The sequence below is a fragment of the Oncorhynchus mykiss genome, chromosome 8, assembly GCF_057628025.1.
Source record: "Oncorhynchus mykiss isolate SJ-2025 chromosome 8, ASM5762802v1, whole genome shotgun sequence".
Taxonomy (NCBI): domain Eukaryota; kingdom Metazoa; phylum Chordata; class Actinopteri; order Salmoniformes; family Salmonidae; genus Oncorhynchus; species Oncorhynchus mykiss.
The window spans coordinates 33,739,758-33,811,846 of NC_143029.1; the positions used below are offsets into that span (position 1 = coordinate 33,739,758).

At 42.6% G+C, this 72,089-nt stretch overlaps 1 long non-coding RNA gene across 1 annotated transcript; it reads left to right on the forward strand.

Moving 5' to 3' along the window:
* Window positions 1-19,964: 19,964 nt before the first annotated feature.
* Window positions 19,965-24,372, forward strand: LOC149981505 (uncharacterized). The gene is made up of 2 exons (XR_016482774.1): window positions 19,965-20,506; window positions 20,803-24,372. It is a non-coding gene; the product is annotated as an uncharacterized LOC149981505 (long non-coding RNA).
* Window positions 24,373-72,089: the final 47,717 nt, after the last annotated feature.

A 72,089-nucleotide genomic window follows, 5' to 3' on the forward strand; every position in this document is an offset into this window, starting at 1 on the left:
TGGACTGCTCTTCACAGCGAAGACTCGATTCACTTTGAAAATCGGCTTCTGCTGAAACTAAAATGCAAGTTCAGAGGTGAAGGTGTTAGAACAGAAAACCTTTGTGTTTGCTGAAAGAGCACTACTTCAGCTATAGGTTACACGTACAGAGCACATTAGGTTATCTAATGCAAGATTTACGGGCTCTTCTCTGTTTCAGGGCAGTTTGCAGGTTACTTTTTTCTCTCCATGACGTTCTGTTGTTGCCTCCAGAGCTAATTTGACACCAAATCCCTTAGGTATGTCCAGTGTGCTCCGAACTGACTTTGGGAAACCCTGCCATAACGCAGCCATTATGAAACAGTGTCAAGAAAAACTCCTGGCAGAGACTTATTTTTTGCTAGTCTGGTATTCAAGAGTGGAAAGAGAAAGAAAATACAGTCAGAAAGGCAATAACAGGACAAATTTCCCAGAGGGTCCTGACACAGGCATAGAAATTAATTGCAGTGTTGTTAGGTTGAATAATGGCGTTTGTGGCATGATTAAAGAAAGCGAAGAAGGCACTCCCAGCAGGCCTGAACCAACACACTCAAAGCTCATTGCACTCATAGCACAAACCAACACAGCCAAAAGGTCTGAGAGGAAACACCAGCTCCACCCACACACACCACCCTGACATTTTTTTTAATACATTTCGCCTTCTGAATGATGGTAGAATGGAAGTGTGGAATTAGAAGGTACAGCGCATTCGGAAATTATTCAGACACCTTCACTTTTTCAAAATGTTGTTAAGTTACAGCCTTATTCTAAAATTGATTGAATATTTTTTCCCATCATCAATCTACACAAAATACTCCATAATGACAAAGCAAAAAAAAAAATTCCCCCCAATGTATAATCAAATTAAATATCACATTTACATAAGTATTCAGACCCTTTACTCAGTACTTTGTTGAAGCACCTTTGGTAGCAATTACAGCCTAGAGTCCTATTGGGTATGACGCTAAGAAGCTTAGCACACCTCTATTTGGGGAGTTTCTCCAATTCTTCTCTGCAGAAGTTGGATGGGGAGCGTCGCTGCACAGGTATTTTCAGATTGTTCCAGAGATGTTTGATCGTGTTCAAGTCCGGGCTGGGCCACTCGAGGACATTCAGAGACTTGTCTCGAAGCCACTTCTGGGTAGTCTTGGCTGTGTGCTTTGGCTCGTTGTCCTGTTGGAAGGTGAACCTTCGCCCCAGTCTGAGGCCCTGAGTGCTCTGTAGTAGGTGTCCCAGTCCCTGCCGCTTAAAAACATCCCCACAGCATGATGCTGCCACCTCCATGCTTCACAGTAGGGATGGTGCCAGATTTCCTCCAGACGTGGCGCTTGGAATTCAGACCAAAGAGTTTAATGTTGGTTTCATTAGACCTAATAATCTTGGTTCGTATGATCTGAGAGTCCTTTTGGTGCCTTTTGGCAAACTCCAAGCGGGCTGTCATGAGTGGCTTCCGTCTGGCACACTACCATAAAGGCCTGGTTGGTGGAGTGCTGCAGAGATGGTTTTCCTTCTGGAAGGTTCTCCCATCTCCACAGAGGAACTCTGTAGCTCTGTCAGAGTGACCATCGGGTTCTTGGTCACCTCCCTGACCAAGGTCCTTCTCCCCCGATTGCGCAGTTTGGTCGGGCGGCCAGCTTTAGGAAGAGTCTTTGTGGTTCCAAACATCTTCAATTTAAGAATGATGGAGGCCACCCTGTTCTTGGGGACTTTCAATGCAGCAGACATTTTCTGGTACCCTTCCCCAGATCTGTGCCTCGACACAATCCTGTCCCGGAGCTCTGTGGACAATTCCTTTAACCTCATGACTTGTTTTTTTCTCTGACATGCACTGTCAACTGTGGGACCTTATATAGCATTGCCAAATCATGTCCAATCAGTTTAATTTACCACATGTGGACTCCAATCAAGTTGTAGAAACATCTCAAGGATAATCAATGGAAACAGGATGCACCTGAGCTATGGCTGTGGAGTTCACGATATCTCGTCAGCCGGTAATTGTCAAGCAAATAACTGTTGGCCTCACAGTAATTGACCGTTAATTAACTTAAAACACATTTAACATCTCCTGGCTTCCATACATAGCCTACAAGCCACTGATGCAGACATTTGGAACATCCACATTTTAAAAAGTCTAATATATCCATGTAATATAGCCTACACCTTCACAATAAATCCCTTATTTATATTAGACAGATCTAAAGAAACATGATACGAAGAAAATGTAACCTATTTCAGAAGAACAGAATAACATACTCGGAGTTGCATTAGCGGGAAAACACCATTATCAAAAGTGACCGCAAATGCCATTTATTATAAAGGTGCATTTTATGGTGAAAATTATCTTTCCCAAATTTGGAACTCACACGTTGCTTATCAAAATCAAATCAAATTGTATTTGTCACATGCGCTGAATACTGTTCAACAGCTGTAGACTTTACCATGAAATGCTTACTTACAAGCCCTTAACCAACAAACGAGTTCTAAGAAAATATTTACCAAATAAACTAAAGTAAAAAATGAAAAATAAAGTAGCACAATAAAATAACAATAGTGAGGCTATATATAGGGGGTACCGGTGCCGTGAATGTGCGGGGGTACAGGTTAGTAGAGATAATTTGTACATGTAGTTCAGGTTAAAGTGACTATGCATGGATAATAAACAGCTTGTAGCAGCAGACTAAAAACAAATGGAGGGGGGTGTCAATTTGATTACTTGTTCAGCAGTCTTATGGCTTGGGGGTAGAAGCTGTTAACAAGCCTTTTCGTCCTAGACCTGGTGCTCCGGTACCGCTTGCCGTGAGGTAGCAGAGAAAACAGTTTATGACTTGGATGACTGGAGTCTTTGACAATTTTTTGGGCCTTCCTCTGACACCACCAAGTATATATGTCCTGGATGGAAGGAAGCTTGGCCCCAGTGATGTACTGGGCTGTACGCACTACCCTCTGTAGCGCCTTATGTATGCCAGTTAGGCTCTACACCCCTTGATTCATATGCTTGATTTTAAAAAGTTATTTGGCTACATTAGTTGTGATACAGACCTTATCAAAACACATGGGTCTATGGGCTATGCTACATGAGGTGTGTGAAAAAGTCGCAAGAATACGCATTGTGTTTTGCCTTATGCTAATATGTAATTCACAAGTGATAGGCTAATATTGTCACACATCAGACTATTCTTGATTTAGTCTCGAAACAGGAGCAGGGAAAATATACATGTCATCTATGCACTTACTGTACATAGCGAATGGAGGACGCTTTCCCATGGTTCATTTTCATGCCAACCAGGTAGGCTATACTCTTGTTGTAAAGATAAGCAATGTGCTTAATATTAGGAAAGTTGAGAAATGAATATAGTGCCTAGTGTATAAAAAGCTGATGGGCTCCTCTTTTTAATAGAGGCCATCGCTCTGTTTTCTCTTGCAATTGCATAGCCTATGGAAATGTTGCGCAACATGAGCACATTGTCTCTCATGAAGTGTTTGATTAGATGTTCGATTACATTTACATTGATGTCAGAGTGATTAGAGTGAGTGCTGAGTACCAGGCAGTTAGCAAGTTTGGTAGGCTACTAATGACCATCAGCAGCATCAGAGCTTGGAGAAGCCTAATTACCGTGACTAAATGGTCACGTAGAATCTGGCTGCCTTCATGACTCGTGACCGCCGGTGTGGCGGTAAGACAGTCATCGCAATAGCCCTAACCTGAGCTCAATTTTGAGTCTCATAGCGAAGGGTCTGAATACTTATGTAAATAAGGTATGTTTTTTTTATACATTTGCAAATATTTTTAAAAACCTGTTTTCGCTTTGTAATTATGTGGTAATGTGTGTAGATTGATGAGGGGGAAAAATGATTTAATCAATTTTAGAGTAAGGCTGTAACATAACAAAATTAGGAAAAAGTCAAGGGGTCTGAAAACCTTCGGAATGCACTGTATATGTAGAACTGTGGAAGCTCCATCTGCAGTCAAATTTCCGCAAAGGCTGGGTGTCTGTCTGTGACATCTCTGATCATATCCACTGTCAGACTGTCACAGCTGTAGACTGTGACACCTCTGACTATTAAATATGTCTAAATAGGATTTAATAGAGTAGTGTAGGTAAAACAAAAATGTAATTACGTTGAAAATCTATTATAAAATTCAACCAACATATTAGGGCATGGCTTCTGTAAAATGGTTAAATATGTACAGTATGTGTTGCTCCTAGGAAGTGATACAGTATGGTCAATACTTTTTTTAGTTACACATCACACTTCATTTTAGGCTTTTTGTTGTTCATATTTTGGTAGTCTTCTTCTTACCTGGAGCAGTATCAAGGAATGAGAATCTCTGAGGACTGTAGGATGAAGAGTTAACTTATTTTGGCCTGGTTTACTGACTCAGTTGGATTTGCTTTGTCTGGTTGACTTTTCTTTTATTGCTCTAAAGCTGGCTGATAACTGCACATTTATGACTAGTTTTATGTTGTCACCTCCAACTTTTCAACACTTCAGTCTCACACTTCCACTTGTTTTTTGCTTAAATAATCATTTTGGCAAACTCTTTACTTTACTTATTAATTTAATCGCTGGCATTAGTTGGTGTGTTGATGTCGTTTTGAATTAAAACATCAGACCAATGTTGTAAAAAGGTGTCTAAAATAGCACATTTACTTCAGCTTTCAGTAGTATCTAAAATGTTGATTTTAAGTACAGTCGTTCTTGTCATTAGCCTCCTCCTCAGAGTTTCTCCAGATAACTTGAACAGAGTTAAAATGTCAGAAGACGGGAGACATTGTGGAACATTAAAACCTCCATCACACGTCAATGGAAATTAATTGATGTCTCCTCTTTTTAAACTCACACAAGTAGGACTGCAGTGACTGAAAGCCTTGCTCCCGTGGCGTGTGTCACGCTCTGAAGACTGACTGATATCTGTCAACATTAGGTAGATTCTCAGCTTTCGCTAAAAGAGGCATTATTAGGCTACAGAGACTGCACTTCATGATTTGGCCTTGTTTTAGATTTGGTTAATTAAGAAATGCTATTAAGAGATGCTATCGGCCATGACAGAATTCAAATGTGAGTTGGTTTTGGGGTGTGGTTTGATGTGGTTGTCTAAATAAACCCAACCCATGGAAAACTGGTACAGTTTCAGTCATTCGTGACATTCCATTTTTTTCCGATAATCTCATAAAACACAGTTTTAGTCGAGACTGACTATTTGACACCATTTTGACACTAGAACACATGTTTCTGATTCATATTGATGCCACATAGGCCCTGTTCAAAATGAGAAGTATCTTTTAAGGGACAGTCGCTCTTTAATGTTCTGGCCCTGGTTTCCCAAAAGCATCTTAAGTCGAAGTTCATCGTTAGAACATTTCCCAGGCATTTCCCAAAACATACTTTTTTAATGTCCAACCGTCCTAACAACAGCATACCAGGTGTATGGTGTTATGTTATGGGCAGGCATAAGCTACGGACAACAAACACAATTGCATTTTATCGATGGAAATTTGAATGCATTGAGATACCGTGACGAGATCCATTGTCATGCCATTCACCATTACCTCATGTTTCAGCATGATAATGCACAGCCCCATGTTGCAAGAATCTGTACACAATTCCTTAAAGCTGAAAATGTCCCAGTTCTTCCACGGTCTGCATACTCACCAGAGATGTCACCCATTAAGCCTGTTTGGGATGCTCTGAATTGACATGTACGACAGCATGTTCCAGTTACCGCCAATATCCATCTGAGCCTCTTCAATATTCTGTTAGGCCCAGACCAGCTACTATTATCTAAAAGTTCACACATTTCACTGTAGCCTAACCAATAATTATGGTTAATTACTTAAATTGTTTATTTGTAGAATATCTGTAGGCCTACTTGAAGCTCAATTCCTGCCTGCCATTTGGCTGCAATAATTGGTTGAGCAGTTACGAAAACCATTGTCATCATATCCTATTTTTAGGTAATCTTGTAACGGGGTGCGTACTGACGGCAGAGAAGCCAGGCGCAGGAGTTTAATAAACATAAAACCACCGTAAACAGAATAATCAATGAATGGGTCAAACAAAACCCAGTATCCACCAGCATAACGTATACAAGCACTACAAGAAACAATTCCGGACAAGGACATGGGGGGAACAGAGGGTTAAATACACAACATGTAATTGATGGAATTGAAACCAGGTGTGAGGGAAGACAAGACAAAACCAATGGAAAATGAAAGGTGGATCGGCGTTGGCTAGAAGGCCGGTGACGCCGCCCGAAGGAGAGGGACCGACTTCGGCAGAAGTCGTGACACACCTTGATATTTTCTATAGAGAATGAGGGAACGAGCAACTTTGAATTTGGCTTTACTTGTTCTTGCTCAGCAGTTTACACAACCTGAAGAAATGCAGAATTTATTTAATCAAACATTGCATACAAAATAGCACGGGAAAACACTTGGAATATATAACACAAGAAAAACAGAATACAAACACTTAAATACATAATAGGCTGCAGAACATTAACTTCATGGGAAAACTGTGAAAAAGATGACTTTGAAAAAAACATAAATAATTGAAGAGCTACAGCGAGCTCTTTCGCATATATTCTGGAATCATTTTCAGCACTGGACAGCTCCTGTAAGGACACGGTTAAGTTTCAATTTGTAACGAGTGCACTACGTGGTGTTTTGGGAAACCGGTGTGACATCTTCGGGAGTTATTTTTAGCAGGGCTCTTACGTAAAGAAAAAATCGGAAGTCTTAAACCTGGTTCAGGCTTCGAATCCTTCAAATTAATCTCCACACTTCGACCTTATTTCTGAGTTCACACCGGGCCTTTGGCTGCAAGTCTATCGGGAGATAGACTGCAATTATATAATGGTGACTTTAAAAAAGCATTGATGGAAAAAGTACTTCATTGGCATACATGATGAAAAGTAAAGATTCCTTAACAGAAAATTGAATGTCACCCAGTAAAATAATACTTCAGTAAAGGTCACCAAAAGTATCTGGCTTTAAATGTACTTAATAAGTAGTGGTGGGAAAAGTACTCAATTGTCATACTTGAGTACAATTAAAAGTAAAAGCAAATGCCATGAATCAAACCATGTTATTGACCATATGGGCAGTTTGCTCAAACAATTCAAGATTTGATCGATAAATCAATCAACCAATCAATTAATTAATGCATCAATCAAGCAATCTTCACTGTCTCCAGAGGGAATTTGGCCCAGTTCTTATTGCCTCCTCTGCAGTTATCTGTCACGCTGTATGTCAGTGGCACCTCCACATCGCTCAGCTCAGTCAGGAGTCAGGACCACAGGCTCTAGAGACAGCTGAATGCCATTTACACCTTCACCCCCACGTATCAGTTATATCTCATAGAACACAGAACGGAGCCATATGTACGGTGTCCATATTAGGACAGCCTCAAACTCAGGAGTTGGTATCAGCCACCAATGAGGACCATAATGGAAATAATCCTGGATTATCTTTTGAATGTGTGTATCGTTGTTATCACATAGTTGAGCCAAATCTATATGTATTTAAAAAAATATATCGAATAAACATATTAGTCATTCAGGCTGTCCTAATATGGACACAATGCGAGTTACACTTGGCATTGGAGCTGCAGGAAGGAACTCAGTGTAGATGAAGGGGAGGAGACAGGTTAAAGAGAGCCAACCATATCCATAAGATATCATGTGTGTGTGAGACAGTACCTGTCTTTCTCTCGGGTTTCCTCAGAAAAATGTTTACCAATTACATTATTGTAAAGCTGATTGCATTATGATTGAAACCATAAACGTCTCTCTTTATGAGGTGCAGTCTTAGAAAAAAAAAGTGAAAGTAGAACTGTACTGTCAGAACGGGAGGTAGGTAAGTCAGTCACCTCATCCATCAGTGATGTGTCGACCTACTTGGGTGATTCATGGCGGCCATTTTGTTACAAAACTCTCACCACAAATCAGTTTCCTGCCATGGGTAAGGGGAATGACACACACTCAGCTCTCAGTCAGTCAACACAGGAAAAACTTAAATATGAGCGTATGAGTGTCAGGCAAAAGAGCGAGACAAGTTTCCTGAGAAGAAATCCTGTGCTAGAAGAATCACTGCCTGGCAAAGATAGCCATGGTTAAATGTTTAGATTTTCTCAAGTCTTGAGTTGGTATTTTTTTTAAATCTTCAATTATTCAGAGGCACATCTTGACAGTAGGCTGCAATGCTGATTACATTTTTTTTTATGTAGATTTTTTTCCTCCACCAATTGCAGTGATTGTGTTATACAGAGGGCTTTCAGCAAGGTAACCTTTAGAAATGATTTATTATGTTCCTATCAAGTGAAAGGAGGAGAATTCACTTTGGTGTGGCTCGACATCACTCCTGCTGCACAAAGTGTTTCCACGGAGGACAATTGTCCCAACTTGTCGAAAGTCAACGTATTACTTTGAATTCATTGCTTCCCAAGTTTTAAAAGCCACAATGTCCGGTTTTCCCCATCTTTCTCTGCGAAATGAACAGTAATGTTGGCAGAATGATGGACAGAAACCACCCTGTCTATTAAAACCCGCTAAAGTCAGAATGCCAAACGACACTGAAAGCAATTACTGTGTGTTTCAACACCCTTTTCATAGAGGGCTCCATCTCGAGAGCAGTCGAGCCACTCGCTGCTGCAGCATATGCAACTCATTTGTTTCCTCCATTACCATATCCTGTTGGAGTTTATCCAATCCAAGCTTTTACCTATCATAGATGCTCTATTCTCTTATTCTGTATATGCCACCACCGTGTCAATGTATCAGCAGGGGATTAGACACATCTTCCATGCAAACGTGTGTCTTTGTTTCCACCCCCCCCCCCCCCCCCCACCCCCCATCCACCTCAGATGTGTTCAAGTAACCATCCCTCAAACAATGATTACCCAGAACTCTCTCTGACCCCAGATGGATGACTTCGGAGCAGTATGATTAAGAAAGAGAAAATAGAGAAAAGAAAGAGACTCACTTCTCGTCCTCCTTCGCCCATGTATTCCTCGACTCTCAGGGAGTGTGAATTCAGCACACACACAAAAAAAGAGATGGAAGGTGAGCATTCTCTATTCCTCTGCAAGAACAAAGCCGTTGTTGAATGTCACAAAGGCCCAAGTACTCTCCATTTAAAAACTGTTTTGATTTTTTTCTCCTCCTGCTGTTTCATCTCCCATGATATTTCCTCACTGAATCTCCCTCTGGCAGTTGAACTCTGAGTGGGTTGCCTGTTAATTGGATTCAGATTGCCATAATAATATAGCGGCGCTGTGTGTGTGTGTTTGTGTGTGTGTGTTTTATAGCCTACCATTCGGTCTGGCTGGGGTTTAGGGTTGGAGTTATTACTCTAAGATATGTAACTGCTCATATACTGTAGTTGATTGTGTGAGAAAGTCTGCACTCTGCTGTGCGTGTGTACCATTCGGTCTGGCTGACTTGGGGTTTAAGGTTGGAGAGTTATTACTGTAAATATATAGTAGTCATATAGTTGATTATTGTGTGAGAACGTTGTCTGCTGTGCATGTGTTCGTTGAGAGCTACGGTGAAGACACTCTCTCCTAGGTCACCCGATTATTATCGCCTCAGGGCTGATGTCATTCACCAGTCAGTCAGTCCCCCCCCGACCGACACATGTGTTCCTCTGTCTGAGTGATCACTGCTGCAATTGTCCTGCTGAGTCAGCTGTGTGTGTGTGTGTGTGTGTGCGTGCGTGCGTTAGTGTCAAAGGGTTTGTGAATCATTTCGAAATGAGAGCATGTTTCTATCTGAGTTTATGTAATTGCGGGTAAAAGTGTGTGTGAGTTTTTATGTGCTTGTTTGTGGGGAGACTTGCCTCCTTTTGGGGGATGGCGTGGGTGATGGCGTGGGGGTGTTGGTGGGAGGCGAAATTTGATTTCCCATCTTTAGAATGCCAGGAAAGAATCATTGCTGCAAACAGAGTAGAGGGAAAGATAGAACGAGTCAGCGAGAGAGGAGAGTGAAAGAGAGAGGGGGGGGAAAGAAGACTCGGCTAGCACATAATGTTCTGAGAACCATTTATCTCTTGGATTTTGGTGAGAGTGTGGTTGCCCTATGCTTATTTTGCATACAGCTTTCCCACAACGTTCCGTGTTGCTCAGCTATGGAACATTTTCAGCACATTTAAGGAACTTGAAAAAACAAAAAAATTCTTGGTATTTCATTACTTTAGCAGAACTTTTCCTAAATGTTCGAACATTCTTACATTTAATGAAAATGTTGGCAATGTTCTAGGAATGTTCTCCAACTGGTTTGAGATTGGGAATGTTCTCAAATTGTTTGGAGAACATTAAGAAACAACGTTCTTCTGTGGGATTTTCAGTACTTCAGCATTACGTTTCCTACAGGTTTCCTCATGGTTCTATTTAAAGTCATGTTCTCAAATTTTTCTGAGAACGTTAAGACAACTTTGAATAAAAACAACAAGAAAACTTTAGGAACATTCATAGAATGCTATTTAAAAACATACTGATTCTGTTCTCAGCATCAACAAAACTCTCTCTATCCTCTATCTTGTTAGGTGTGTTGGCCACGCCCACTAATTGACCACATCTGATCATAATGAGTGCTTGTTTCCTCTGAAATGGAAATTCAAAAAAGTTAACCCAAAATTAGCTAGCAGTGTTAATTAAAGTCTTATTGAAACATTCAGAGAACGTTCTAAGGAAGTTTTTCAAAATCCTTCAAATAACCTAATTTCCATCTCAGAGCATTAATAAAAACATAAAAACAAGTAACCAGAGTGAAACGTTGTCAAAAAATAAACGTTCCAAGGACATGCGAAACGTTCAATTCTGTTCTCAGAACGTTTATAAAACATTCAGTTTTACTGGTCATAAAACTCATGGCTTCGTTCCAACAACCAATGTGATACCAAAAATATACATTCCCACAACTTCCAAGGAACCAAATGTGCTAGCTGGGGAGAGATATATACGTGCGGTGCTGTGTCAAAGGCCCACATTTGTTTTCAATCTTCCCAAAGCAACCCTGAAACCCGAATCTCCTATTCTATTGGATGAAAGAAAAAAATTGAACACAAATCTCCTTTTCCACCCCACAACCCCTCCCTCCTTTAAAATAATATTTTCTTTCACGGACAGAGAACATGTTTGATCGTCTGCCTTATTAAAGGAGAGGGTTGCCTCAGAAGTACCTCACCGCTGTCACTGTCTGTCTCCACTGTTCCACCTGCCCTGTGCTGTGTGTGCAGGGGTGGGTGGGTGGGTGTGTGTGTGCGCACTCCCTTCATTGATCAATAAGACATGTCACAGTTTGCATTAATACCACTGAGAGCACCCACTGTGGAATGTGCAACTCAGGGAAAATCTTACAAGATGTAATTTCTTTACTTCTGAGCTGAGACCATGAACAGCTAATTTAAAGCCAGGAAACTGGGGAGACCAAAGTTCCATAGTTTTTTTTATATGTGCCCCCTTTTTTTCCCCTCTTCATTTTTCAAGTGTGTCGGCGGGAGGCAACTTCAGTACTTTACTGAACCAGGTTGTAAACCTAAATTGTGAAAATAATACCAGTTGGGGCTTCTTCATTTTTCGCCTTGTCCCTCTTGTCAGAGCTGTAATGATTTATCCAAGGGTTAGGTCAAGACCATTGTTTTACTGCTGGCGTCGGCGTGTTCACAGTTCCAAAAGCATTGTCTGTTTCCTCTGATTCAGGGGCTCTAATTGGCGCATCTTGACCATGAAGATTAGAAAGTGCTCGGGCCAACGTGCACAGGGAGTAAAGCCTTCAGAGACAAACGGATAGACTAAATTCCCACTTCCTGTCCCCATTGTCCAAGGAGAATATCCTGTTTATCAGCTGGGAAGAAACTTGAAAGGGAAATAACATTGCTGGCAACGACACCTAGGCCCTATGCAGAGCATTGGTCACACTTAAGCAACGAAAGGCATTTAATCAGATAAGAGAATAAACAAATGTTTGAAACTAAACAATTATAGTCTACTGGTCAAGATTAACCAACTTTAAATAAATATTTGTTCTATATAGAAGAAGCCAGCTGTTGCTATCCACCAGCATTTTCCCTCCCTAACTTTTTCTGGTCATCAGAAATATTTGCGTTGTTGAATTGTTGACTTGCAAATACCGACATTATGTAAACTTATTTGTACAAAAACACCCCCGGTACACATTGATGAATCTGGATGCCTCAAGAGGATGCAGGTGTTTATTACCCAGCGCTCCCTCTTTTGCATTGATGGATTAGCTTCTACAATTTACAGGCCGGTGGATTAGAATTCATAGCTTCTCTGACCATTGCTTATAAAACTGGAATCAGGAGCCAAGGGTGTGTGTGTGTGTGTGTACATATATGTGCTTGCGTGTGTGAGTAAAGCTGGGGTGTGTTGTAAAGACGTCCGTGGTCGGTTGGTGTGTACAATGGGTCTACGCATTAGTTGGACAGGGGTATTAAGAAAGCTGATAGGCCTATAAAGCAGATAGATTATAAAAGGCTGAGTTATTGGTTATGGACAGAATGCATCCTGTTTTATTTAAAACTGTAGAAATGAACAGGCATGGAGTATGGTTTTGTCAAAATGTTGCATTTATTTTATTGAATCTAGAGAGCCTGAAGAACAAATAAAAGCTGAGAAAGCTGAGAGGGCCATCTTACATGGCGTGGGCTTGTTGAGGCCTTATACTCCACAGGGAACAAAGAGGAGTAAGTAAGTAAGAGTCTATAATCCCACTATAGAAAATGAGCTGACTCTGTGCCATGTTACCAAATATCTTTCAAAGTTCTCTGACTATTCCAAAAAGTTATCCCAAAGTGACATGGAATTCCTTACTTACTTACATTCCTTACATAATTACTCATTGTGTTATATTAGGCAGTGACAAAAGCAATCCAGGAAAGACACAAATGTTGGGCTGAAGCCACAGTATTGAAATAGTGAACTTTTCCACAATGCATATTTCACACCAGGGGAACTGATGGGGAAAGTGGCTCTTAATGTATGGGTCTCCCTCCTCAGCTCTCCTTAGCTAGATGATTAGCTTCGGTATTATGGGCCTGAAATTTGTGAGAGACTCATAAAAGTTCAGTGTTTCACTTTTCTCATTAGGTTGTAGTCAACTTCGATTTCCTGCATGAGCTAGGAGTGGCAGTGGCAGTGTCAGGTTAGGCTTGGTGGCTGCTTGCTGTGTTCTAAATATAAATCATGGCTGAATGGAATTACGCTGCCGGACCGACATCTGTATTTTAACTGGCCAATGGCCACCCCTCCCTCCCATCCCCTCCAGCCCTTAGCAACGGTTATGGGCTCCCACAAAAACACTAATTTATAGCCCTGTACAAAGAATACAACCGCCCTGCGCTGTGCTGCGTCGTAGACTGGCCTACTCAGAACAGAGGAGGAATTGCTGTACAAGGCAAAAACAATATTTAGCAGATGAGGTCAGTTCTCCCATCATCCTCATGGTAGCATCAGCATGAGAAGTCGGCAGAAAATATTTTGCTTGGCAGGTTGCTTGACGTTTCGACCCGTATTTGTGTGTGTGTGCATGTGCGTTTGTCTTGGGTTTCTTCTCCTTCCTGTGCTGTGCCTTTGTTTTGACTTCAGGCTGCTTATTTTGCTATAGGCTGTCTGGCCAGTAGGCCTTCTAATTGTGAGAGTAGCTCAGTGGTATATTCGGGGGGAAAATGGGAGCAGCTCTCTGTTCTCTCTCCTTTACCACTGGACTGTGAGAGACTCCAATGTTTTGCCCAGAGTGGTTTGTGGCTTGTCAATTAGAAAGTTCTGAGATATAAAAAAAAAGAGAGGAAGAAACGGAAAGAGAATTTAAGATCCATTGAAAACTACAAAGTTAGATTTTAAACCTCCCGTTACGGACTCAACGTGTCAATGTATGGCTCATACATGCATAATAAAACATCTGCAGTCCTCTCTCAGCGGAGAAAGGCACAGAATCCTTTCATTTGAACCTGCAGTCATGTCATGTCATGTCATGTCATGTAGTGAGCGTGTGCTCTGAAGCAAGTGGGATTGCCTCGCTACGTGACCTTACCATGACATGGAAAACTAAAATGCGTAGAAAACATCGATCAAATCCATGCATCCTTAAAACACATTTGATCATTTGAAATGTGATGTATTAGACCTCACTTGTAGTTGTATTTATCTCTTTCAATAGCCTGCATTTCTCTGGAAGCAAGCAGAAAATGACGTGAGCCAAAGATGGCATTCTAGTCTGACAAATTTATTAGAAGACAATTGTCTGTCACATGGAATGACGCTGGAGAGACGAAGCAGGTACGGGGAGTCAAACATTTAATAAGGAATGGACATGGAACGAGACAGGAACAGCGTCAGCATACAAGAAAACAAAGCCAAAAAACAATCAATGCAGAAGCGGGGAACTGACAAATATAGGGGAGGTAATAACAGGTGATGAGTGGTGTATTTTGTTAGAATTGTGGAATAAATTGCTCAATAGACAATACGTGTTTTACCTAGTATGCATCACGGGCACAACACACATATTGTTGATGCACTAGATAAATGTATACTGCAAACTTTCACCCACTAACTTTTTAAATATCGCCCTACCTTTCTGTTGTTTCAACCATCCATCCCAATCAAATATTCCCATGTGTACATTCACCTATTGTCCTTATAAGGGCACAAAGCAGGTATTCCATGATAAGGGATGTCATAGAAAACACAGACTTAAACAGTTCATTCGGAAAGTATTCAGACCCCTTAACTTTTTACATATTTTGTTACGTTACAGCCTTATTCTAAAATGGATTAAATCTGGGGTTTTCCTCATCAATGTACACACGATACCCTGTAATGACAAATCAAAATGTTGTTTTGGTGTGCAAATATCTGAAAGAAATAAAAACGGAAATATCACATTCACATAAGTATTCAGACCCTTTACTCAGTACTTTGTTGAAGCACATTTAGCAGTGAATACAGCTTGGCACACCTGTATTCACGGACTTTCTCCCATTCTTCTTGACTGATCGTCTCAAGCTCTGTCAGGTTGGATGGGGAGCGTCACTGCACAGCTGATTTCAGGTCTCTCCAGAGATGTTCGATCGAGTTCAAGTCCACGCTCTGGCTGGGCCACTCAAGGACATTCAGAAAAAGTGAACCTTTGCCCCAGTCCTGAGAGCTCTGGAGCAGGTTTTCATCAAGGATCTCTCTGTACTTTGCGCTGTTCATCTTTCCCACAATCCTGACTAGTCTCCCAGTCCCTGCAACTGAAAAACATCCCCTTAGCATGATGCTCTCACCACCGTGCTTCACTGTAGGGATGGTGCCAGGTTTCCTCCAGACGTGACGCTTGGCATTCAGACAAAAGAGTTATATCTCAGACCAGATAATCTTGTTTCTCATGGTCTGAGAGTCCTTAGGTGCCTTTTGGCAAACTCCAAGCGGGCTGTCATGTGACGTTTACTGAGGAGTGGCTTCCGTCTGGTCACTCTACAATAAAGGCCTGATTGGTGGAGTGCTTCAGAGATGGTTGTCCTTCTGGAAGGTTCTCCCATCTCCACAGTTGGATTCGGGAGCTCTATCAGAGTGACCACCGTGTTCTTGGTCACTTCCCTGGCCAAGGCCCTTCTCCACGATTGCTCTGTTTGGCTGGGCGACAAGCTTTAGGAAGAGTCTTGGTGGTTCCAAACTTTGTCCAATTAAGAATGATGGAGGCCACTGTGTTCTTAGGGATCTTCACTGATGCAGAAATGCTTTGGTACCCTTCCCCAGATCTGTGCCTCGGTACAATCCTGTCTCGGAGCTCTACGGGACAATTCCTTCGACCTCATGGCTTGGTTTTTGCTCTGACAAGCACTGTCAACTGTGGGACCTTATAAAGACATGTGTGTGCCTTTCCAAATCATGTCCAATCAATTGAATTTACCACCGGTGGACTCCAATCAAGTTGTAGAAACATCTCAAGGATGATCAATGGAAACAGGATGCACCTGAGCTCAATTTCGAGTCTCATAGCAAAGGGTCTGAAAACGTATGTAAAAAAGTGTTTTCTGTTTTTATTTTTAATACATTTGCAGAAATTTCTCAAAACCTGTTTTTGCTTTTGGGGGTATTGTGTGTAGATTGATTAAGAAGAGAAAATATTTTACCCATTTTAGAAAAAGGATGCAATGTAACAAAATGTGGAAAAAGTCAAGGGGTCTGATTACTTTCTTAATGCACTGTTTAAAATAATTACATTACTTTAAAGGAGTAGGTCATTTGATACTTACATATACTCTAAATAGGTTATAACTGTCCATTGTATGAATTATACTATCACAATTCCTTGCTTGCCATATTAGTCTGTACAAAACAGGAATTAGCCACGACCACGTGTGAGGGACAATTGACTGGTGGATAAGGTTGCAAGGTTTAAGTGGGAGGCGGGATCGGATCAGCACAGCATTGTCCAATGAGGTTGGAGGCCAAGCATGTGCACAGCTCATTAACACCACAGAGATGTTCTTATTCTCTTTGTGCACACTACAGATGTTCGAGAACAATGACGTGATAACGAAGTACACATCTAGAAAATCGGTCTTCTCACGAAAATCTCTGTAGCGTCTGAACAGTAATGTGACCTACAAACCACTCTATGGAAAGATGAGACTCACGAACACGATGGTGCTCTCTGTTTTGTTTGTTCTGCATCCCCCCACAAGTGTCACAGGACTCGTCAGTACCGGTTTAAAAAAAATGTATGTATGGAAGAGGGTTAAATACTGTGCCTTCAGAAAGTATTCAGACCCCTTGACTTTTTCCATAATTGGTTGTGTTTTAGTCTGAATTTAAAATTGACTAAATTGAGAAATTGTGACACTGACCTACATACAATACTCCATAATGTCCAAGTGGAATTACAGTTGAAGTCAGAAGTTTACATACACTTAGGTTGGAGTCATTAAACTCGTTTTTCAAACACTCCACACATTTCTTGTGAACAAACTATAGTTTGGTCAAGTCGCATGACACAAGTAATTTTTCCAACACTATCACAATTCCAGTGGGTCAGAAGTTTACATACACTAAGTTGACTGTGCCTTTAAACAGCTTGGAAAATTCCAGAAAATGCTTTTGATAGGCTTCTGATAGGCTAAATTACATCTTTTGAGTCAATTGGAGAGGTACCTGTGGATTTATAAAAATAATTTGTAGACACGTCTGGTTCATCCTTGGGAGCAATTTCCAAACACCTGAAGGTACCACGTTCATCTGTACAAACAATAGTACGCAAGTATAAACACCATGGAACCACGCAGCCATCATACCGCTCAGGAAGGAGACGTTTTCTGTCTCCTAGAGATGAACGTACGTTGGTGTGAAAAGTGCAAATCAATCCCTAAACAACAGCAAAGGACCTTGTGAAGATGCTGGAGGAAACAGGCACAAAAGTATCTATATCCACAGTAAAACGAGTCCTATATCGACATAACCTGAAAGGCCGCTCAGCAAGGAAGAAGCCACTGCTCCAAATCCGCAATAAAAAAGCCAGACTATGGTTTGCAACTGCACATGGGGACAAAGATTGTACTTTTTGGAGAAATGTCCTCTGGTCCGACGAAACAAAAATAGAACTGTTTGGCCATAATGACCATTGTTATGTTTGGAGGAAAAAGGGGGAGGCTTGCAAGCCGAAGAACACCATCCTAACCGTGAAGCAAGGGGGTGGCAGCATCATTTTGTGGGAGTGCTTTGGTGCAGGAGGAACTGGTGCACTTCACAAAATAGATGGCATATTGAGGAAGGAAAACTATGTGGATATATTGAAGCAACATCTCACCCAACTCATTGTGGGAAGCTTGTGGAAGGCTACCCAAAACATTTGACCCAAGGTAAACCATTTAAAGGCTACGCTACAAAATACTAATTGAGTGTATGTAAACTTCTAACCCACTGGGAATGTGAAAGAAATAAAAGCTGAAATAAATAATTCTCTCTACTATTATTCTGACATTTCACATTCCTAAAATAAAATGGTGATCCTATTTAACCTAAAACAGGGATTGTTTACTAGGATTAAATGTCAGGAATTGTGAAAAACTGAGTTTAAATGTATTTGGCTTAGGTGTATGTAAACTTCCGACTTCAACTGTATGTTTTTAGAATTTTGTCCAAATGAATTACGAATGAAAAGCTGAAATGTCTTGAGTCAATCAGTATTCAATCCCTTTGTTATGGCAAGCATAAATAAATTCAGGATTAAAAATGTATTTAACATGTTGCATAATTAGTTACATTGACTCAGTCTGTGTGCAATTATAGTATTTAACATGATATTTAAATGAATACCTCATCTCTGTACCCCACACGTACAATTATGTCAAAGGGTATGAATATATTCTGAAGTTATAATAATTCCTGAGCTTTCTTATATCTCCTAGATATAGGACAGACAACTTCAAAACCTTCATTCTTAAGAGTAATCGTTTTACTGTCTATTTTGCCGCGTATGAATATGTTATTCAATGCATTTCTATGGGCTTTAGCACTAAAGGCCAAATTCAATATTTGATCAAATATATAGTTTTTATATTTTCTTGATACCTACAGGGGTCCAAAAATGCCAAATCAAATGGCTAAATGATCCATGGTATGAACATATAACAATTCCATATGTTAGCTAAGACTTTTAGGAGTTAAGAAAGGAAAAGAGAGGGAAAGAAAAATTGATTACGATCATCAGGATACATTCCAGATACTTACCCACTGTCTTGTTAGCAAATAACTCCAGACGACCACAGAAAGCCACAGATGGCTGCTGACCGTCGGCCAGAAGAGTGACAATGCTGGGAAGACAGGATTGACACAAACTGACTGAGACCTTTATTGGATTTATTGTGCGTGAATAGCAGTACTATGGAATTTATTTCGCTTTTATTTCTTTTCTTACCTTTTTTCTTCTAATCTGCCATTTTGCCTTGGGATTTACAGCCTGGTATAAAGTGCACTCAGTGGAATAAGTCCATTACTCACTCAATTACTGGAATAGCATGGCCTGCTGGGTAGGGCTGGTTGCCTGGAAGGAACAGGAAGTAAGATAGGCCTTGTGGGTAGTAGGGTTTAGGATGCCAATGGCTCAAGTCTAAAAATATTTTTCAACTTTAGGTCACAGATCTCAGTGGACATTTGGAGATGTGTGTGTCAAATGTATAGAGCGAGGCTTAACCTATATTGGTTAGAAAATCACACAAATTATATTTGTTTTTCATTTCAATGTTTTGAACCTTTCAAGTGTATTTCTAATAGTCTACACAGTTTGATGTTTCTTCTCAAACCTCCCTAAAAATGTGTACATAGATCTAATAAGACTTTGATTACAGATTCACAAATGCAAATTTGTCTTAGTCTAAATAGTGAGTGGTTTTTATGCCCTTGAGATATAAATCAAATACACTGCTGTGTGTCTTTTTTTTTGTGTACAAGCATTTACAACACATTGATTACAGATACAAAAATATGATTTGTTACCATTTATCACAATGTGTACCCTTAAGATAATAAGACAAGTAGGGCTAAACAATTTAGTGTCTTTTTTTTCAACCCCCGATACAGAAACGTGTGAATACACGTACTAAGAATACTTTGATTACAGTTTCACACGTAGAATGGACCATTATTCTACATAATATGCATGTACCCTTGAGATACGAAACAAGTACTCTGAAAATGTTTTCCATTACAAGCCATCTTGTGACACTGAGCGGGTGTAGAAACATACCAGGTCCCTTCTGTCTGTAACCGTATATAGAATAATAATTGGGTAAATTGTTCATACTGTGCAAAGATCCCTTAGAGAGAACACCCTCTTATGTCTCAGCTTTCCATCCCCATTCCCATTGTTTACTTCCCCTGTGCTGTATGAAGCTTATCAAACACTATCTCAGCTTACATGCTCTGATTCTCTACCAAGGACTTCCTCCTTGGTGGTTCCGTTTGTTCAGAATCAGACATCTGGTATTGTGGAGTCTGGGCTGGAGGCCCGGCCTGGAAAAACTCTATAGGGGAAAGGAGAGAAGAGAGGAGAGATCTTAGCATGTGAGGATCGAGAGAGAGAGAGAGAGAGACCCACACACAAAGCATAAATCATCACAGATCCAAAGATAATAGAAAGTGGCAGTCCCTGCAGTCTGCTAAATCAGGCTCCTGCTTCCTCAATCCGTTTTGTAATTGCGCAGAGTGCTGATCGGGTTTTTTTTTGGAAAGAAGAGAGCTAAATGAAAACAGGCACAATTGGAAAGAGGCTGTGTGCACTACAGTCACATCGGCCGAAACTAAAGAGTGAGTGAATTTTTCGCAGAGCAAGCTGGGGGTCTTGGCTCGTTTGCGGATTCTTGGCTCGTTTGCGGCCAGAGGGATTGCTTTGCTTTGTGGAAGGGTTGTTACATGAAGTTTGTGTGTCTAACGGTGGAGGGATGCAGACCCTGTGGATTCAACAGAGTTGTCGTGGCAGGGTCTGGTACTGTTTTTTTTTTATATAAAAAAAATATCAACTTTTTTTTAAATCTCTGTTTTGATCACATAAATAGTGTGGTCTTCAATGTCAAAGTTACATGGATTCAATGTTAAATGTGTTTGTTTGCTTTGGCTAGCTAGCTAGCTGGGTGGCTAATGTTTGCATTTAAAACATGCAGCAGCAGCTACGGCTTTTTGGTTTCACATGCCTTTTGGAAGGTGGAGACTGCGGTGTCAAAGAGGCAGAGAGACTGTTTCTGACCACTGCTGATGTGTGGTTGCATTTCTGGCGCTTTACAGCTGAAGCATCACCCAGATGGGTCAGCTACTTACGGTGGAGAGGCTACTATGGAGGAACTGGGAACGTCGGACAAAGCGATGGGCCCTGATGAAGATCTCCTGGCTTGTCTGACAGACGGACTTTCTCCCTGGCTGTACCGTACCATCGATCCGCCCTCCTCTCAAGCCATACTGAATTTTACAAACTGACTCAACTCCATTCCTTTTCCATCTTTAAGTTGTTGTTCATTGATGAATAATGTATTTTGGTTAAAAAAAAAAGAGGACCACAATGGAATTATGTTTTTAAACTTCTTTGTGTTTTCCTTAAATATAAATGCATTGTATCTACATGTTTTAAAAAATTTATCAGGAAATAGGAGTGGTATGTCAGGTAGCCTTGAGGTTAGAGAGGCCCCCCGATGTTGCATCCTACCAGCTCTCACAATATCACGTCAGAATTAGACTTTCATGCATGTTTCTCAAACGTCAAATTTCAAAGTTTTTAAGATTAAGTTTCATCATTAACTCTGAATTTTTAAGGTTAGGGTTAAGTTCTGGCATTAACTCAAACTTCTTAAAGTTAGGCATTAATTTCGAATGACTAAGGTAAGGGTTAAGGTTTGGGATAGGCTTAAAACAAAGAAAAAAATTACATCACTAGATTTGAAATTGCAACTTTAGAATCAGAGGCAGATGCTTACACCCATCTGCCATCCCCATCCATCCAGCAAAACCAAAACCTACTTCAAGATAACAGCACTCAACGTTGTCAATAGTGCTGGTTTCCACTTCATCTCCTGACATCCGCAGACATAGATGGACCTCGAACACTGACTTGAATCACGGGTGACCTGGATGGGTGTGAAAAGCTGGGGTCAAGTCAATAATTCTGCTATTAGCATCAATTTGATGTGGATTTGAGGGACTCGATTTGATCATACTCTAGGCTGCGTGATGTAGATACAAATTGGAGGCAAAATCTAGGCACTTGCTCTCTCTCTTTGTGTATGTTATCTTTTTATACCCAGGACATCATTTGATTCATCTCCTCTAAACTAAATCCTGGCTGTTGAGAGTCTGATACTTACCAGAATTATGAATCCTTCATCCCTATTGAAAGCTGGGATAAAGAGACACAAGGGGTTGGAGTTGGAGTGGGGTTTGCTCACACCCCTTGGTAGGCCTGCTGGATGCAAAGACAATTACTGTTCTGAGTTATGGGCACTGCTCTCTCTCTCTCTCTAGGGAGAGGAGACAAACTGCACTAAGATAACGTGGGCTGTGCGGTCTTCTGCTAATCCTCCTAAACTAGGCCAGAAAGCCTCTTCCAGGAATGCAGAGGTATTGTGAGGATAAATTGGAAGGAACTTTTGTTGTTTCTCTGTTCACTTGACTACCCAAAGAATCTTGGTCTGTAGTGTAGTGCATTCAGGGTGGCAAGGAGTTGGAGTTTCATATGTCCAGGCACTACTGTAAACAGTGCTGGTAAGAGAAGAACATGTTATGTTCACCTGTATTGCAATAGGTTACTTGTTATTTCATACAACGGGTGGGTCTAACTCTGGATACTGATTGGTTAAAACCAGGGTCTATTCCAGAAGTTACCTGCAGCTAAATCTATGATCCATCCTTCTGTGCAAACCACTGTCTCATCAGCTCAGCCAGGCAATCTATAAACTTGATCTCCACTGTAAAAAGCATCTGGACATTATCTCCCATTTCCTTTAGACTAGAAATTGGTTTTCAACAGCGAAGATTTGCAACATAGTTTCAATGTGGAAATTTGATCTCCAGCTGTCCCATAGTAATGAACCTGTCGGGAGTCGAGATGAGACAGACAGGCTGCCAGCTTTTCACCGCCAGCCGAAATCATGAATCAACACTAGTTTTATGTATACAAAGAAATGTCAATAGAAAAACAGTAAATGTAGCTAGTTTGCTGTCATTCCAGCTTCAGTTTGAAGTGATTGTGTTAGCTGTGTAGTTGGCAAGCTCTTCTGAACATTGTCCTGTCTAGAGAGTACATTTTTTATGCCAGGTGAAATCGCGCATCATTAGGTATGGATGTTTGATGTGACCGTGTTAGCCGAACTTGGCTAGCTACCAAACAAGAGATAAGAACGTTGCCATAGAACGTCCATAGATTTAGATCAAAAGACTTAACGACTGGGTCGCGTATCTGGCAACCAAACCCATAGAACAAACAACCAGCCGGCTTGGGTGGCAACCCTAGATTTGTTTCGGGACTAGATCTCAAGGAAAGATTAAATAGTATGAATAAACTTATCAAAATATTTTTTTTCCATATGTTGGTAACCGGGTTGTATAAAAGTGCAGGGAAAATTGAAGATAGTAATATATTTATGTAACTTTGTATAATTCTACAACTTTGCTATTTATTGTCATGTACTGGTTGACTACAAGTAAGTGATAATGCCCAAGAAGCCGGTGTTTGGAGGATATATTGGCACGTTTTGCCAGTCCTCAACTTCATCTCGGGCCTATCAACTCCAGTGCCAATATCTTCCAATCACCAGCTTCTCGGGCATTATCACTTACTTGTAGTCAACCAGTACATGACAATAAATAGCAAAGCTGTAGAATTATACAAAGTTACATAAATATTTTACTATCTTCAATTTTCCCTGCATTCTGGTAAATCAAAGAGGTTCTCATTCATCCTTAGTTCAATTAATTGAATGTAGCGAATGTGCAAAACAATTATAAATAGGTGCTGTGAGAGCTTCACCACATTAAATCAACTGAATTCCCCGAAATGCACTTACTGAACGGAACAATGCGATACATACTGCACTTTTTATAACCTCAAGTGAAAAGAGTTATCTAGACTCCCAAACCTTCAATTTACACGCCAAAAACTTTGTCTTTTGTTCTGGGGACAGTAGACGCTGATTAATGTGAATCGAGTCAACTGACATTTGAGAGAGACGAGACAACGTGGGCACTGGGCTTGAATTTGAAGAGTTCACGTATGGTTGAGAATGACCTGATAGCCTACCGATGCTGGAGAGATGCTTATGAGTGGCGATTATGTTGTTTTTTAATTATAGACCAGACTTAATTCAAATGTCTCTGTGACATTTCTCAGCACCTCGTAATCGCATCAATTAAAGAGTGAGTCTCATGCTGTAATCCATGCTGAAGCTCTCCTCTAACAGCTCTGTCTGACTGTTCGTTCTACAGAAAGGCTATTGAAAATATGCTCTATATTCACTATATGCTATATAACAATGTAATCAATAATGCTATATGAAATAACGAGGGGCAGTCGGGGAAAAAAACATCACTTTTTGATAAAGAATATGTATGTACATGCTGCAACTTCTCAGTGTCCGACAAAGTTAAGTACTGAAATCTGATCCAGAATTGAAAGTTAATCCTTGAATCAGTGGATACCAACTTGTGCAATGCCTTTGTCTGCTGACTTTAACTGCTGAGTGCCTATCAATTTTTATTGACATTTTCTCAGAATCCTCCAGTAGTTTTATAAGTGGAGCTGCCCAATGATGTAAATGGTAAAAAAAAAAACATATGTGGTAAACTCTGATCGCTGCTCATGGTGAAAAATGCTTCCTATTCATTCAATGCATCTTTCTACACTGTTCAATTGAGGGGAGACATCATCACAGATTCAGGCAAAACATTCAACAGAATTGGATGAGCGGAGGACTATTTCTTATTTCAGAGACCCCATGGGGGCGACTGTGTGTGTGTGCGTGTGCGCTTGCGTGTGCACGCGTGTGTGTGCATCAATGCATGCGTGTATTTATGCAGATCCATTCAGAACATGTTCAAAGTAATGTTTGCTGCAGCCTCACCACGCCCGGCCGGCTGGCTGTACTAAACCTGGAGTCTGAACCTAATTAAGTTGGGTTATTGATATGGGAGTTTATTTAGAATATGGGACAATCTTATTATGTCTTCTCCCAGAGCTTATTTTAGGCTGAGGGATACATTTACACAGCCCGGCAGTGGTTGGGTTCTACCGGCTCTCTAAGAGGACATCAATCCACAGCAACCCCAGCGTCCACCTGCAGTTATGTGAACACAACTTCCCCTTCGTGTATCTCTGTAGCGCTACGCCAGATTCATTCCGTTGATGTCAGTGAGCTGCATTTCCACAGAAGGTCAATTTACTTGACATGTGCTTCGGCATGTGATATTGGAAAGTGGGTTATGCCTGCTAAATCCAGTCAGCACTGTATGTTTCCCACGAAAACACCCTCATTTTATGAAGGGAAAGCAACAGTCTGACATGGGTTCAAAATTTGAAGTATGCAATGTGGACTACTGGAATATAAGCAGTGCCTATGTTTACCACATACATGACACAACTTTTCAAAGTCCTGCAGCGATAATATCTAGTCGACTCTCCATTGGTCTATAATTAGAGACACACATACAGTGTAAGAGAGACACATCTATAATCACAAATACACCAGAAGCGCGCACACAAAAACACTCATATACACGCACACAGAATCACACACACACACACACACAGAATCACACACACCACACACACAATTATTTTTCTCTCAAATGAAACAGATTTCTGCTCTGAGACCGTGAAGTGGTCATGAGGGATTCTCCTCTGCGTTGAGTCATGTTACGTTGAGGTGAGTATGTAAACAACATTGGACTCAAGGCCACTGGCCTTTGATAATGGATCCTTATCCCAGAGCATAGCTCCCCTATATTGATGTACTCCCTACCCAGAAGGACTGCCCCACTGACTTAGCCCAGAACCTTTGACATAGCAATGTAAATAAGAGATTTACTGGGTACTCTCTTTGCTACCTCTGAAACCACTCAGACAAGGGAAGGGAAGAATTTACGACAGGCTTCGACAGTCACAGTGCAGAGGGAGAAAACACTGCATGCCGGGACTTACTGAGCATGCCTCCAGAACACATCCTTACATCTTTAAAGGAAGAGATGGAATTATGGTATTCTAGATTATTATCGTGTGTGTGTGTGTGTCCAACAGACATCCTAAATGTTGAAAGTATCAACTTATACTGTAACTGTCAATTTGCATAAGGATGGGAGACAGGTGCAGGAATACATAATAGGGATTTTTAAATCTCGACCCAAAACAAAAGAGCGAAGTGTAACCTAATATAATTTATGGGATGAGACCCATAATAACAAGTGCACAAAAATACACGTAGCACCAAAAACCGAATAAAACAGAGCACGGGTACTCACAAGACCAACGGACATAGGAAAATGATTGACAAGGGCAATGGGGAACAGAGGGCACATTTTTACACATTCTAATCAGGGGGAATGGGAACCAGGTGTGTGTAATTAGACAAGACAATCCAGGGTTGGTGGTGATGATCCAGTTCAGTGGCACCTAGAAGGCCGGTGACGTAGACCTCCGGAGCTGGCGAACGGAATGAGCAGCAGTACCGGGGGAAATCCGTGACAGTAACGTTTAAGACATGAGACATCAGGGTGTCAATGTAAACTCTGGCCCTTTCCTATACTGCTCTAGATTAAACATCACATCTGCGATTTTTACTGCGTTACTGCCCACTGTTAACCGCCATCGCAATGCCCTTCAAGTACATTTATGGCTCATAAGGATACGTGCTAGAGGTAAAGTGAGATCACATCAGGCCATAGCATAGTGGTTTGGATGACTCAGATGGGACTCATAGAGATTAGTAAGAGGTGATTCTGTGTAAAAGTCAACCTGAGCATGCACAAATAAAGTTAGTCGTTTCCAGATGAAAACGCTTTCATAACTATCCTTAAGGTTTATATGTTAGAGTTCAGGCTTTATTTGAAAATATTAAGTATGAAATTGCCTGAATTTTGACTTACAGAGTAGGTGGCTTTTCAGTCAATTATAATTTTTGGCTTTTAGAAAGGGCTCACAAAGCTTGTTTTTTGCCCCACTAGTTATGAATATTAGATGTTTATTAAGCAATACAGACCACATTGAAGTGCATTGAGTTGTGTTTGCATGTTCTACAGTCTTGTCCAGACTTGGACAGGCAATGTAACGTATATAAAAAAAAAGTTGAAGATGCATCTTAAAGTTCACGTTCATCAAGCTTTTTATATAGTCAAAAATTGGTTCTCTCTTCATTGTCAGTACCAGCCAAGGTACCAGCCTTGCCTTCGAATTGGGAATCCATGTTTTGACCTAAGACTTACAAGCTTATGTGGCCGATGTGAAATGGCTAGCTTAGTTAGCGGTGGTGTGCGCTAGTGGCGTTTCAATCGGTGACGTCACTTGCTCTGAGACCTTGAAGTAGTGGTTCCCCTTGCTCTGCAAGGGCCGAGGCTTTTGTGGAGCGATGGGTAACGATGCTTCGAGGGTGACTGTTGATGTGTGCAGAGCGTCCCTGGTTCGCGTCCAGGTCGGGGTGAGGGGACGGACATAAAGTCTATAGTGTTACACTTATATGTTCACCCCAAAAAGCTTGTCCATTTCACGTAACATCTATAACGCTTCTTTTTTGAAACTTGTCAATATTCACAAGTCTGATTTTTGGGGTGTACAAAGTGTACTATAGACACACATCAAACGTTTCATTTCTGTTATGTCCATTCTGTGGGACATAAAAATGTGAATCCGCTTACAAAAGTAAAGTCCATAACGCACGCACGCATGCACGCACACACACACACACACACACACACACACACACACACACACACACAGATTATGTGATTTTGACAGTGTGGGCCAGCAACGCTGGAAGCTGGACAATAAAGATAGATATAGGGTAGGTAGGTGTTTGACAGTAATGGTGTGTGGGCTGCGTGGCATGATGAGCGTGTTTTAAGTAAGTCAAGAGGGTCATGGTGTGTGTTTCTTTATCCAACACGCTGGCCTCCGCTTTACTTTAATAAGTGACAGGAAGAGCAGCGAACGGATGAGGGGGAGAGGGGAAGAGGATGTGAGCGTGCTCTGGTCTATGTTCATGTGTCAAATCCTTTCTACGGAGGAAGAATATGGGGCGTGCATTTCACACATGGCTTGCTGTGGAGAGAGACCCTCACAAACTCGAACAGTTTTGCTATGATTGTCACTGTAAGAAGATAATACTCCCCAGCAAAACAAGAGAGCGTGTCGTTTACACCGTGGTTGTGACCTCTTCCAGGTGAAGACAAGGCATGAAGAGCTGCTTTGATGTGGTAAATACCTGAAGGACTATTCAACAACAGTCTCATCTGTCATCAAAGATGATGAAACATACATTCACGCACACTCTCATACCGGGGTGGGCCGTCATTGTAAATACAAATTTGTTCTTAACTGACTTGCCTAGTTAAATAAAGATTCAATAAAAACAACATGCACACACACACACACAAAAGCATGCACACGCACTTGCACACACACAAATAGACACAGACACACAGGTGTCTCTCCAAAATTACATGGATTTCAAATAGCAACTTCACATCATATCCTTTTCCTCATATGTAAGTCCAATGCGGATGCTGTAGATATTTTCCCTGAATCTCTCGTTAGGTTAGTAACGCTGACAACTATGTGTGTGCGTCCGCACGTGTGTGTGTGTGTGTGTGCATGAGTGCCTGTTTGTGTGCGTGTGTGTGTAATGACAATGTAATAACTCTGTCAACTGCTATCTGAACTCTGACAATGACTAATACAGCACCCTGCTGCTGCAAATCACTATAGCACAATCAGCCTTAGTATAATGATTACAGCAACCCTGACTGAAATGAGTGTCCCAGAATTCATTTATTAAACTATTGAATTGAACGTCTCAGCATTCATTGGATCGAAAACTATTAATTCACATCTGGAGAAACTGAATAATGGTAATCTGATGTGGTGTGATAATGAGTATTTTTTCCTTCTCACTGTGTTGTATTATTATTATTATTATTATTATTAAACCCTCCATTCCTTTCAAAGAAGCAATCAGTGTGGAGACGAGTTTGAAAATTAGAATTAGAACAGGGAGGGGATGGATAGCGTCTGATTCATGCTGATGACACTGTGCTTTTGCTGGATAACAATTACCAGGAAAAATTCCTCCAGAGAAGATGACGAAGATCTTCTGAACATTAAAGATTAATATTTTACCTAAGGGAGGGGGTGGAATTGCGAAGGGATCTTCCTTGATTCATGATGATGACACTGTGCTTTCCTGGGTAACAGAGGAATATTCCTGCGACCTTACGAAGATGGAGATCATGAACAAGATTCTACTTTACTTTGACATTATATGCGTCCTACTTCTCTAAATGAAAAGATAATAAAAAAAAATAACCCTAGAGTTCTCTTTATAGCACTGTAGCCAGCCTCACCTGTTCTGTTAGAATTAAGTGCAGGGTTCCCATTTGTTTTGAATACGGCATTAGTCTCAGCAGAGAAAGGGAGATAGCAGGGAGCAGGGAGATAGCATTGGAAAACAGGAGTGATGGTTGCAGACTTGTTTACGTGTTGCTGTGCGTTTTGTTGCCAACCTATTTTGCTACCTGACAACTTTACGGTTTTTACTTTTTAATTACCATTTATATTTTGTTTTTTTCCCTCAACTTTTTCACTCCGGACATGGTTCGTCAGGACCTCCAACAGCCGAAGCTAAGTAGTAACATTAACCTGTTAGATCTCTAGGGGCGCTATTTCATTTTTGGATAAAAAACGTTCCCGTTTTAAGCGCGATATTTTGTCACGAAAAGATGCTCGACTATGCATATTCTTGACAGTTTTGGAAAGAAAACACTCTGAAGTTTCAGAATCTGCAAAGATTTTGTCTGTAAGTACCCCAGAACTCATTCTACAGGCGAAACCAAGATGATGCATCAACCAGGAATTAGCAGAATTTCTGAAGCTCTGTTTTCCATTGTCTCCTTATATGGCTGTGATTGCGCAAGGAATGAGCCTACACTTTCTGTCGTTCGCCCAAGGTCTTAGCAGCATTGTGACGTATTTGTAGGCATATCATTGGAAGATTGACCATAAGAGACTACATTTTCCAAGTGTCCGCCTGGTGTCCTGCGTGGAATTCGGTGCGCAATTGCCAGCTGCTCGTACTTTTCCATTTGATATAGGGGAGAAACTATGTGTCCAAGAACGATGTATCAATGAAGAGATATGTGAAAAACACCTTGATGATTGATTCTAAACAACGTTTGCCATGTTTTCAGTCGATATTATGGAGTTAATTTGGAAAAAAGTTCGCGTTTTGAGGACTGAATTTTCGGATTTTTTTTGGTAGCCAAATGTGATGTATAAAACGGAGCTATTTCTAATACACAAGGAATCTTTTTGGAAAAACTGAGCATCTGCTATCTAACTGAGAGTATCCTCATTGAAAACATCAGAAGTTCTTCAAAGGTAAATGATTTTATTTGAAGGCTTTTATGTTTTTGTTGAAATGTTGCGTGCTGGATGCTAACGCTAATGCTAACGCTAAATGCTAACGCTAGCTAGCTACTTTTACACAAATGATTGTTTTCCTATGGTTGAGAAGCATATTTTGAAAATCTGAGATGACAGTGTTGTTTACAAAAGGCTAAGCTTGAGAGATGGCATATTTATTTCATTTCATTTGCGATTTTCATGAATAGTTAACGTTGTGTTATGCTAATGAGCTTGCTGATAGATTTACACAATCCTGGATACAGGGGTTTTTTCATAGCTAAAACGTGACTCAGAAAACGGAGCGATTTGTCCTAAACAAATAATCTTTCAGGAAAAACTGAACATTTGCTATCTGAGAGTCTCCTCATTGAAAACATCTGAAGTTCTTCAAAGGTAAATGATTTTATTTGAATGCTTTTCTGTTTTTTGTGTAAATGTTGCCAGCTGAATGCTAATGCTAAATGCTACGTTAGCCATCAATACTGTTACACAAATGCTTGTTTTGCAATGGTTGAGAAGCATATTTTGAAAATCTGAGATGACAGTGTTGTTAACAAAAGGCTAAGCTTGAGAGCTAGCATATTTATTTCATTTCATTTGCGATTTTCATGAATAGTTAACGTTGCGTTATGGTAATGAGCTTGAGTCTGTATTCACGATCCCGGATCCGGGATGGGGAGATCAGAAAGGTTAACATGATGCCTTCTAATTGCAGTCGCTGTACTCATAATATACAGGAGAACAATCACCTTACGGCGAGAATAGCTGTGCTACAAGCCCAGCTTCAGACGCAATCGTTAGGCAAGGGTAATTTCAGTGTAGGAAAGGATGAAACAGCGTCTGTGCCACAAGTAAGTACAGATAGTAACGTTAGTATAAATCCCCTCGCATGGTCCCCGCAGCCGGACAACTTTCTCATGGTTTCTGGAGGGAAATGCTGTAGGAATGCTCAACCGGTGTCGCTCATTCAGCCGACAGAAACTTTCAACCGGTTTTCCCCATTAAGCAGCGAGTCGGAGTCAGAGGCCGAGCCTTCTCTTGTCTCTACTCCTGCCTTTACGGGGTCTGAGACGCCGAAGCTTCCCACCATTAGCTCTGACAAATTGAAAACTCTAGTCATTGGCGACTCCATTACCCGCAATATTAGACTTAAAACGAATCATCCAGCGATCATACACTGTTTACTAGGGGGCTGGGCTACCAACGTTAATACTAATCTGAAGATGGTGCTGGCTAAAGCTAAAACTGGCGAGTGTAGAGAGTATAGAGATGTTGTTATCCACGTCGGCACCAACGATGTTAGGATGAAACCGTCAGAGATCACCAAGCGCAACATAGCTTCAGCGTGTAAATCAGCTAGAAAGATGTGTCGGCATCGAGTAATTGTCTCTGGCCCCCTCCCAGTTAGGGGGAGTGATGAGCTCTACAGCAGAGTCTCACAACTCAATCGCTGGTTGAAAACTGTTTTCTGCCCCTCCCAAAAGATAGAATTTGTAGATAATTGGCCCTCTTTCTGGGACTCACCCATAAACAGGACCAAGCCTGACCTGCTGAGGAGTGACGGACTCCATCCTAGCTGGAGGGGTGCTCTCATCTTATCTACCAACATAGAGCCCTGTCTAACTCCTCTAGCTCCACAATGAAATAGGGTGCAGGCCAGGCAGCAGGCTGTTAGCCAGCCTGCCAGCATAGTGGAGTCTGCCACTAGCATAGTCAGTGTAGTCAGCCCAGCTATCCCCATTGAGACCGTGTCTGTGCCTCGACCTAGGTTGGGCAAAACTAAACATGGCGGTGTTCGCCTTAGCAATCTCACTAGGATAAAGACCTCCTCCATTCCTGTTATTATTGAAAGAGACCATGATACCTCACATCTCAAAATAGGGCTACGTAATGTTAGATCCCTTACTTCAAAGGCAATTATAGTCAATGAACTATTCACTGATCATAATCTTGATGTGATTGGCCTGACTGAAACATGGCTTCAGCCTGATGAATTTACTGTGTTAAATGAGGCCTCACCTCCTGGCTACACTAGTGACCGCAAAGGCGGAAGTGTTGCTAACATTTACGAAAGCAAATTTCAATTTACAAAAAAATAAATGATGTTTTCGTCTTTTGAGCTTCTAGTCATGAAACCTATGCAGCCTACTCAATCACTTTTTATAGCTACTGTTTACAGGCCTCCTGGGCAATATACAGCGTTCCTCATTGAGTTCCCTGAATTCCTATCGGACCTTGTAGTCATAGCAGATAATATTCTAATCTTTGGTGACTTTAATATTCACATGGGAAAGTCCACAGACCCACTCCAAAAGGCTTTCGGAGCCATCATCGACTCAGTGGGTTTTGTCCAACATGTCTCTGGACCCACTCACTGTCACAGTCATACTCTGGACCTAGTTTTGTCCCATGGAATAAATGTTGTGGATCTTAATGTTTTTCCTCATAATCCTGGACTATCGGACCACCATTTTATTACGTTTGCAATTGCAACAAATAATCTGCTCAGACCCCAACCAAGGAACATCAAAAGTTGTGCTATGAATTCACAGACAACACAAAGATTCCTTGATGTCCTTCCAGATTCCCTCTGTCTACCCAAGGACGCCAGAGGACAAAAATCAGTTAACCACCTAACTGAGGAACTCAATTGAACCTTGAGCAATACCCTAGATGCAGTTGCACCCCTAAAAACATTTCTCATAAGAAACTAGCTCCCTGGTATACAGAAAATACCCGAGCTCTGAAGCAAGCTTCCAGAAAATTTGAACGGAATTGGCGCCACACCAAACTGGAAGTCTTCCGACTAGCTTGGAAAGACAGTGCAGTACCGAAGAGCCCTTACTGCTGCTCGATCATCCTATTTTTCTAACATAATTGAGGAAAATAAGAACAATCTGAAATTCCTTTTTGATACTGTCGCAAAGCTAACTAAAAAGCAGCATTCCCCAAGAGAGGATGGCTTTCACTTCAGCAGTGACAAATTCATGAACTTCTTTGAGAAAAAGATCATGATTATTAGAAAGCAAATAACGGACTCCTCTTTAAATCTGCGTATTCCTCCAAAGCTCAGTTGTCCTGAGTCTGCACAACTCTGCCAGGACCTAGGATCAAGAGAGACGCTCAAGTGTTTTAGTACTATATCACTTGACACAATGATGAAAATAATCATGGCCTCTAAACCTTCAAGCTGCATACTGGACCCTATTCCAACTAAACTACTGAAAGAGCTGCTTCCTGTGCATGGCCCTCCTATGTTGAACCTAATAAACGGCTCTCTATCCACCGGATGTGTACCAAACTTATTAAAAGTGGCAGTAATAAAGCCTCTCTTGAAAAAGCCAAACCTTGACCCAAAAACTATCGGCCTATATCGAATCTTCCATTTCTCTCAAAAATTTTCGAAAAGGCTGTTGCGCAGCAACTCACTGCCTTCCTGAAGACAAACAATGTATACGAAATGCTTCAGTCTGGTTTTAGACCCCATCATAGCACTGAGACTGCACTTGTGAAGGTGGTAAATTACCTTTTAATGGCATCAGACCGAGGCTCTGCATCTGTCCTCGTGCTCCTAGACCTTAGGTGCTGCTTTTGATACCATCGATCACCACATTCTTTTGGAGAGATTGGAAACCCAAATTGGTCTACACGGACAAGTTCTGGCCTGGTTTAGATCTTATCTGTCGGAAAGATATCAGTTTGTCTCTGTGAATGGTTTGTCCTCTGACAAATCAACTGTAAATTTCAGTGTTCCTCAAGGTTCCGTTTCAGGACCACTATTGTTTTCACTATATATTTTACCTCTTGGGGATGTCATTCGAAAACATAATGTTAACTTTCACTGCCATGCGGATGACACACAGCTGTACATTTCAATGAAACATGGTGAAGCCCCAAAATTGCCCTCGCTAGAAGCATGTGTTTCAGACATAAGGAAGTGGATGGCTGCAAACGTTCTACTTTTAAACTCGGACAAAACAGAGATGCTTGTTCTAGGTCCCAAGAAACAAAGAGATCTTCTGTTGAATCTGACAATTCATCTTAATGGTTGTACAGTCATCTCAAATAAAACTGTGAACGACCTCGGCGTTACTCTGGCACCTGAGCTCTCTTTTGAAGAACATATCAAGACCATTTCAAGGACAGCTTTTTTCCATCTACGTAACATTGCAAAAATCTGCTATGCTTTTGTCACTTCTAGGTTAGACTACTGCAATGCTCTACTTTCTGGCTACCCGGATAAAGCACTAAATAAACTTCAGTTAGTGCTAAATACGGCTGCTAGAATCCTGACTAGAACCAAAAAATGTGATCATATTAATCCAGTACATCAGCTGATATCTCAAAGTGCTGTACAGAAACCCAGCCTAAAACCCCAAACAGCAAGCAATGCAGGTGTAGAAGCACGGTGGCTAGGAAAAACTACCTAGAAAGGCCAAAACCTAGGAAGAAACCTAGAGCGGAACCAGGCTATGTGGGGTGACCAGTCCTCTTCTGGCTGTGCCGGGTGGAGATTATAACAGAACATGGCCAAGATGTTCAAATGTTCATAAATGACCAGCATGGTCCAATAATAATAAGGCAGAACCGTTGAAACTGGAGCAGCAGCACGGCCAGGTGGACTGGGGACAGCAAGGAGTCATCATGTCTGGTAGTCCTGAGGCATGGTCCTAGGGCTCAGGTCCTCCGAGAGAGAGAGAAAGAAAGAGAGAAAGAGAGAATTAGAGAGAGCACACTTAAATTCACACAGGACACCGAATACGACAGGAGAAGTACTCCAGATATAACAAACTGACCGTAGACCCCCGACACAAACTTCTGCAGCTTAAATACTGGAGGCTGAGACAGGAGGGGTCAGGAGACACTGTGGCCCCATCCGAGGACACCCACAGACAGGGCCAAACAGGAAGGATATAACCCCACCCACTTTGCCAAAGCACAGCCCCCACACCACTATACTATACTATAGTATATATACATATATACACACACACACACACACACACACACACACACACACATATATACAGTTGAAGTTGGAATTTTACGTACACCTTAGCCAAATACATTTAAACTCAGTTTTTCACAATTCCTGACATTTAATCCTAGTAAAAATTCCGTCTTAGGTCAGTTAGGATCAGCACATTATTTTAAGAATATCAAATGTCCGAATAATAGTAGAGTGATTAATTTCAGCTTTTATTTCTTTCATCACATTCCCAGTGGGTCAGAAGTTCCCATGCACTCAATTAGTATTTGGTAGCATTGCCCTTAAAATGTTTAACTTGGGTCAAACGTTTTGGGTAGCCTTCCACAAGCTTCCCACAATAAGTTTGGTGAATTTTGGCCCATTCTTCCTGACAGAGCTGGTGTAACTGAGTCAGGTTTGTAGACCTTCTTGCTCGCGCATGCTTTTTCAGTTCTGCCCACAAATTTTCTATAGGATTGAGGTCAGGGCTTTGTGATGGCCACTCCAATATCTTGACTTTGTTGTCCTTAAGCCATTCATCCACAATTTTCCATCCTCATGAAGCCATCTATTTTGTGAAGTGCACCAGTCCCTCCTGCAGCAAAGCACCCACACAACATGATACTGCCACACCCTTGCTTTCACGGTTGGGATGGTGTTCTTCGGCTTGCAAGCTTCCCTCTATTTCCTCCAAACATAACGATGGTTGTCATGGCCAAACAGTTCTATTTTTGTTTCATCAGACGAGGACATACAGTGCCTTGCGAAAGTATTGGCTGCATCTCTGATCAGTCTTCTCCTTGTATGAGCTGAAAGTTTAGAGGGACGGCCAGGTCTTGGTAGATTTGCAGTGGTCTGATACTCCTTCCATTTCAATATTATCGCTTGCACAGTGCTTCTTGGGATGTTTAAAGCTTGGGAAATCTTTTTGTATCCAAATCCGGCTTTATACTTCTTCACAACAGTATCTCGGACCTGCCTGGTGTGTTCCTTGTTCTTCATGATGCTCTCTGCGCTTTTAACGGACCTCTGAGACTATCACAGTGCAGGTGCATTCATACGGAGACTTGATTACACACAGGTGGATTGTATTTATTATCATTAGTCATTTAGGTCAACATTGGATCATTCAGAGATCCTCACTGAACTTCTGGAGAGAGTTTGCTGCACTGAAAGTAAAGGGGCTGAATAATTTTGCACTCCCAATTTTTCCGTTTTTGATTTGTTAAAAATGTATGAAATATCCAATAAATGTCGTTCCACTTCATGACTGTGTCCCACTTGTTGTTGATTCTTCACAAAAAAATACAGTTTCATATCTTTATGTTTGAAGCCTGAAATGTGGCAAAAGGTCGCAAAGTTCAAGGGGGCCGAATACTTTCGCAATGCACTGTATATTATATTGTAGCAAATACAACATTATAGCTGGAACTTAATTTGGCCATGATAAATGGCTCAACAGAATGAAACCTTCAAAAACGTTTTGAACAAGCTAGGCCTAAACCGACTGTACAAACATTAGAATCACCTTCCTAATACTGCGTTCCACCCACTTTTTCCCTCAGAACAGCCTCAACTTGTCGAGGCATGGACTCTACAAGGTGTCGAAAGCGTTCCACAGGGATGCTGGCCCATGTTGAGTCCAATGCTTCCCACAGTTGTGTCAAGTTGGTTGGATGTCGTTTGGGTGGTGGACTATTCTTGATACACACGGGAAACTGTTGAGCGTGAAAAACCCAGAAGCGATGCGGTTCTTGACACACTCGAAACGGGTATGTGTTCCTAATGTTTTGTACACTCAGTGTATGTTGCAGCTATTACCAACAAAGGCGATTACCTACCGTAGGCCTACCCAACAAATAACAGCAATAGGCTAATGCTATTTATTTTACAACAGGCCTACTTTTAACCTCAAACTAAATACGTAGCAGAACATTTTAAAGACAGAACTTAAGTTAGCCAACAAAAATTTCTAACAAAAGAAATAAAACACTTTTTGCATAGGCTATTTAAAGAACTGGATTAGATTATGAAATAGGCCTACAATGATAATAATAACGATTTAGAATAATAATAATAATAATGACTAAACAATTGATAATAAATGTGAAAATAAATAAATTAAAGCTAGAAAATTGCATCAAACCTGAATAGGAATCCTGAGCTGGATTTTGGCATTTCAGGTCTGTTGAAACCATGAAGACATCTACCGTGAAGCATGGTGGTGGCAGCATCATGCTATGGGGATGCTTTTCTACAGCAGGGACTGGGAGACTAGTAAGGATAGAGGGAACAATGAATGGAGCCATATACAGGCAAATCCGTGTGTGGATGGGTGAAAACATGATTTATTTCATCCATTTTGAATTCAGGCTGCAACACAACAAACGTGGAATAAGTCAAGGGGTATGAATACTTTCTGAAATCAAATCAAATTTATTTATATAGCCCTTCGTACATCATCTGATATCTCAAAGTGCTGTACAGAAAGCTTGAAGGCACTGTACGTTGCTGCTACACTGTTTATCAAATATCCTCATGCCTAGTTACTAAACCCAACCACTCCAGTATCCCTGCACATTGTTAATATTGTATTGGCACTGACCCTGGAGCTGAGCCTGGAGCTGACCGGGTACTTACTTTCTCGTGTTCTTCTTATTTTTATTTCTCATGTTTTTGTTCTGCTTGACTTTTTGATACCGATTACTGCATTGCTGGGAAATAGCAAGCAAGAATGGCTTTGTACTTAAAATAAAAACTTGAAACATGGACACACACAGGCACAAACACACCCCTCCACTCTGACAGAACACAGGGGGTTCTGCGAAGTTCACGGTCATGACAACCTGAGACGAGGCTTGTCAGATCCACTCTGGTGCGTACTGGAGGAGCACACACACACACACACACACACACACACACACACACACACACACACAGCAGCAGAACATCCTGTGAAGTACATTAAAGACCTCTGGGTTAGCCTGTCGACCTCTGACCGGGGTCAACCAGGATGTCTGTTTCTCAATGCACTTAGCTGACACAAGATGGATGTCTTCAAATAACCATTAGATAATCAATCAAATCTATTTATGAAGCCCTTTTTACATTAGCCGATGTCACAAAGTGCTATACAGAAACCCTGCCTAAATCCCCAAACAGCAAGCAATGCAGATGTAGAAGCACGGTGGCTAGGAAAAACTCACTAGAAAGTAGGAAAATGCCTAGAGATGAAACCAGGCTCTGAGGGGTGGCTGTGCCGGGTGGAGATTTTAACAGTACTTGACCAAGATGTTCAAACGTTCATAGATGACCAGCAGGGTCAAATAATAATCATCACAGTGGTTGTAGAGGGTGCAACAGGACAGCACCTTAGGAGTAAATGTCAGCTGGTTTTTCATAGAGACAACAGGTGCAGTAGAGAGGGAGCGAGTCGACAACAGCAAGTCCGGGACAAGGTAGTACGTCCAATGAACAGGTCAGGGTTCCATAGCCGCAGGCAGAACAGTTGAAACTGAAGCAGCAGCAGGTGGCCTGGGGTGAACTGGGGACAGCAGGTGTACTGGGGACAGCAAGGAGTCATCAGGCCAGGTAGTCCTGAGGCATGGTCCTAGGGCTCAGGTCCTCCGAGAGAAGAGAAAAGAAAGAGAGTTTGAGGGAGCATACTTAAATTCACACAGGACACTGGATAAGACAGGAGAAAAACTCCAGAAATAACAGACTGACCCTAGCCCCCTGACACAAACTATTGCAGCATAAGTACTGGAGGGGTCGGGAGACACTGTGGCCCCTACTGACGTGCCTGTTTGGCCCTGTCCGGGGGTATCGTCAGTAGGGGCCACAGTGTCTCCCGACCCCTCCAGTACTTACTACCCTGAGACAAGGCCGATTAAAGGCCATGAAGATCTCCCCCATGGCACGAACCCGAGTGGCGCCAACCCGGACAGGAAGATCATGTCAGTGACTCAACCCACTCAATTGACCCCCCCCTCCAAAGGACAGAATGGAAGAACACCAGTAAGCCAGTGACTCAGCCCCGTAATAGGGTTAGAGGCAGAAAATCCCAACGGAGGGAGGGGAACCGGCCAGACAGAGACAGCAAGGGCGGTTTGTCACTACTGTGCCTTTCCGTTCACCTTCATGCTCCTGGGCCAGACTACACTCAATCATAGGACCGACTGAAGATGTGAGTCTTCAATAAAGACTTAAAGGTTGAGATCAAGTCTGCATCTCTCACACAGACAGGCAGAAAGCCCTGCCTCCAGCTGTTTGCTTAGAAATTCTAGGGACAATAAGAAGGCCTGCGTCTTGTGAACATAGCGTATGTGTAGGTATGTATGACAGGAACAAATCGAAAAGATAGGTAGGAGCAAGCCCATGTAATGCTTTGTAGGTTAGCAGTAAAACCTTGAAATCAGCCCTAGCCTTAACAGGAGAGTGTAGAGAAGCTAGCACTGGAATGCAGTGCATTCACATTTTCTGGTTCTAGTCAAGATTCAAGCTTCCATGTTTCGCACGAACTGAAGTTTATTTAGTGCTTTATCCGGGTAGCCGGAAAGTAGAGCATTGCAGTAGTCTAACAATTCATTTTTTCTGCATCACTTTTGGACAGAACATTTCAGATTTTTGCAGTGTTATGTAGATGGAAAAAAGCTGTCCTTGAAATAGTCTTGATACGTTCGTCAAAAGAAAGATCAGGGTCCAGAGTAACGCAGAGGTCCTTCATAGGTTTATTTGAGACAACTGTACAACAATCAAGATAAATTGTAAGATCCAACAGAATGTCGCTTTGTTTCTTGGAACCTAGAACTAGCGTCTCTATTTTGTCCAAGTTTAAAAGTAAAACATTTTCCGCCATCCACATCCTTATGTCTGAAATACAGGCTTCCAGGGAGGGCAATTTTGGGGCTTCACCATGTTTCAACTAAATGTACAGCTGTGTATCGTCCGCATAGCAGTGAAAGTTAACATTATGTTTCCGAATGACATCACCAAGAGGTAAAAATATATAGGGAAAACAATAGTGGTCCTAAAACGGAACCTTGAGTAACACCGAAATGTACAGTTGATTTATCAGAGGACAAACCATCCACAGAGACAAACTGATATCTTTCCGACAGATAAGATCTAAACCAGGCCAGAACTTGTCCGTGTAGACCAATTTGGGTTTTCAATCTCTCCAAAAGAAAGTGGTGATCGATGATATCGAAAGCAGCACTAAGGTCTAGGAGCACGAGGACGGATGCAGAGCCTTGGTCTTACACCATTAAAATATAATTTAACACTTTCAGGAGTGCAATGTCAGTGCTATGATGGGGTCTAAAACCAGACTGAAGTATTTCGTATACATTGTTTGTCTTCAGGAAGGCAGTGATTTGCTGTGCAACAGCTTTTTCTACAATTCTTGAGAGAAATGAGAGATTCAATATAGGCCGATAGGTTTTTATATTTTCTGGGTGAAGGTTTGGCTTTTTCAACAGAGGATAATGAATTGAGAGAATTGTCTCTTCTCGATTCTGACAGCACTGAACTTGCACTGAACTTGCTCAGCCACGTTTCATCTTCAATGCCCTTGCTGATGGAAGGAGGTTTTCACTCAAAATCTCACGATACATGGCCCCATTCATTCTTTCCTTTACATGGATCAGTCGTCCTGGTCCCTTTGCAGAAAAACAGCCCCAAAGCATGATGTTTCCACCCCCATGCTTCACATTAGGTATGGTGTTCTTTGGATGCAACTCAGCATTCGTTGTCCTCCAAACATGACGAGTTGAGTTTTTACCAAAAAGTTATATTTTGGTTTCATCTGACCATATGACATTCTCCCAATCTTCTTCTCGATCATCCAAATGCTCTCTAGCAAACTTCAGACGGGCCTGGACATGTACTGGCTTAAGCAGGGGGACACGTTTGGCACTGCAGGATTTGAGTCCATGGCGGCGTAGTGTGTTACTGATGGTAGGCTTTGTTACTTTGGTCCCAGCTCTCTGCAGGTCATTCACTACGTCCCCCCGTGTGGTTCTGGGAGTTTTGCTCACCGTTCTTGTGAATATTTTGACCCCACGGGTGAGATCTTGCGTGGAGCCCCAGATCGATGGAGATTATCAGTGGTCTTGTATGTCTTCCATTTCCTAATAATTGCTCCCACAGTTGATTTCTTCAAACCAAGCTGCTTAGCTATTGCAGATTCAGTCTTCCCAGCCTGGTGCAGGTCTACAATTTTGTTTATGGTGTCCTTTGACAGCTCTTTGGTCTTGGCCATAGTGGAGTTTGGAGTGTGACTGTTTGAGGTTGTGGACAGGTGTCTTTTTATACTGATAACAAGTTCAAACAGGTGCCATTAATACAGGTAACGAGTGGAGGACAGAGGAGCCTCTTAAAGAAGAAGTTACAGGTCTGTGAGAGCCAGAAATCTTGCTTGTTTGTAGGTGACCAAATACTTATTTTCCACCATAATTTGCAAATAAATTCATAAAAAATCATTTAAAAAATGTTTTCTCATTTTGTCTGTCATAGTTGAAGTGTACCTATGATGCAAATTACAGACCTCTCATCTTTTTAAGTGGGAGAACTTGCGCAATTGGTGGCTGACTAAATACTTTTTGCCTCACTGTATAGGGGGCACCGTTAGTGTGGAGGCACAGGGGAAGGACCGGTTAGTCGAGGTAATTGAGGTAATATGTACATGTAGGTGAAGTTATTAAAGTAACTATGCATAGATAATAACAAAGTAGCAGCATCGTAAAAGAGAGGGGGTGGGGGAAATGCAATTAGTCTGAGGAGCCATTTGATTAGATGTTCAGGAGTCTTATGGCTCGGGGTAGAAACTGTTTAGAAGCCTCTTGGACCTAGACTTGGCACTCCGGTAACGCTTTCCGTGTGGTAGCTGAGAGAACAGGCTATAACTAGGGTGGCTGGAGTATTTGACCATTTTTAGGGCCTTCCTCTGACACCGCCTGGTATAGAGGTCCTGAATGGCAGGAAGCTTGGCCCCAGTTATGTACTGGGCTGTATGCACTACCCTCTGTAGTGCCTTGCGGTCGGACGCCGAGCAGTTGCCATACCAGGCAGTGATGCAACCCTTCAGAATGCTCTCGATGGTGCAGCTGTAAAACATTTTGAGGATCTGAGGACCCATAGGTTTTGTCATGTCCTCTTCACCACTGTCTTGGTGTGTGTGGACCATGTGGACACCAAGTAACTTGAAGCTCTCAACTTGCTCCACTATAGCCCCGGCGATGAGAATGGGGGCGTGCTCGGTCCTCCTATTCCTGTAGTCCACAATCATCTCCTTTGTCTTGATCACGTTGAGGGAGAGGTTTTTGTCCCTGCACCTCACGATCAGGTCTCTGACCTCCCTATACGCTGTCTCATCGTCGTCGGTGATCAGGCTTACGCCACTGCTGTGTCATCGGCAAACTTAATGATGGTGTTGGAGTCATGCCTGACTGTGCAGTCATGAGTGAACAGGGAGTACAGGAGGGGACTGAGCACACACCCCCGAGGGGCCCCCGTGCACGACATCAGAAGTGACATATGGCTGCTAAATATCGTTCTGTATTTTTTCAACTTGGAGTTAGGGACGCAACTCCATGAACCCTGAAGTCATCTCATCATGTCAGCTGTAGGGCTGTGAAAGGTCGCTAGCAGCAGGAACACTAAGGCCACATCTGGTGTAAACCTGGCCCAGGAGAGACGTACACAGAGTTTCCCCTACAGACCCAGGAGGAGTGAACTTGGCCACGGCAGAGAACCGTTCAAATCATGAGAGCAAATAAACAGGCTTGTTCTACGTTTTACCCAGGGTTTTCTACCCAGGCTTTTTATGCTGCATGTTTTACTGACTGTGTGTGCGTCCGTGCGTGCATGCATGCGTGCGTGCGTATGTGTGTGTAGCAGTCCTGTCCAGGGTTTATTAGTGCTTCTCGACTCCCAAATGATAGACGGTTGCCCTCTGGAGCATGGGCCTTGTAAAAAGCAGAAGCGCAATACATATGTTAAAAAAAATTACAATTATTTTAGCTTGTAGCTCCCTCTCTTTCTCTCTTCTCTTACTTTGTTCATATACTCTCTTTCTCTCTCCTCAGCCAACTCTCTCTTTATCTCTTTGTTGTGGTATTCTCTCTCTCCCTTAATCTATGAATGGCACAGTAGACCACAGTGGGGCTTGCCCTTGACATTCTGTATTCTGTCAGCAATGCGTGTTGGCTGTTAAATGCATGTACCTAGATGATCACCTGGGAAACAGCACACAGATGGACAGACTGGCACACAGACACACCAGGCTGTGGGACATTTGTTAAATATGGTGCACGACAATTGTTCAGATTTACACGACAAGGTCAACACATCTCTCAAGTGATACAATGCAGTCTTATCCATTGTAAATACTATACATTACACTACAGTCAGCTGTGTAGAGCATACTAACATACATTCTTATCATTCATAGTTAAATATCTACTACACATATATTGTAGGTATCAAATGTATTGTTCACTCAACAAGATAATGGCTCACATGCACCAAAGATAATTGTATGAATCTGAAACATGCATGTCAAGGTAACTACTGCAATGGTCAAGGCAGAAGAGGATGAAATCTGACCAGTGTGAGATATATCTGTCACGGCTACTCCCTCTCTCCCTCCCTGGCGATCGAGGGCGCCAGGCTGCCCAGCATTATGCATTCCTGCCACCATCATTACGCACACCTGCTTCACTCGTCAAGCAAATCAGCAGTTCATTGGACTCACCTGGACTCAGTCATCTGTGTTATTCCCTCCTCTATATCTGTCTGTTCCCCAGCTCTGTTCCCTGCTTCTGCATAATTGTCATTTGTCGCTGTGTTACCCGGTTCTGACGCTGTTTTTGTCCTGTTCCATGTCTGTGCAATATTAAATGTCGACTCTCCGTACCTGCTTCTCATCTCCAGCGTCGGTTCTTACAGAATACTGAAGCCAACAAATTAAGCATCGGGGAGTGCTGGTTTTTCGGTTGGTGGTGGTGTCGGGTCCAGGGTCTGCCGCCGATGGAACCAGGTGTGCCTCAGATGGCTCGTCGGGCTTCCACACCCTAGCTGGCTTGAAAGGTTTCCTTGCCCCGGTGGGCTTGGCAGGTTCCCATCCCACGTCAGGCTTCAGCCGGATTGTCATGTTTTTACCCCTCAGCTGGCTCGTCAGGTGTATACGGCTCAGCTGGCTCAACGGGCTCCCACGCCTGAGCGGGACCGACAGGATTTCACACCTCCGCCGGATTGCCAGGCTCCCACGCTTCTGCCGGTTCGTCGGGGTGTTACACCCAGCCGGCTTGTCCGGCGCCCGTGCCTCCTCCGGCCTGTCAGGCTCGCCCAGGTGGGACACCGGGTGACGCCCCTAGAGGGGATTGTACTGTCACGCCTGCTCCCGCTCTCCCTCCCTGGCGCTCGGGGGCACCAGGCTGCCCAGCATTACACACTCCTGCCACCACCATTACACACAACTGCTTCCCTCGTTACGCGCATCAGCGATTCATTGGACTCCCCAGCGTCGTTCTTACAATATCTTAAATTTTCATGGTATAAATATACTCCTTAAAGCTAAAAGAAAGTTCCCTTAGGCAGTCACTTTGTTTTTTAATGCAAGAGTCATGCCTCTGTCACTAACAAACACAGTCATGGGTGGGTATCTCTCACATCACTCAAACCGCATGCTGGGTAATATGTAAATACGGCTTTACACCATACAGTGTTAAAACAACATCCCCCGTGTTTAGTGTTTAACACCTAAATGCCATGTGCTGAATAAACGTGTTTAAAACGTGTTACAGCACATTAACATGTTCTGGTGTTTACAATCTAAACGCTGTGATGCGTTTTTTTTTAAATTCTAAATGACATGTTTAAAAGTGTTACAAAAAAGTGTTTAGATCCTAACACTTGGTTTTACATTGTAAAAATTAATAAACACAGTTTATTGATTACAGATTCAGACAACACTGTAAAAGTATTGATATGGGAACACCTCAGAGCAGATTCCCTCTGGTCTAGCCTGATTGTCTAGAGGGAGAGTTACTGCATGAACCTCTGAACCTGAACCTACACACAAACAAACACACACAAAACACACACACCAACAGAGATCAGAGTTATCTGAGCTTCAAATAGAAGACACATTTGGATAGAGAATAGTTGAATAGAGAGCCAATACACATATCCCAATACTGTGTGTTCAAATGAAACATATTTTTATTCTTCATATACACAGTTTACAGCTGGTATAAAAGGTGCAGCGAAATACTTGTGTGCTAGCTCCTTCAACCTTTCAGTACAATAATCAATATCAATAATAACTGGTCAAATGAACAATAACAAGTAATATAAGAGGAAGTATGCATAGTAATAGCCGGATATGTACACAAAAAGATATACAGGACCATAGTTTTTTCGGAAAAGCTGACCACGACTCCATTTTGTTGATCCCTGCCTACAGACAGAAACTAAAACAAGAGGCTCCCACGCTGAGGTCTGTCCAACGCTGGTCCGACCAAGCTGACTCCACACTCCAAGACTGCTTCCATCACGTGGACTGGGAGATGTTTCGTATTGCGTCAGATAACAACATTGACGAATACGCTGATTCGGTGTGCGAGTTCATTAGAACGTGCGTTGAAGATGTCGTTCCCATAGCAACGATTAAAACATTCCCTAACCAGAAACCGTGGATTGATGGCAGCATTCGTGTGAAACTGAAAGCGCGAACCACTACTTTTAATCAGGGCAAGGTGTCTGGTAACATGACCGAATACAAACAGTGCAGCTATTCCCTCCGCAAGGCTATCAAACAAGCTAAGCGCCAGTACAGAGACAAAGTAGAATCTCAATTCAACGGCTCAGACACAAGAGGCATGTGGCAGGGTCTACAGTCAATCACGGACTACAGGAAGAAATCCAGCCCAGTCACGGACCAGGATGTCTTGCTCCCAGGCAGACTAAATAACTTTTTTGCCCGCTTTGAGGACAATACAGTGCCACTGACACGGCCTGCAACGAAAACATGCGGTCTCTCCTTCACTGCAGCCGAGGTGAGTAAGACATTTAAACGTGTTAACCCTCGCAGGGCTGCAGGCCCAGACGGCATCCCCAGCCGCGCCCTCAGAGCATGCGCAGACCAGCTGGCCGGTGTGTTTACGGACATATTCAATCAATCCCTATACCAGTCTGCTGTTCCCACATGCTTCAAGAGGGCCACCATTGTTCCTGTTCCCAAGAAAGCTAAGGTAACTGAGCTAAATGACTACCGCCCCGTAGCACTCACATCCGTCATCATGAAGTGCTTTGAGAGACTAGTCAAGGACCATATCACCTCCACCCTACCTGACACCCTAGACCCACTCCAATTTGCTTACCGCCCAAATAGGTCCACAGACGATGCAATCTCAACCACACTGCACACTGCCCTAACCCATCTGGACAAGAGGAATACCTATGTGAGAATGCTGTTCATCGACTACAGCTCGGCATTCAACACCATAGTACCCTCCAAGCTCGTCATCAAGCTCGAGACCCTGGGTCTCGACCCCGCCCTGTGCAACTGGGTACTGGACTTCCTGACGGGCCGCCCCCAGGTGGTGAGGGTAGGCAACAACATCTCCTCCCCGCTGATCCTCAACACTGGGGCCCCACAAGGGTGCGTTCTGAGCCCTCTCCTGTACTCCCTGTTCACCCACGACTGCGTGGCCACGCACGCCTCCAACTCAATAATCAAGTTTGCGGACGACAAAACAGTGGTAGGCTTGATTACCAACAACGATGAGACGGCCTACAGGGAGGAGGTGAGGGCCCTCGGAGTGTGGTGTCAGGAAAATAACCTCACACTCAACGTCAACAAAACTAAGGAGATGATTGTGGACTTCAGGAAACAGCAGAGGGAACACCCCCCTATCCACATCGATGGAACAGTAGTGGAGAGGGTAGCAAGTTTTAAGTTCCTCCGCATACACATCACAGACAAACTGAATTGGTCCACTCACACAGACAGCATCGTGAAGAAGGCGCAGCAGCGCCTCTTCAACCTCAGGAGGCTGAAGAAATTCGGCTTGTCACCAAAAGCACTCACAAACTTCTACAGATGCACAATCGAGAGCATCCTGGCGGGCTGTATCACCGCCTGGTATGGCAACTGCACCGCCCTCAACCGTAAGGCTCTCCAGAGGGTAGTGAGGTCTGCACAACGCATCACCGGGGGCAAACTACCTGCCCTCCAGGACACCTACACCACCCGATGTCACAGGAAGGCCATAAAGATCATCAAGGACATCAACCACCCGAGCCACTGCCTGTTCACCCCGCTATCATCCAGAAGGCGAGGTCAGTACAGGTGCATCAAAGCTGGGACCGAGAGACTGAAAAACAGCTTCTATCTCAAGGCCATCAGACTGTTAAACAGCCACCACTAACACTGAGTGGCTGCTGCCAACACACTGACACTGACTCAACTCCAGCCACTTTAATAATGGGAATTGATGGGAAATGATGTAAATATATCACTAGCCACTTTAAACAATGCTACCTTATATAAATGTTACTTACCCTACATTATTAATCTCATATGCATACGTATATACTGTACTCTATATCATCGACGGTATCCTTATGTAATACATGTATCACTAGCCACTTTATACTATACTATGCCACTTTGTTTACATACTCATCTCATTTGTACATACTGTATCCGATACCATCTACTGTATCTTGCCTATGCTGCTCTGTACCATCACTCATTCATATATCCTTATGTACATATTCTTTATCCCCTTACACTGTGTACAAGACAGTAGTTTTGGAATTGTTAGTTAGATTACTTGTTATTACTGCATTGTCGGAACTAGAAGCACAAGCATTTCGCTACACTCGCATTAACATCTGCTAACCATGTGTATGTGACAAATAAAATTTGATTTGATTTGATTTGATTTGAGTTAATGAACGAGCTATGTCGGGTATGACTGTATTTACAAATAGAAAGTGGGTAGCGTATTGGTTCAGCCATTGAATACACATACTGTACATTTTAGTCAATTAGCTCAGGGTTTCCCACACTCGGTCCTGCTTCCCACACTTGGTCCTGCTCCCCACACTCGGTCCTGCTTCCCACACTCGGTCCTGCTGGACGAAGACACACAAATATGGCATCAGTGAGTCCATCCAACACCGAGCAAGCAGAAAAGGGCCCAACTGCCAAAATCTAGCACCATCCCTCAAAGAGTAAATACATTACTCAATATATTTCACCTAAATTTCTCTTTGTGCCTGACTAACTTAGAAATCCTGCCAACCCTTTAAACTACATGTAGGGTTCAGGTATGGCATTGTCTAAATGCCAGGAGTAAGATGAGCAGTAATCATACCCATGCGTGACGCTGTGTCTCGCCAGGTGGTGGCGCTGATAAAACCTCTTGTCACATATGAGTCATATGAGTGACTCTGTATCTCCAACAACAGTCTCAGGTCATTTCTTGACGTCCTTGGAGAAACATCCTATTTTTGTCTAGTAAACTGACTTAATCTCCAGATGTCCTGTATTTGGGGACACAGCTCCCGCATGAGCTCCAGACGATTTAGGCTCACAGAAACAACTCTGGGGTTAAGGCATTTATTTCTGGTTGGTTAACAGTTCAGCAATTAATTCTGATTGGTTAATTTAAGGATTACGGTTTGGGATAGGTTTCATTAAATTCGGGCATTAATTAAGTTAAGGACGAAGGGTTAAAACAAAAAACAACAAGAACTCCACAGTTAAGTTTCGTCTTGCTAATTCATTGTGGATGGATGGCGCAGTGGACGAAGCAGCAAGCTTCTACTCTGTAGACCAGGGGTTCTGAAACTTGTTCTGACAGTGCAACACTGAGGTCATACTCAGCCTTGAAACTGTTTCTGTGCTTGTTTTTTTTAAGTATGTCAGAGTTGAGAACCTTGACTCACATAGGTATGTTGCCAAACTGGAACATCTACTGCTTCCTGCTGTAGATGAGCAACCCAGAACTGTGTGTGTGTTTGCCCCAAAAAAGTATCCTGCTTCAATCAGTTTATTCCAGTTCAGAATAAAAATAATTAATTTTTAACAGCAACAGTTCCAACCTAGACTTGTTTTCAACAGTAATTTCTATGGCAAGATGTACAGTAGGCCTGATCATCTTCATTTGTACTGTTACTTAGGGTTGCACACTCAGTAGCTAGCTAGCTTGCTTTGGCTGACGTTAGCTATTAGCTGCGTACAAGGCCTGGGCATTGTTTGAAAGAGAAACTCACTACAATGAGTGATAGTAGTCCCTTATTTCTGCTTATCAACTGTTATAAAATGACAACAGTGCCTCGCTAGCTGACTTACTCTTCCACCGAAGCATTCTGACCTGTTCTGGAGTAACTCCCTGGGTTTACCGTCATGCTGTGGATGTTTGGTCAGGACGTGTTGTTATTATTCATTTGTTCGTTTTGATTTGACTCATCACAAAGCACTTTCCCGCACAAAACACATTGTGGGCACTCCTCGTTATTTCTCAAAGTTTGTGTGAAAGAGAGAGAAACTCATCAGTGTATTTGTGTTTCATGACAATTGAGTTCAGTCAGAACTTTGATGTCCCTTTGATGACCGCGGTGAGTGATGGCGATTGGGAATGACAATTCAGTGGCTGACACGGCATCATCCGCTGCCTGAACGACAGCGCTACCATGTGTGTTGTGGAGTGATCTTCAAGAAAGAAATCGAGTAAATCTCGAAGCAAAAGGGCAACTCCCTCTCCCGCTCGCGCAGTTGCCAAACTCAGCAGAGACCGTTGCTAAGAAGAGAGCGCACTGAACAGAGAGGGCAGTTGCACTTGGCCAAATCAATTCCAGTAATTAAATAATTATACATTTACTCTGACACATCGCAACCCACCATTAACAGGTCGACCCACAACTGTAAGAAAGATTGCTATATACTGTGGGTTCAATCCAAGCTCTGGTCATCTGTTTTGATGATAATTTTTTTGAAGGCGTATCCCAATGTCCTGAAAAAAACTGTCGTCACACATGGTGCAAGCATACAGCTTCACCCCCATATGAGTGATGCTGTCTCCGCTGGCGTTGGCAAAATAAAACAACTTTTGTCACATGGTGCAAGGGTATGGCTTCACACCCATATGAATGCAGATAGTGTCTAAGGTGCAAATAGTCTCTCAAGTTAGGGTTAGCTGTTCACTAGTCTGATGGCCTGGTTGTACAAATTGTCACCAGGCCTGTTTGTCCAAGACCCGATGTCCGATACTACTTGCCACATGGTAACAGAGTGAACAGTCTGTGGCTCGGGTGACTAGCGTCCTTGACGATCTTCCGGGCCTTCCTCAAACACAGCCTGGTGTAGATGTCCTGAAGGGCAAGGAACTCACCCCCAGTGATGTATTGGGCAGTCTGCACCACCAGACGGCGTAGAGCCTTACGATTGAGGGCAGTGCAGTTACCGTACCAGATGATGCAGACAGTAAAGACGCTCTTGATGGTGCAGCTGTAGAACTTCTTGAGGACCTAAGGGCCCATGACAAATTTCTTTAGTCACTTTTAGGTTCAAAAGGCGTTCACCATGGTGTCGGGTAATTGGTCCATATAAGGTCCTCTGTTACGCGGACGCCGAGGAACTTGAAGCTTTTGACCCTCTCCAATGCAACCCCATCAATGTCATATTTCCTGTAATCCAGGATCAGCTCATTGGTTTTTCTAACATTGAGGGAGAGACTGTTTTCCTAGCACCACTATGCCAGGGCTCTAACCTCCCCTGTAAGCTGTCTCGTCATTGTCGGCGATCAGGCCCACCACTGTTGTGTCGTCTGCAAACTTCATGATGGTTTTGGAGTTGTGCGTATACAGGGAGTACAGGAAGGGGCTGAGCACACACCCCTGGAGGGCCCCCATGTTCAGAGTCAGCATAGCTGATGTGTTGTTTCCTACCCTGACCACCTGGGGTCTGCCTGTCAGGAATTCCAGGATCCAGTTGCAGAGGGAGGTGTTCATACTCAAGACCTTGAGCTTAGTGACGAGCTTAGAGGGGGCTATGGTGTTGAAAGCTGAGCTGTAGTCAATGAACAGCATTCTCACATAGGTATTCCTCTTGTCCAGGTGGGATAGGGCAGTGTGCAGAGCAATGTCGATTGTGTCATACGTAAATCTGTTGGGTTGGTTTGCAAATTGTAATGGGTCCAGGGTGTCAGGTAAGGTGGAGATGATATGACCATTATATCAAACCACTTCATGATGACAGAAGTGAGTGCTACAGGGTGATAATAATTTAGGCAGGTTAACTTTGTGTGCTTGGGTACAGGGACAATAGTAGATACCAACATAAAATTCAGCATACCAACATAAAGTTGAACTTCTCCCTTCCCTTGCTGTGAGAAGTTGTACAGGGAGGATTCTGTGGTGGTAGTGATGTAGTAGAGTGAATGAGAAGTTCAGAGGAAGTGTTTTGGCTAATTATCCGAGGCAGACCCCAAATCAACACTTCTGTGTCCTGCCATTGAACCTAAGCAGGAGTGAACTTGCTATCTAGCATTTTGAGCAAATACCAGATGGGCCGCTCAATTTTTAGCCCAGTGAGCCTGTCTAACTTGTTTGTTTTTTTTGCGCAAAATTAGACTTATCTGGCTAATAATGGGAGCCGCAAGGAAAAGAATGGGCCAGTGTGGAGGACTCAAGAAAAATAATGGGTCTATGTTTTAGAAATGCCAGGGTCGAGTTTTGGTCCCAGTCCGCACCTGCCCCTAAGCCTCTAGTGTGTGTATAAACCTCTGTCTGTTAATGGGCTTCTCTATAATCCTAATCCAGGAGAGAGCAGTCCCTTTAGTGGTTACTGTGCGTGTGTGCGTGCGTGTGTGCGTAGCCCAGCGTGTGCTCATATTGGTGTCTTTTAGGTCCCAGTTGTTGTTGCTATGCAGCTTTCAGTGGGCACCCCCATGAGTGTCTTTCAGAATCCCTCCTAAAACCCCACCTGTTTCATGTTGGTTGTTGTCAGTGACTCTTTGTTTGGTCCCCTTTTCTGTTTGAGCGACAATTTTTGTTTTTCTCGCTGGGGAACGTAACATTGTGATGACGTTATCTCAACCTGTCCTCGACCGGTCCGTTATTTCATGATTGCGACCAGATTTCAACCCGTCCGTAATGACGTTGTTAGAAGCAGCTACTGCAGCATAGCAACTATCCGTCACTGTATGTCAGTCCTTTAAAATGTGTTGATTTCCTTACGGACTTATTAATTTATTATGATTTGTGCTGGATAGCTAAAAAAAAACACCAGTTTCTCACTCATGATATTTCGGGTTCTGTTATTCAGGGTCAGGTACTTCTGTTATAAACAGGATATTGGTGAAGCACGACAAAATCCTTTCCGATACTACTTTTTTGAAGATGTAATACAGTGATCTTTGCTCTTCTATGTTCATGATGAATTATGATAATAAAATATAGTACAAACAATAGACATGACCGGGGGCTAGTTTTCACAGCAAGCCAGACAGCATTAACCTTTGTAAACAGATAACAGGATATTTTCCAGCAGTGTGGGTATATTGAAGGGAATATGAGTATGGGCCTGTCTTGTGTGTTGATGTACAGTCCCTTGTGTGTCTGTGGGGATCCACGGGTTGGGAATGAAACCTGACATTGGCCTCTGTTTAGCTTCCCGCCTGCTGTGTGTGTGTGTGTGTGTGTGTGTGTGTGTGTGTGTGTGTTCCTTACAGACCCCTGCCTCAGTCAGTACCAGTCGGACACTGATGCTGCCTACCCTCTCTCCCCCGTCACCCTCCCTCTCTCTCCGTCAGTTCCCAACACTCTCTCTACTGTGTGGCTAATCCCATGGCTACAGCGAGCAGAGCGGCCCTCCTCCCGGTCCCGTCTCCCAGCAGCGTACCTGTCAACCCGGCGGCCCCCGGAGGCTTGTTTCTCAGGAGGCTAAATGAAAATATGCAGGGGAACCAGTAGGGAGTGCGACGAGGTTTTGGAGAAAACGACGTATAGCTCGGCTCAGAGCCCCCACTCTCCCATCTAGCTGTCCACCCCAATCACGCATGCAAAACTTCCACACAGATATGCATGAATATGTATGCTCAAAGGCAGGCAGGAAAACATGCACACACACATGCACATACACGCACATACACACACACACACACATACACATCATCTCAACCACCATCAGCTATAGCCAACGACAAACAGCCAGATAGGCCTAAACTGGCCTTTGTTGGAGAATGGGGATTGTGTAGGAAAATTTGATTATTTGTCCCTGCCTCCATGTCACTTTGGAGGAAGGGAAAGATTTTGTTAAAGTGTAATCAGTCTACATAGCATTATAGAAAAACTTACACTGACAAATATATTGTGTAGTTTGGTGTTATTTTTCAAATACAGTTCACAAGTCATTCCTTGCATATTCAGAACCCAGTGGATCTTTATATAGTAGAGAAATCCAATCAGTTGTCTGTTACCCCCCCCCCCTGATTCTGTGTGACTCGGTGACCTCTCTCGTCTATGACACGTCGACTGTGACACAGAGCGCTTCAATGTGTATGTTTCAATACGCTGTCCCTGTGGCCTGACTCAAACATCTCCATCTATTGAAGTGACACCTCTCTCTCTCCCTCACTCACTTATCCTATCCCTCTCTCTCTCTCTACCTCTCCCTCACCCTCCCTCCTCGGTTTATTGACATGACACCTTCTCCATTTCAAACACCATGCTTTCCCCTCTGACATGACCTTGTCCCCAGATTCCGTTCCACATAAATGAACACAAGGAAACAGACGATCCCTAGTGGGAGATTAACACAAATGTTGTTTTCTTTCCCATAGCACCAGGGGTGTGGGGGGGGGGGGGGGTTCCAGGGCTGGAACTGCATATGAGGAAACCGATGCCTAGTTTGAAAAATAATTAAATAACACAAATATAAAGAAAATGTATTACGGGTCAACATCTAAATATTGCTCTAGACTTTATCGAAGCTCAGAACTCTTATATTCTTGATCTGACTGAGTTCTAATTGTAACGGCCTCTTTGTGAATGAGTGGAATCATGAAGAGTGGTTTGTTTGTTATGTTCGCCTGCATCCCCCGGATTTACCTTTAGTAGCACATTCACCACTCTCTCAAACGGCTGACTCCGCCCTCTCGTGGCAAAGGCTGAGGGCCTGCGATGTGACATTAACTACCCCAGCTCGGAGTAGGCTCAATAGGTAAGTAGAGACCCTGCTGACAATGTGTTTGCGATATGCTGGACAAAGGGCAATTTTAAAACAGTCCAGTGACTCTTGCCCTGTCTACAGACATTCCCCAAACAAACAATAAAACAATTCTCGAGAATGAGTACACAACTGGTAAATAGTTGGTTAATGATATGTCAGTCAGTCAGGTGGCTAGCTCCCAGAAAAAAATGTACATTGTAGAAAAATGCAAGGGCTCTGGCTGGTATTACTTAGCCAGCTAGTGGGATGAAGTAAGATGCTAACGTTACACGGAGCCTACTTCAGCAGGAGCAAAAAATACACTACTACGTTCTCATAATAACTTTTCTTTACAGAGAGTAGGCTAACGAGACAGACAGTGGTGTGGAGCTCAGTGGTGAGGCTGAGGCAGGCTGCAATGCATGTGACAGAGAGAAAGAGAGAGAGAGAGATTTTTAAAAATCTGTATTATCTTATTTAAAAAAACAGAGGAGATACATTGAACATCTCCACATGGCTTATCTTTCCTACATAGCCAAGATTCAAATGCTATCAAAATGCAAACAATAACAGTTGTAAAAATGTCATACGTTTTCGTATATATCGGGGTGGTTGTTCGTCTTATCTCGATCGCCCACTGGAGTTTATAGTTTACCCATTACCTACCTTTTCTTATTTGACCACTACATCACTGATATTAACACAGAATCATAAGTCATGTTCTAATAATTCCGTTGAATGTGATTATGCTATTACTGATGTCTGTTTGTGCTCCATTGATGTCTGTTTTTTTGCAGAGGTTGATTAGTAATGCCTAGGAATACAAATGTGAATGCCATGTAATTTGAGAAAAGAAATATCTATGTAAAGAGTTTGAGGATTTCATGCAGTTCATCCTTACAACTGACTGAACAGTCGCTGAATGCTATGTGTCAGGGGTATAACATAACAATTGTACAGCTAATAGGCTATGTGTTTGTAGATCGGCTGAAGTGAATGAACCTACAGCAAGCCACGATGATGATGGCTGGGGTCAGTTGAGCTTATTTTTGCTGTTCTCCAAATAGCATTTTAAAGTGTTTAATTGTACAGACATGCAGTAAATGCTCCCCCTTCCAAAACCCTAATTACCATCTTATCTTCTCTCCTCTCCTCCCCTCTGCAGATGGTGGGTGCCATATCTGTTTTCTTTTCTTACATCAAACCAGAGGACATGTCTGTACGGGTACCTTAACCAGATGCATATGTGTCAACCCGGTTACCTCACAACCCTCTGCAGATGGAACGGTGTTACACTGAAACAACATAAAGGACTTTGTTTAGCCAGAAAATATGTATACTCCTCATTTAGGGGTGTAGGGTATATATATATATATCTTTATATATGATCATTACACATTTTCTTAAAAGGAAGTAGTGTACTGTATATGTTTAACCAATACAACCTCCAAATCATATATATAAATCATATATATATCATATATATATTATATATATATTATTTTGCGAGATTACTTGTTTTAAGAACAGTTTATTCAATGTGCAATGTAGCGAGTTGATCACCATAATGTGTATAGAATTTCAGGGGGGTGGAAGGGGGGGTCACTGGTTTTCAGAACATAAATGTAACGGTGTAGACAGTTCTGTGCAGAGCCAGGCAGAGGTTCTTTTAAATATGTATCACTGGCTCATCATTTATTGTTTGTGTGTTTATTTACAGAGCGAAGGGAGTCCCCACGGTACCAGCAGAGCCTCTACTAAGGCTAGAGAGAGCACACAGACCCTTGTCAGCATGTGTTTTGCTGTGTCAGATTAGCATGTTAAGATATGTGCATACTTAAAACATGTAGAGATTGACATGATGAGCATGTCTCATGGCAGGCCTTGAAGCATGATTTCCACGTGACGGTACGGGCGGTTCTGAGAATAATTATATGTTTTCGAATAGCAGCTCCAATAATGAGATTTACATCCTACTTTTAGCATTCCGCCTATTATAATCTCCATGGCTATACGCCAGAACGTGACCAAAACTCCAAATAAGCTCATTTAAATACAAAGTGGATCAAAACATTCCTCTTTTAGAAGGATTTTCCGGAGTGATTTTGTAGATTTCCTCAGGCCTATAGACTTGACCCTAATCCTGTTAGGGTGAGTCAATATGATAATAACACGTTGAATATTTACTCATCACAGAGACAGCCAAGACATTAATATTCCTGATATAGTCATTAAAGATGCATGGCCAGGCACTATGATAGGCATAACAGACAGGCTAAGATTTCATATCAGACTTCCAAGGCTTGGTCTATTTGCAATAATGGTCTGTTTTGGACGATATCATTGGTCAAATCAGATACAGTAAATGTACCCATTTGAAATGGCTGTATGCACTCCATCTCTAAATAGCTGTAACCGCTTGAAGTGTGGATTTTTCTGTGTAAATTTGAACAGCAAAATGTTCAATCACTAAAACGAAATGGCAAGGTGTCAAAGAAGATACATCTTAACTTGACGATAGCGGCCCTTGTACTGTCATAGAAGGGACTCTGTTTTTGTATTTGAGTGTGTGAGTGTCAACAGAGAGGGAGTGAGAGACAGAGAGACAGAGAGAGTGGGAGAGAGAGAGAGAGAGACAACAACTGCGCAACTACATTGGTATCCAATGGAGCCTGAGTCAGACGTGATGTAGTCACTTCCACTCCCAGAGGATCAGCTGTAACCTGGCCATACAGTTCAGCTGCCAGGAACACTGTTCTCCGCTGACCTCTAACCCCTGGCCCTTTAGCTCCCCAGGCTGATCTGTATTTGCTTTGATTGGTTAAACAGGGAGAAAAGCAAGACCAGGAAGCCATACTCTGCCTAACAGGTTTGTCCCCTCGACTGATACTCCTGCCGGCCGGCCGATTGGCCAAATTGGCCTTCCCCTAATTGCAGTACTCCAGATCTGGTACCATATAGTGCCTGCACACACGCGCACACATACCGTTCCTCAACCTGACCCTGGACATATTTTAGCCCAGCCATCAGGAGGTCATGATTTAGAGTCATTACTGTAACTAGGGGACAGACAGCTGCAGCCAGGTTCAGGCCCACATCAATCCAAAATGTATAATTCACTCACACCTGGGTTCGAATGGGACTGACCATGGCAGTTCCAAACCCTGTCTCTGCCCAGCCTGCCCCTGACTGTTCTTAATGATTGAGGTCAGGAGGAACGTAACTTAGAATTTTTCAGTTTCTAAAATAGCAAAATCATGACACATTTTCTTAAAAGGAAGTAGTATACTGTAGATGTTTAACCAATACAACCTCCAAAGCAACATAGAAGAGTACATGTGAGTATCATGCTATACAGAGTGATGGAAGTCTGATAGAAAGTTAAGTAGCTTTCCTTTGCGTGCAAATGTATCTTAATTAGAGCTAATATTGTCAGCATGCTCTTTATGTTGTGTTGGGGGGATTTCTGACTCTCTCTCTCTCTCTCTCTTCCTCTTTCTCTCACCTCTGTACGCCCTTCCTTCCCCAATTAATTATTAGCATATGTAGTCCATTTGCTTCGGCAATGAGCCATTCTTGGTGTCATCTCACACAGATGTCTTAACAGATTTATACTGAGGGGAACAGTCAATATATTCCTCTATTTTCCTTATCAGAACCCTTGCCACGAACAAGCATATGTGCATTTTGAATTTTCTGGTTTTGTATGTTATTGGTGTACTGTAATAAAATTCTGTAACTCTTGATTATTCGTATTGACGAAACAACTAGAAATATGTCATATCACCAAAATTCTCCAAACTGGAGATATATGGTTCTTCTTTGCAAGTGTTTATTAGTAGGTAAACAGTCCTCCATCTCCTTACCACTTCTGTAGAAAGCAAGCTCATCAGATTCATACCTGCTTTGGTCATAATTCTCCTTAATGTCCTAAGTTAATATATCCATATCATGTACGACAAGGAAGGTGGATATTTTAGCATAGTGTTTTGGTTAGAGGATATTTGGGGGTAAATGTTAGCTATCCATGCAACTTTCAGTGTTTAATTTCACTCTGTAATGAGTCAGATGAAAAAAAGTTTCTGCAAATGATACAGTCTGTGTTTTGACTGGGGGGACAACACCTGGGTTCAAATAGCACTTCAACAAATGGAGTAGTCTCAAAAGTGAACACTGCCATTCTGGCACTCCAGGCAGACTAAAACAAATGCTCAACGTATTGTGAAAGAAGATTGTCAAATACGATCTGAACCCAGGTGAGCTGGGAACGGATGTTTTCAGATTTATATCTTGGACATTTTTTGCTCTTAGCATCAGTGACATGATCAACCCCCTTTCCTTTCTATGATGTGACCTCAGTGACTGGGTTTCCTTTCATGTGTTTCAGCATCACACACCCAAGGCCAACAGGCACACACACACTCAGCCCACAGACGGCTGCAGAGTTAAAGGTGAACTATTACTCACAGACAACCTTTCCTTTCTCTCCATTATGCTTTATTTCTTCTGTGGACTCACACACGCACCACATGGTAACATCGTGAAACTTGATAACGTGTGTGTGTGTACGTTTATGCATGTGTTTGATATTGAAAAGACCCACTTCCTGTAGTTTAAGGGGTCACAGTCTTCAGTGAGATAGGTACATGACATGTCCACCTCATCCTGCATAACAGAACATACACACACGTATGACGTTTTCACATGATATGAACCTCTAGTGGGCCCACAAAGGACGTGTTCATATGCTATCTGGACAAAGGGAATGCTTGAGAATATACACTGAGTGTACAAAACATTAGGAACACCTGCTCTTTCCATGACATAGACTGACAAGGTGAATCCAGGCGAAAGCTTTGATCCCTCGTTGATGTCAATTGCTAAATCCACTTCAATCAGCATTGATGAAGGGGAGGAAACAGGTTACATAATGATTTTTAAGCCTTGAGACATGGATTGGATATGTGTGCCATTGAGAGGGTGAATGGGCAAGACAAAATGTTTAAGTGCCTTTGCACGGGGTATGGTAGTAGGTGACAGGCGCACCGGTTTGAGCTGGGTTTTTCACTCTCAACAGTGTATCAAGAATGGTCCACCACCACCCAAAGGACATTCAGCCACTTCGAGAACTTGTAGAGTCCATCCCCTGACAAACTGAGGGTGTTCTGGGGGCAAAAGGGGGTGCAACTCAATATTAGGAAGGTGTTCCTAATGTTTTGTACACTCAGTGTATGTGTAGAAAACACACAAAGAGCTTAACATAAGAAAGGTGATTTAGGATTCATATTCGGTCTCTTATTACAGTAACTAAAAGTGGAGTAAGGAAAACATTCCCGGCATTTATTATTCTTATATTCTGACTTTGTCACTATCACTATCTATATTCTCACTATGTGAGAAATCTCTTGTAGGACGCAATGAAGGAGCAATGATGGAGCTTTTTGTAACTGTTGTAACTGAGCTCTCTCTTTCACTCTCTCCCTCCATCCCCCCATCCCTCTCCTTCTCCCCTATTCTCATCATACTGTAATATCTGCTAATGAAGTTTTTTTATCAGCCTCCCTGCCTCACGTATATTGTATGTGATCTCTGGGAGCCCATCAAGATGCCATACATTCACTAGAATTCTGGAGGTAAAGTGTAAAGAACCTGCCATCCTCATCTCCCCACAAATCCAGCAACGCCCACTGTTGCTATTCTATTCAACCAATATGTCTGCACAGAGCTGGGGTTTTGAAACGAAATAATGAAGGCAGGCATTCTTTCTATATCATTCCAGTTTTTATTTTTGCCTGTTAGTTGAGTCTGGCTCTGCCTGTTTAATAATACATTTGTTTCATTAAAGCCGGACTTCATATAGTGAGGAGGTCGACTGGAGAAGTCTGTTTCACCTTAAGGTCATAAACCATTTAGAAAAGCTGTCAAATTTGGGGGAGAACTCACCATCAGCCCAACATGCCTTTGCCTTGTAAAAAAAGAAAATGGTTAAATATGGCATCATATGGGGCTTATGGTATTCCTGACAACACACAGTGTTATTCAGCGGCTCACAGCTCTCACTAATGACCATGAGACTGGAAGCATTGGAGCAGAGAGTCTCTCGGGGAGTCTCCCCTGTCTCTCCAGCAGAGCCCTGGAACCCGGAACCAGCCGCCACGGAGCTGCTGCTGCCACGTGGAGATGCAGTCATTATTTTATATTAGGACCTATGATGATGCCACACTTTCCATGGGCCCAACCAACCAAGCCTCACTGTACTGTCGCACTCACTGCATGGTCTGTTCTCACTCCTGGCCACGTGTGACCATGTGTGGTGGAGAAGGGGACTGGGGAGCATGCGGAGAAGGGGACTGGGGAGCATGCATCCGTGTGTGTGTGTGTGTGTGTGTTACTGTCTGTCTCTTTTCCAACAAGCTCTCACAGTGTCAATGCAGAATTAGACGTTTAGCAATGTTCCTCACATTTCTAAATTGTTCCTAGTGTTTTTGACACCCTGGATCGACTCCTCCTACTCAGTATCGTTCTGTTTCTCCAAACGTCTATTCGCTTCAAATGTCAAATTTAGAAGATTAAGTGTTAAGGTTCTTGGATAGGGTTAAAACATTACGCTTAAGCAATCATTCCGATTGGTTACGGTAAGGGTTAAGTCTTGGTATAGAGTTAAAGCAAACAAGTGGCCACCACTGGAATCAAACGCTCAACCTTCTGATCCAGAGTCATGCGATGAATCCCTTGATCCATGACTCAGGACAGGCAGGTTGCGTGTTCGATCCCAGTGGTGGATACTTGTTTTACATGTTTTTGTTTGAACCCTATCCCAAACCTTAACCCATGTGATTAACCCAAGCCTACTTGATGGTAATAGCGCTCAATGTTGCCCCTAGTGGCCGGCTTTGAAGGCATTTACCGACGCCCTCGGGACATGGGTAGACATCCAATTTCGAAGTCACTCGAGCAATCTGCCTGCTCTTTTCTACTTTTGTCCAGCAACACACTCCAGTCGTACAATGTAATGGTTGTGTGCTTTGTCTGTATTCGCCATGAATATTATAGTAATTGTTATATTATACAGTACGTTGTACTGTATTAGTTAGTTATTACTAGAAGTATTATTTTTACAACCAGGACCTCAAATGGCTTCACAGTGCCTGACATGGCTGGTATTTATTTCAGAGAAACACAAGGAGTGGCTCAGAGTGTGTGTGGACATAAACTATATCTGCGAGCTGGGTGCTCCATCTGGATCACCCAAATAAACAGCAGGCAGCCTGGTGACCTGGAGGAGATGATGAGGAGGTTGAGCGCAGGCAAGCCCATCGGCTAAGGCTATGAATAAACATAGTGAAGGAGATGTGACTGTCGTCTTATCAGACCGGTGACTGGGTGAGGATGGTATGGGGTGTGTGTGTGTATGGAGGGGAGTATAATGTGTGTGTGTGTGTGTGTGTGTGTGTGTGTATGTGTGTGTGTGTCACTCGCGGCACATACGGTCCCAGCTAAAAACTGAATTAGTCAAATCAGGGCCAGTGCTGATGAGAAAAAAAACAGATTCAGTGGCCGCTCAATCTGAATGCCTCGCCAGAGGAACAAAGCAAAGAACACAGAACAGCCTCCTGGGCTTTGTGCAATGCTGGGCGGCAAGGCGGGCGTGTTGGTAGGTGTTGGGTTGCGTCTGGCCAGCGTGTGGTCTATCTCTACTCCACTGGGCATCAGACGGTCGGGTAAGGTCACACCTTGCATCAAGACACACAATGCAGCAAAAAAATACAGCCTGATTAGTTCCTTCTTCCCACAAAGCCAGCTTAATCCCTGGGAAAACAGCCTGTCTGTGGGGAGAGTGTAAAGGGAGGACTGGAGTCCAACCTGCCTTAGCCCCGTTGGAGAGGCGAGAGGCAAGAGATGATAGATGAATGGCATTACTCACGCTGACCTGTGCGAAGGCTCAATGTCTGTCTAGGAAATGGAATTGCGCTGGAGGCTGATGAAAGCGACTTCACTTGCTCTTATTTGCTGTTATTTGCAAGGCTAATGTTCATACACCATGGCGTGTGTGTGTGCACGCGTGCGTGCGTGCGTGCATGTGTGTTTGACAGGAACTGATTTGACAGCTTAGAATGACCTCATTGCCTCAGTGGCAAACATGATCCATCACTAATTTCTATTGCAACTGAATCCTGATGTTTTCAGTTACTGTCATTGTGTAAAACTTTTGTATCTGCAGCCCATATGTAGCACAGACACAGACAGACACTGTGGCGCAGTAGAACTCTATTACACAGAGGTCAGTGTCCTTACTTCCTTTATCTATCAAAGTGCAGCACTTCTATTTGACTGCTTTGTGAGATACACACCACCAAATGGGTTTCTAACAGTCAAAAGACTGACAGTGGCCCATTTTCTAAATATTTTAAGTGACAGGTACTTCAACAACCCTGACTGGGATCATTTAAGCCAGATCAAAAGTGGAACATAACATGAACTGAGGTTGAAGTGATCTGGAAGATGTCAATGAGGTGAGATTTAAACTCAGGTAACTAACACACTATCGAGGCCATTAAAAACAAGATTGATAGCCGTTGCAACCTTAACACACACACAGACAAGCCTCTGCTCTCACAGATCTGAGCTGTGCCATGGGTGGCTGTCAGAGAAGAGAAAATGGGCAGTCACCGCCATCCCTTAAATAGTTACTAATGATATATATGAGATCCATATAGCCTCTCTCCGTCCCCCATCCCTCCATCCACAGCAGTCCAGCAGTGGCACAGCAGTGGCCTGGGTCACCCTCTCTTCTAGTGTCTCTGGAACACCCCGGGGCCTCATTACATCCCTCCAGTGTTTATTTGGAAAGAAAGACCTTTGATAGATGATTTCCTGTCTCTCAGATCAGGAGAGTTTACTTCCTCTCTTTCTCGCTCGGGGTCTGTTTTGAAGACCTGCTCGCGTAGCGGTTAAAAGCATTGGGCCAGGGACCAAATGGTCGGTGGTTGGAATCCCAGAGCCGGCAAGGTGGAAAATCTGGTGTTCTGTCCTTGTGCAAGGCAGTTAACCTCCAACAACAAGTACTCCCAGGGTGCACCTCACTGATTCAGAGGGGTTGGGTTAATTGCGGAAGACACATTTCGGTTAAATCAAATCACATTTTATTTGTCACATATGCCGAATACAACAGCTGTAGTAGACCTTACAGTGAAATGCTTACAGTGCCTTGCGAAAGTATTCGGCCCCCTTGAACTTTGCGACCTTTTGCCACATTTCAGGCTTCAAACATATAGATATAAAACTGTATTTTGTTGTGAAGAATCAACAACAAGTGGGACACAATCATGAAGGGGAACGACATTTATTGGATATTTCAAACTTTTTTAACAAATCAAAAACTGAAAAATTGGGCGTGCAAAATTATTCAGCCCCTTTACTTTCAGTGCAGCAAATTCTCTCCAGAAGTTCAGTGAGGATCTCTGAATGATCCAATGTTGACCTAAATGACTAATGATGATAAATACAATCCACCTGTGTGTAATCAAGTCTCCGTATAAATGCACCTGCACTGTGATAGTCTCAGAGGTCCGTTAAAAGCGCAGAGAGCATCATGAAGAACAAGGAACACACCAGGCAGGTCCGAGATACTGTTGTGAAGAAGTTTAAAGCCGGATTTGGATACAAAAAGATTTGCCAAGCTTTAAACATCCTAAGGAGCACTGTGCAAGCGATAATATTGAAATGGAAGGAGTATCAGACCACTGCAAATCTACCAAGACCTGGCCGTCCCTCTAAACTTTCAGCTCATACAAGGAGAAGACTGATCAGAGATGCAGCCAAAAGGCCCATGATCACTCTGGATGAACTGCAGAGATCTACAGCTGAGGTGGGAGACTCTGTCCATAGGACAACAATCAGTCGTATATTGCACAAATCTGGCCTTTATGGAAGAGTGGCAAGAAGAAAGCCATTTCTTAAAGATATCCATAAAAAGTGTCGTTTAAAGTTTGCCACAAGCCACCTGGGAGACACACCAAACATGTGGAAGACGGTGCTCTGGTCAGATGAAACCAAAATGGAACTTTTTGGCAACAATGCAAAACGTTATGTTTGGCGTAAAAGCAACACAGCTGAACACACCATCCCCACTGTCAAACATGGTGGTGGCAGCATCATGGTTTGGGCCTGCTTTTCTTCAGCAGGGACAGGGAAGATGGTTAAAATTGATGGGAAGATGGATGGAGCCAAATACAGGACCATTCTGGAAGAAAACCTGATGGAGTCTGCACAAGACCTGAGACTGGGACGAAGATTTGTCTTCCAACAAGACAATCATCCAAAACATAAAGCAAAATCTACAATGGAATGGTTCAAAAATAAACATATCCAGGTGTTAGAATGGCCAAGTCAAAGTCCAGACCTGAATCCAATCGAGAATCTGTGGAAAGAACTGAAAACTGCTGTTCACAAATGCTCTCCATCCAACCTCACTGAGCTCGAGCTGTTTTGCAAGGAGGAATGGGAAAAAATGTCAGTCTCTCGATGTGCAAAACTGATAGAGACATACCCCAAGCGACTTACAGCTGTAATCGCAGCAAAAGGTTGCGCTACAAAATATTAACTTAAGGGGGCTGAATAATTTTGCACGCCCAATTTTTCAGTTTTTGATTTGTTAAAAAAGTTAAAAATATCCAATAAATGTCGTTCCACTTCATGATTGTGTCCCACTTGTTGTTGATTCTTCTCAAAAAAATACAGTTTTATATCTTTATGTTTGAAGCCTGAAATGTGGCAAAAGGTCGCAAAGTTCAAGGGGGCCGAATACTTTCGCAAGGCACTGTACTTACAAACCCTTAACCAACAATGCAGTTTCAATAAAATACCTAAAAAAAAAGTAACAAAATCACATTTATTTAACTAGGCAAGCCAGTTAAGAACAAATTCTTATTTTCAATGACAGCCTAGAAACAGTGGGTTAACTGCCTTGTTCGGGGGCAGAGCAACAGATTTTTACCTTGTCGGCTCAGGGATTCAATCTTGCAACCTTTTGGTTACAAGTCCAACGTTCTAACCACTAGGCTACCTGCCGCCATGATTAAAGAGCAGCAGAAAATAACAATAGCTGGGCTATATACAGGGGGTACCGGTACAGAGTCAATGTGAGGGGGCACAGGTGTCAAGGAGAGTAAATATGTACATGTCATTTCTCAGCCTCCAGTATTTATGCTGCAGTAGTTTATGTGTCGGGGGGCTGGGGTCAGTTTGTTATATCTGGAGTACTTCTCCTGTCCTATTTGGTGGCCTGTGTGAATCTAAGTGTATGTTCTCTAATTCTCTCCTTCTCTCTTACTTTCTCTCTCTCGGAGGACCTGAGCCCTAGGACCATGCCCCAGGACTACCTGACATGATGACTCCTTGCTGTCCCCAGTCCACCTGGCCGTGCTGCTGCTCCAGTTTCAACTGACCTGAGCCCTAGGACCATGCCCCAGGACTACCTGACATGATGACTCCTTGCTGTCCCCAGTCCACCTGACCGTGCTGCTCCTCCAGTTTCAACTGTTCTGCCTTATTATTATTTGACCATGCTGGTCATTTATGAACATTTGAACATCTTGGCCATGTTCTGTTATAATCTCCACCCGGCACAGCCAGAAGAGGACTGGCCACCCCACATAGCCTGGTTCCTCTCTAGGTTTCTTCCTAGGTTTTGGCCTTTCTAGGGAGTTTTTCCTAGCCACCGTGCTTCTACACCTGCATTGCTTGCTGTTTGGGGTTTTAGGCTGGGTTTCTGTACAGCACTTTGAGATATCAGCTGATGTACGAAGGGCTATATAAATCAATTTGATTTGATTTGAGGTAGAGTTATTAAAGTGAGATGATAATGTAGTTAATAACTGAGAGCAGCAGCAGCCATTTGATGAGCTGTTCATGAGTCTTATGGCTTGAGGGTAGAATCTATTTAGGAGCCTCTTGGACCTAGACTTGGCGCTCCGGTACAGCTTGCCGTGCAGTATAGAAGGTATAGAAGTCCTGTGTGGCAGGAAGCTTAGACCCGGTGATGTACTGGGCCGTACGCACTACCCTCTGTGAAGTTGACATACCAGGCAGTGATGCAACCTGTCAGGATGCTCTCGATGGTGCCGCTGTAAAAGTCCAGGATCCAGTTGCAGAGGGGGGGGGGGGGGGTGTTTAGTCCCAGGGTCCTTAGCTTAAAGGGAACTATGGTGTTGAACGCTGAGCTGTAGTCAATGAATAGCATTCTCACATAGGTGTTCCTTTTGTGCAGGTGTGAAAGGGCAGTGTGGAGTGCAATAGAGATTGCATCATCTGTGGATTTGTTGGTGCCGTATGCAAATTGGAGTGGGTTTCTGGGATAATGGTGTTGATGTGAGCCATGACCAGCCTTTCAAAGCATTTCATGGCTACAGATGTGAGTGCTAAGGGTCGACAGTCATTTAGGCAGGTTACCTTAGTGTTCTTTAACACAGGGACTATGGTGGTGTAACATGTTGGTAATACAGACTCAGACAGGGAGAGGTTGAAAATGTCACAAAAAATGACACTTGCCAGTTTGTCAGCGCATGCTCGGAGTACATGTCCTGGTAATCTGTCTGGCCCTGCGGCCTTGTGAATGTTGACCTGTTTAAAGGTCTTACTCACATCGGCTGCTGAGAGCATGATCACACGTTGTTACTTGCCTCGAAGCGAGCATATTTAGGTCATCTGGTAGGCTTGTGTCATTAGGGCAGCTCTTGGCTGTGCTTCCCTTTGTAGTCTGTAATAGTTTGCAGGCCCTGCCACATCCTACGTGCGTCAGAACCGGTGTAGTACGACTTGATCTTAGTCCTGTAATGACGCTTTGCCTGTTTGATGGTTCGTCAGAGGGCATAGCGGGATTTCTTATAAGCTTGCAGGTTAGTTCCGCTCCTTGAAAGTGGCAGCTCTAGCCTTTAGCTCAGTGCAAATGTTACCTGTAATCCATGGCTTCTCGTTGGGGTATGTACACTACCTTTCAAAAGTTTGGGGTCACGTAGAAATATTCTCATTTTTGAAAGAAAAGCACAATTTTGTCCATTAAAATATCATCAAATTGATCAGAAATACAGTATAGACATTTTTTATGTTGTAAATTGCTATTGTAGATGGAAACGGCTGATTTTTTATGGAATATCTACACAGGCGTACAGAGGGCCATTATCAGCAACCATCACTCCTGTAATCGAACCCACAAATTCTGATGCTCCAGATACTCAACTAGTCTAAAGAAGGCCAGTTTTATTGCTTCTTCAATCAGACAGTTTTCAGCTGTACTGACATAATTTCAACAGGGTTTTCTAATGATCAATTAGCCTTTTAAAATGATAAACTTGGATTAGCTAACACAACGTGCCATTGGAACACAGGAGTGATGGTTGCTGATAAAGCCAGTGACTGATGTGGTGTACCCCTCAATGCCATTGGAAGAATCCCAGAACATATTCCAGTCTGTGCTAGCAAAGTCCTGTAGTTTAGCATCTGCTTCAATTGACCACTTTTTTTATAGACCAAGGCACTGGTGCTTCCTGCTTTAATGTTTGCTCGTAAGCAGGAATCAGGAGGATAGAATTATGGTCAGGTTTGTCAAATGGAGGGCGAGAGAGATCTTTGAATGCGTCTCTGTGTGTGGAGTAAAGGTGGTCTAGAATTTTTTTCCGTCTGGTGGCACATTTAACACGCTGATAGAAATTAGATAAAAACTGATAGAAGTTTCCCTGCATTAAAGTCCCCTGCCAATAGGAGCGGCGCCTCTGGATGAGCATTTTCCTGTTTGCTTATGGCTGTATACAGCTCATTTAGTGCAGTTTTAGTGCCAGCATTCATATGTGGTGGTATGTAGACAGCTGTGAAAAATACAGGTGAAAAACCTCTAGGTAGATGGTGTGGTCTTAGTTTATCATGAGATACTCTACCTCAAGCGAGAAAAACCTTGAGGCTTCCTTAGATAGCTGTTGTTTACATAAATGCATAGGCCCCCGCTGCTGTTCTGTCCTGCCCATAGAGTGTATAATCCGCCAGCTGCATGTTCTTAATGTCGTCGTTCACCCACGACTCGGTGAAACATTAGATAATATCGTTTTTAATATCCCGTTGGTAGTATGAACGTGCTTTCAGTTCGTACCATTTATTTTCCAGCGATTGAACGTTAGCTAGCAGGATGGAAGGCAAGGACAGATTAGCCACTCGTCGCCTGATCCTCACAAGGCACCCAGGTCTCTTTCCGCAAAATCTCAGTTTTCTTCTCCAGCGAATAACGGGGATCTGGGCCTGGTCGGGTGTCTGTATTATATCCCTCCCGTCTGACTCATTGAAGAAGAATTCTTCGTCCAGTTTGAGGTGAGCAATCGCAGTTCTGATGTCCAGAAGCTATTTTCGGTCATAAGGGACAGTAACAGCAACATTATGTACCAAACAAGTTACAAACAGCGCGAAAAACAAACAAAATATCATGGCTGGATTCCGCCCCGTATTCAGCCCCCTATCAATGCATTCTATTGTGCAACTGACTAGATACCCCCTGCCATGCTGACACTCTTTCAGTCTCTAGCTAGCTGCATGTTGACAAAAATACAGGGAGAAGAAGGGTCCTATTGATCAGGAGCAGAGTGTTTTTTGTTGTCATATAATCCAGCTCCCTTGGTTATTTTGGGAGCTGGGGAGGTCTACTTCCCATCCCCATTCCCAACTCTTTCAACTCAAATGTATAGACATGAATGATGTCAGGCTACTGATATTTCAAAGGCGGGCTCGCATTAGGAGTAATTAAGAAAAACTGCTGATCACATTACAGGGATATTCTGTTACAGAGGAGGCTGGTGAGGGGAGTTATAGGAGGACAATATCATTGTAATGGCTGGAATGGAATAAATGGAATGATGTCAATATCATCAAAACTATGGAGACCACATGTTTGACTGCATTCCAATTGTTCCATTCCAGCCATTACATTAAGCCTGTCCTCCTATTGCTCCTCCCACCAGCCTACTCTGGTGTTAAACATACAGGAAGCTAGCTCGGATCTAAAGTAAAGGAATGTAGAATAAGGCTTTTTGTTCCGTAAGAAATGATTGGCATGCCTCTCAAAACAGAGCCGACTGCCAACTCATTGTCACATAATACATCTGAAATAACATGGATGAAAGTGGTTTGTTCAGTGAATGTGTTACAAGGTTACCTAGGGAAAAATACATATCTGATTATAATGATCACCTTTTGCTTCTGCAGGAGAAGTTTCATGACAATTGGTTTTGTTATGAGCTGATGCACTTGGCACAAGTCTTTTTAATAAAGAATAAAGAATTGATTACCAGCGTGTGGCAATCACAGTGACTCAACTCACAGAATGATTTAAAGCAAGGGCTTAGAGCAAAGATTCACACACTATACTGCTCCGTAAATATGCAAATCAAAGGTCAGAAAAGCTACAGACCAGTAGCCAGCAGTGGATAGTGTGGGAAGCTGAAGACCTGTCCAATCTGCCTCTGCGCCTTCACTGTGCCCTCACTGTGCCCTCCTGCTCTGCTGTCTTACCCTCTCTAGTGGAGACGAACGTCTCCCTCCTGCTGCTCTTTCTCAAACGATCCTCCTTCCTCTCTTCCCTTGATTCTACTGTTTTTTTGTAGCCTAATGTTTTCCGCTGTGTTTGGCGGGGCCCTAGCAGGCCCTTGGGGGATGTGTGCGTGTGTGCTTGCGTATGATGTGGGGAAGGAGTTCTTAGCAGTAAAACTGTCATCTTTAAATCAAGCCGAGTGGTTCGACTACCCCTGGTGCAGTTGTGATTTACACAACCCTGCGGTGCCTCACTCTTTTTCTCAGACCTCAGAATTATAAACGGTGGAGGAATAAAAACTGCATATTTACTTAGGTGCAATATTAATCACTCATTAGGTCCCATATTTAACAGGGAGGAAAGGTGCTGAGCATTTGTACACTCGCCGGCAGACAGAGTGCTGGTTTATTGTCTTGTTGAAAGGGCTGGCTATGAATGGAACATGGAAGGAAAGGCTACTTATTTCTGAGAGGAGGAGGGAAGTAATTACCACTTTGAGCAGCTGGGAGAGGTCCAAGGCTCAGCACATCAATCAGAATTACTCTCCCTATAGTGGAATACATATGTAAGAGTGCCCCCAGGTGGGAGAGTGCTCCATTACACCAGGGAGTTGTCCATTTGTGACTCGTTTCTGGAAACTAGGCGTATGTTGCGTGTCACTACTTCACGGGAGAGATATTTGAACATACATTTTTTTATGAAAATGCATTTTTTGGTAGAAATGTCTTCGGGAACATGTGAACATAAATGTGCCTTAATAACAAACTTGTATGCTATCTGTAAATATGAATTTTAAAAAATTACGAGCCAAGTTGGTTTACCCATGGAAAAAGACAGGAGCCTTCCGCTAGCTATGATTGGCTGAGATGATGGATGAGCTGAACATACCGAGAGATGAGTTTGGATTGGCCTGCCATGTAGCACACTTCTGTCCATAACATGAGCTGCTCAGTATGTGTAGGTAATCCTTTCTACTGCAGCTTTTTTGAAAGATATCATGAAGAACGGCATAAGTGTTGTTAATGCTCTCCACTTTCTGGACAACCAAGTTTTGACATTAGTGGAATGCCCGGTGGAAGCAGAGTATGATAGCTAAGGAGATGGAGAATTTCTGGAGTTTGATTGCACATTTTTTATTTTACCTTTATTTAACTAGTCAGTTAAGAACTCACAGAAGAAAGTTTTTCTATAAAAAACTGTCTCCAGATTACATTTTCAAACTAAGGGCAACCATGGCATCTGTGACAGTGAGGAAGTAGCGTTCATCCATGTATATGGCTAAGAGAGTCTAGCTAGCTACATTGTCAGTTATTATACGTTTCACATTTTTTTCAGAAAGTCGTTTTTATTGCAAATTAGCTAGCTAGCTAACTTTAGCTGGCTGGCTCGCTACCCAATGTTACGTGTATGATCTGTGTAGTAATATTATTCGTATCTCAAAGCTATTTGCATTGATAGTTATAGCCTAATGTTACTGTAGTTAGCTTGCTAATATTGAACCTAAGTAGTTGGTTAGCTTTAGCTATCTGCAGATTCATGCAGGGTGATGACGAGTTGGAATTATGGTTAATTGTTTAGCTAGCTATGTCTACATAAAAGACACTGTGCAATTTACATATTTTGTATCCTGTGCATGTGACAAATAAACTAATATTTGATTTCATACAGTGTGTGTTTACCAGAGATGGTAATGTGAAGAACAACATAACCTGCACCAAAGTCAAATTAAGATAGAACGTTAGGCTAACGAGACGAGTTCTAAAATTCTCTGGTAGAATGCCCTGATTTTATTTAGTCACACTCACAACCGTAAGCTATTTTCTGTAGCTTGCCAATAACTTGGAAGTAATAATCTTGTTGTGAGCTTATTTTCCTGTTATAACTAACACAAATTAAATAAGGTTAAGATAAACTCAGAAATATAATATGGTCATTATTTTAGCTGTCTAGCCAGCTAATTTAATGTTAGCTTGCTAGCTAACAAGCTAGAAACAAACCAAAACATTGTTTAGAAAGTTCCTTTTAATTGCCTGGTTTGCTAGATTGACATATACTAAATTCATTTTTAAACGGATGGGTTTATAGGTGTTAAAATACACCAGTAATGCTATTTTGGACCACCAAGCTGCTGATGTCAATCAGCCTGTAGTTTTTGTGT